Source organism: Phasianus colchicus, unplaced genomic scaffold (assembly GCF_987193195.1).
Source record: "Phasianus colchicus unplaced genomic scaffold, bPhaCol1.hap1.1 HAP1_SCAFFOLD_45, whole genome shotgun sequence".
Lineage (NCBI taxonomy): Eukaryota > Metazoa > Chordata > Aves > Galliformes > Phasianidae > Phasianus > Phasianus colchicus.
In genome coordinates, this window is record NW_028325225.1 from 1208659 (window position 1) to 1277033 (window position 68375).

The following is a 68375-nucleotide window of genomic DNA, read 5'->3' on the forward strand; positions in this document are numbered from 1 at the left end:
AATCCTTTGTTTCCCAAAGGTGATGCTGAGAAACACGCCTCATGATGACTTATGCATACCTCGCATTTCATATCAATTCTCCCTTTGGGTCAAAAGTAGACCAAATCCTTGAAACCGTGCCTGGGAATCCCACTGATATTGAAACAGTTCAGCAGTGGTGCCCATGGTCAGAACGCCCTGCGGCGGCAGATCCTGGCATTGACTGTGAATGGAAGAACTGACAACAAATCGCTCGATATCAAAATTGACCCGGTGGATATTTACAAGCGCCGGGAGACCCAGACGGGATCTCAGAGTTGCATGGCCAGGTACAGAAGTTGTTTTACTGGTGGTTTTTTTGTTTGTTTTCTTTTGCAACGTTAAGGATTGTTAATCATTCCTCGCCATCCTTGGCTTCACTGCGCCCTCCTGTCCAATTGACACCAGCTTTTTCATCACCTCAGTTGCCTTCAAAAAAAAAAAAAAGCATGACAAAATCAATTTGATGATGACGTTATTTATTTATTTATTTATTTACCGATATTCTTAAGCACTTAGCAGAGTTTTGCTGGGCATAGAGAAGTTTTCCTTGTTTTTCTTCGTCTTGTTCCAACTGACGTAATTCTCTCCTCCCTCAACCCCGACCTAACTGCGTTTTTCCTCTGCCCTCACGAGAGAGAAGGAACGGAGCGCCAGAAGCTGCGGCGCGGCTCCGCGTCAGTCCAGTCGGAGCTGTTGTTTCCGCGGTCTCTGGTGCCCCCTCGTGGCCAATCGGTGGAATTGCGGCCGCGTATGTTCGGTGCCGCAGGCAGCAGTACGCATGCGCGCAGGCACGCGGAAGTGGCGTACGTACGTTCTCATCGCTCTGCGCAGCGAATCTGCCGAGCTTTGTTAGGGTTAGTCCTCCAGGCAACAGCACGCATGCGCCAGAGAACTCATAAATAGCTTTCAAATCTACCAAGCCCTGAGATGCAGTCGAGCAGTCAATTCCTGCTGGCTCAGCAACGGTTTTCTCTCTTGCTGTCGGAAGTGCTCCTTGTCTATTTCCTCCGACGGTCTGACGCTCGAGCCTGCCTCGGGAACAGGCACATGCGTAGTGCGGTGCGGAGGGTGGCGCTTGCGCAGTGCAGCGTCTAGGCTTGGGCACGCGTAGTGCTCTGCCGAGAGGGGCGCATGCGTAGCGCCGAGCCGCTACCGGCACATGCGCACTGCAGTGCCCGGGCTCGCGCGTGCGCGTTGCTCTGCCGAGGCTCGCTGGTCGCGGGTTGCTGCCGCGTCGGTGCTGCTGCACGCCAGTACCGCGACCGCGAATCTCCGAGCTGCTCGCGTTCCACTGCCGCTGGGAGGGCTTTTAAACGGCTGGGGGACGGTGCAGGGCTGGGGGTGGAAAGGGACTTTGCTGGTTCACCGGGGCGGAGAGGAAGTTGGATGCCACGAGGCGCTGAGGGGCAGCTGTGAGCCCAACCGGTCCGCTTCCGCGTGGGCTTGGGCATAAAAGGGCGGAAATAGACGAGGGGCATCCTGGATTAGAAGGGGGAGAATATCGCTGGGCCGGCGGCCCGGGAATCGACTGCTTGCCCGTCCCCGTCGTGGTCTGTCGAAACAATTGCTGTCTTCAAGTGGACGGGCGCACGGTCGCTATTAGCTGGAGGACTGATCACCATAGAGAGCGGCGCATTAGCTGCGCAGAGCGGTTAAAACGCCACTTCCGCATTTGTACGCGCATGCGTTGTGCTGCTTGCGGGACGCGGCGACAGACAGCGGCAGTTCCGCGCATGGGCCACGAGGTGGCAGCAGAGACCGCGGAAAGAACTTTTCTGACGGGATCGGCCCGCGTTTTTCTCCCCTGGCGACCCGTTCTCTCTGTCTCGTGATGGCGGGAGAAGAGCGCGAAGTTGGAAGCGGGGGCGTTGTGGGGGGAAAGACGAAGAAAAAAAGAGAGAGACTACTCCAAACCCAGGCAAGCTCTGCTAAGTGCTTATAAGTAGCTGTGAAAAAATAAGTTCTTTTTTTTTTTTTTTTTTTTTTTTTCTTTTTGCCAGCATCTGTTGCATTGTTTCTAAATGTTCACAGACCAAAATGCAACTGCCCGGCAAATTTAATGATAACGAAATTAAAGCCCATTGGCAGAAAGCGCGGGGCCATATTAATGTTCACTCAGCCTCTGTCTTGTTCCTACTTTTAATGTATTTTTTCCCAAGGGCCTTTCTTCAACTCCAGGTTTCATTTTTGGCTTTTTATTCTTTTTTATGCCCTAAAATGGGTAGTGTTAGGCCCCAGCAGGTCTACGCAGGCAGTCACAGCACAGAGTTGCTGTTTTGAGATTAGTGTGGACCATTACAGCGTTTCCACAAAGACTAACGAAAACTGCAGTTCTCCACCTAAGTTTGCAGATGGAAAAAATTAATTCACCTGCATAGAACGAATCGATGCGTCACAGCTGCCATCGGCAAGATGGCCCGAGAGCTGTGCGGGTCTATCAGGCTCAGCTGCAGCTTTTCATCTTTTCAGCTGCCCTTCTCTGGTCCTCCTGCAGCTGGACAGATAGCCCACAAGGGCACGGGGTATACGCAGGCCCTCCCCAGCCAGCTGCGGCAGGCGCTCCTTTTTTGAGGATTACTTGTTCACATACCCAGTTTCCAGCTCATTCCCTTTGGAAAGCTTTTCTTGCGCTCCATGTTACTAGCGCACAATAGAAGTTAAGCCAGTTAAGCCTCTCTCAAGCCCAAGGAGTCCAATGTGCAAGTGTTTTTTGTTTGGGTCTGTCTGTTTTTTTTCCGGGTGTAGGGGGCAGGGGGTGGGCATTTGAGATAGCTGAGCTGTGTGAAAAAAGTCAGTGTCAGAAAGGCCTCTCTCTGATGCCAATGAATATGTCGTTTCCTAAAGCCTGGTCAGTCTTCTCTGCTGGTTGCAGAGAGTTGAGCTATTACGTATGGCCAAGACGAAAGTGTAATCAGTGAAATAGGTGGAGTTGCTCCTTCTGGTAATTTAATGCCTCACCGTGGTATAGGGCGGATGAATGCTGGCTTTGTACCAAAGCACTTGGTAACCCTGAGATTCAAACCTTAATGCTTTCCAGCAAATTTATATTTTCAGGTAGTGCCGCAGAGATGCGGTGACTATTGTTCACGTATTTTCACGTGTCACTGATTACATGGGTTTTCAAAACAGGCACAGCAGAAAACTATTCTCATTGACCGGAATGATTTCTAGTAGGATTCTGTTGTTTTTGCCTCTGGGCCTTGTGTTAAAATAGTAATTTCTGGGGGCTGGCAGGTGCTATCAATATCAGAGATGGGCAAATAAGGCATAAATCTGTGTCCTATAGTAAGCTGGATATGAGCGAGCCGGGTACTTTATTATGGGAAATTGTAAAGCTGTTTTTCTAGGAATGGTGCAGCTGTGTCTCAGTTGTGTGCGCAGTTGGTGTCTAGACTAAAGGAGACTTGTTAAGCGCTCTGCTGACACGTAGGGATGGATGGAAAATTACAAGAGGGAGCTTGAGCATGTATGTATAGAATGTAAGGACCTGCAGTTAAGGATTTGGATTGGCACCTGAGTCCGTGCCTTCAGATGATGCAAGCGCTATGCCTTATCACCCAGTGGAAACGGTCAAAGAGCTGCTTTGGGACAGAATGTTTATATTGCTCAGGAAGTGTGGCCTTCCAAGGTACTTCAGGTATCCCGAAGAACAGAAGCAAGCAGTAATGATTCCTTTCTCTCTCGATTCCAATACTTGTAGGTAGTGCGCTTGAGAAAGACTTTGGAGGCTTTCCTCAGCCTCTTGCTTTCCTCATACCTTTACAAAAGCGGACTGCCAGAAAACAAGAAGACTTCACACGTGCGTTTTGAGTTTGGTTATTTTATGGTGTTTTTTAATTTTTTTTAGATTTTTTTCAGTCCAAATGTAGTAAATTCTCAGTCATACAAGTGATAAATTTTCAAGGTCTTTGTGCCGATGGACCATGCTTCAGTTGAACATCAAGTGGAGCAGGAGGTATTCTTCATCTATGTGGATGAAAATATGGAATCTTGATGGGATGCTGCCGTATTATGGAGAGGAATCTCCGCATCCCCCAGGCTCAGCCAATACACGGACACAGATTTCTGGATGGTGACCATCACTTTCTGCCACCGCTCCTGCTGCCTAGTTGCTCGTCATCGTCGGTATCCAGCAGGAGATCACGAAGCTGTGGAGGCACAGTCGTATCCAGGTCATCATCTGAAACTTCTTCCACCAGATTGGAAGGGACCAGTCCTCTTGTGCCATCCGTCAGCTCTCCCAGAAACCAGCCATCTTCATCTATGTCTCCGAAGATGTAAAGGTATTGTCCAGCAGTCAGTGGAAGCTCGTTTTCTGGGTCCTCATTAGGGCCCTCAAAAGGATTGTAGCTGTGACGAGCTATGAATCTTCGAATTAGTGCTGGTGATCGTCTGCGAGAATGCAGGCTGCAGCTTGCCATCAGCCACCCTCCCGACTTCTCCAGCCATTCCTGTTCTGGATTTCCGTGCGGCTCCAGCTTTTTCCCAGTCTCCTTTTCCAAATGCTGCCCCTGCAGCTGGTTGGCTTCCTCTGCCTTTTCTGCGGCCCCTCTGGATGTGGAAGAGGCCTCCTTGAGCTGCCGGACTGTTTCCCGCAGCTGCTTGGTAAGGAGGCTGAGCGTATGCGTCTTGTCCTTGAGCCGCTCCACCTCCTCCCTCATCTGCTGAGAGCTTCTGCTCCTCAGCAGGCAGTTCTCCTCTCCAAGGAGGCTGCATTGTCTCTGCAAGTCCTTCAGTGCCCTCAGCAGATGGGCACTCTGCTCCCGCAGCTCCCTGTGCTCAGGTGGGCAGGCCTGTTGTTGCTCTGCAGCCTGAACACCCGCTTCTGCTACAGCCCGACGGCAGGCTGGCCTTTGCCGTGTGCGCGGCCCAGCGGCTGCAGCCCTGGCCCCGTTGCAGGAGGCGGGCGGCTGCCCCTGTCCGTGCTCCAGGATGTAATGCAGGAAGCGTCTCCTCTGCTCCTGCAGTTCGCGCTGGAGGCGCAGGACGTGGGCGGCCTGCTCTGCACAGGGCTTCCTGCAGAGCTGCCGCTGGACTTCCTGCTGCAGTCTGTGGGCCTCTCTGCTGCTCTCGCCACTCAGCAGCTCCTTTGCTAGCTGCCGCAGCAGATCCCGTACCTGGCGGTTGGCGTTGTTGCACCGCTGCTGCAGCCGCTCCTGCGTCTGGCGGAGCTGGGCCTCCTTCATCTGCAGCAGTTGGCGGATGTCCGCCTCCCGCTGCCTCTGGCTCTGCTCCCGCAGGCGCTGCAGCTTTGACGCCCGCTGTCGCTCCCAGTTGGAGCGCAGTCGGTCGGCCAGGAGCTGCCGCTCCCGCTCTGCCGCCTCCTGCAGCTCACGTCTCTCGACGGCCTGGCGGCGCTGCATCTCCTGGGAGCGGAGCCGCTTGCCCTCCAGCTGGGCCCGCAGCGCCTCCAGCTCCCGCCTGTGGTCCTCCCGCTGGGCGCGGCAGGCAGGGGGCTGGGCCGGGCCCCGGCGCAGAGAGGGCTGGCAGCACTTTGCCTGTCTCTGCGGCATGGTCGCAGGGACCTGAAGAGACCCTCAGCCTCCAAAAGCTGTGGCCGAAGGCCGCTGAAAGCTACTCTCCTTCCTGGGGCCTGCAAGGACAGCTGCCCCTGGCCCCGTAGCGCCCACTGCCTCTCGTCCCTGTCGCAAGGGTGTGCAGACAGTGAATGCCGTGGGGGGGTGCGCCCACAGTCTTCTATGCTGTGTGCCTGCCTGGCACGTAATGGAGGGTGGGGCAGCGGCCTGCAGTGCTATTGGGCAGTGCAGCCTTCCGGCCTAACTCACAATGAAGGGAGGGTGGGGCTATAGGGCGGGGCGGCCTTCTGGCCCCAGCTCAAAATGGAGGCTGAGGCACGGTGGCTTCAAGCTGCGTTGGGTGGCAGAGACGTCGCGGTGTTGGACAGAACTGCCTTCCGCAGCACTGGGCTGTGTGCATGACCTTTTGTGGTGCTGGAATATGTGGACTTCTCTGGCACTGGAGAAGAAAAGCAGGATGCCATCCAACTCATTGTGATTTCCATTTCGATTCCCGTAAAGGAACTATCTCACCATACCTACCAGCCAGTTAAAGGAAGCTAGTTGCAGGTGTACTCTGCTTAAGGAGCTGCTGGGGCAGATGGCCAGGCTGTCACGAGAAAGCAGCAGCCTGAGGTTCTCCTGGGAATCTCTGAGGGAGACGGATAGGAGGTGGTGTTGTGGGAATCAAATGTTTCTGCATTAGAATTGGATAATATTTATATTTCGTGAACTCCGTTGTCATAGTTCTTTTGGGGAGTCCTTCTACTTAACTTGGGGAAGATCTCAGATAGTTTGCATCACTTATCGTCTAGCCAAATCTTCCCAGGAATGCCCGCTCTGTATATAGGTGTATATATGTATATTTTGTCACACACATTGCAAGAATATCCTGCACGAGATCAAACCGGAGAAGGCTGGACCCTGTGTGGGGCTGGTGCTGCAGTCCAAAAACTGGGGTGGAAAGACACTGCTTTGAAGGGGTTGGGTATGCTCAGCCCTTTCATCCCCCAACATGTATTGCCCCAGCCCCAGCTCTCTCAGCCTGTCCTCACAGGTGAGGTGTTTGATCCGGAAGTGGTGCGCGCACGGTCCTGCTCCTCTGCGCAGGCACCCCGCCGATCTGCGTTATGCTCGGTCCTCCGGGAAGTAGTGCGCATGCGCCGTCCAGCTTTCCAATAGCATCCATTTCTTCGAAGCCCTGAGATGCAGGTGAGCAGGCAATACTTGGACCGCCGGCTCCGCGACACTATTCTCTCTTTTCCAATCCAGAATGCTCCTTGTCTATTTCCTCGGGCGGTTTTATGCCCCGGTCTGCTTCCAGAACGTACTGTCTAGGCGGACCGTGCACCCGCCGCTTGCGCAATGAGGCGTCGAAAAAAGCGAACGCGTAGGCGCGTGCCCGAAAACGAGCGTACGCCGTAATCCGCGCGCGAGAAGCGCATGCGCAGTGCCGTGCCAAGGCGGCCGCACGCGCAGTTCGGTGACATGCTTGCCGCATGCGCACTGCAAACGATGGCGCATGCGTTTTGCGGCCGTGAGGAGAGCATGCGCATCGCGGTGCCGAGACTGGCGCATGCGCAGAGCGGTGCGAACGGTCGCGCATGCCCAATGCGCTCTTGCAGCTGGCGCGTGCGCAGAGCACTTGGCACATGCGCATTGCGGGGCACAGACAGGCGCATGCGCCGTGGCGGGCAGAATCCGGCGCATGCCCCGTTCGGAGCAGAATCCAGTGCGCGCGTAGTGGTGTGTGGTTTTTTTTTTTTTTTTTTTTTAAACCACTGGCGCATGCGTTGTGCTTTCTCATGAACCGCGCGTCCGTACTCCGTGCTGTTGTCTCGAGAACCGCGCCTGCGTAGTGCGGTGCCTAGAGAGACTGCCGCGTGCGCAGTGCCTAGATTCGCACGTGCGCGTTGCTCTCGCGAGACTTGCTTTTCCAGGAACGCTGCGGTGCAGAGCTGGGGCTGGAACGGGACGTCTGCTCCTCCACCGCGGCGGCAAGCACGTTGGGTGCCACGAGGCGCTGAGAGGCAGCCCTGAGCCGACCCGGTCCGTTCCCGGGTGGGCTCGGGCATAAAAGGGCGGAAATAGACGAGGGGCATCCTGGATTAGAAGGGGAGAATATCGCTGAGCCGGCGCTCCGAGAATCGGCTGCTTGCCCGTCCCCGTAGTGGTTTGTCGAAACAATTGCTATCTTTCAGTTGACGGGCGCGTGTTCGCTATTACCTGGAGGACTGATCACCACAGAGAGTGGCGGATTAGCTGCGCAGAGCGGTTAAAACGCCACTTCCGCGTTTCTACGCGCATGCGTTATACCGCTTGCCGGCCTAAGCAGCGGGCAGCGGCAGTTCCGCGCATTGGCCACGAGGTGGCAGCAGAGACCGCGGAAAGAACTTTTCTGACGGATTGCCGGGGACCCGCGGCGCAGTCCCTGGCGATTCGTTCTCTCTGTGTCTCGTAATGACGGGGGCAGAACACGAAGTTAGAAGTGGAGGGTGTGTGGGGGGAAAGACGAAGAAAAAAGAGGGAAACTTCTCCAAACCCAGGAGAGCTGTGCTAAGTGCTTATAAATAGCTGTAAAAAAAGAGGTTTTTTTTTTTCCTTTTGCCAGCATCCGTTGCATCTTTTCTAAATGTTCGCATTACCAAAGTGTAACTGCCCAGCAAATTTAATGATAACGAAATTAAAGCCCGTTGGCAGAAAGCACAGGGCCGTATTAATGTTCACGCAGCTTCTGTCTTCTTTATACTTTAATGTATTTTTTTCCAAGGGCCTTTCTTCAACTCCAAGTTTCATTTTTGGCTTTTTATGACCCCACACATCAACCCCGTGTCCCCACATGTCCCCTCATGTCTCCTCACCTCCCCCCACACTACCTGTCCCCCTTCGCTCCGTGCCCATGTCACCGTGGGGTTGAGGGCAGGGTCAGGGATGCCTGTGGGGTGCGTGGAGTCCTGGGAGAAGTTGATGGCTGTGCGCAGTGGGGTGATGGTGTCCTCCGCACACGGCTGTGACAGTGGGGTGGGGGTAGCGCCCCACAGGTGGGGGTCATTGCCCCCAGAATGGGGCTTGTGCCCCACACACGTGGGCCGCTTGTATGGGGAGTGCATTCTGGAGATGATCTGTCTTTTCTCCAAATCTGCAGTGACTTCAGCAATCCCCTGTCGTGCCGCAACAGAAATGGGGTCCTGCAGTACGTCAGTGATCTCTGACTCGAGGAGTGCAGGGGCTGCACGAAGTACGCACTCTACAGCCTCCCGACTTCTTTGGGGTTTGGGATCGATGTTTGAGCCAAAGGGCTTCACGCTGCCATGCGGGCAGGTGCCAGGTTCACCCACTGAGGAACCAAATCCTAAAATAAGTTCACAATGGTCTTTAATTGCTGTGCAAGTAGATGACACAGATTTCTCACTGGGGAGCCAAAGCTGACCCTGGCAGTTTGGCAGACAGCACTCGCTCCATTCACACCGGTAGTCTCAGCCCTTTTGTTGCACATGCAGCTTCTCAGCATCTTGCTGTATCAGTATAGAAATCTGTGCTCCCCTATTTATTAGAAATGCCACCAATTGCCATTGAGGACAGACTGGAATCAAAACATGTGGACCATCCTAGCTTGTCCATCGATAACCCCCCCCCTCCCCCCTTGCCCAATTGGCTGCCAGTCATTACTTCATTACTTTTTTTTTTTTTTTTTTCATGCTTTTATGGGAACTTTGAGATCACAGCCTGAAGCAGTGACGGAGCACCTGGTGAGGGGTGTAGCCCTGCAAGCACAGGTGGAAGCAATGCACCTAGAGAACCAGATGAGGCTGAGCCTGGCTCCAGCCCCTCCCTCTCCTCATTTAAGGGCTGGCAGCCCCAAAGGCAGGGTTTCTTCCTGGAGACTGCCTCCTGTGGATTGTTGGGTGAGCTCTGGTTCTTGGAAAGAGGTAAGTGATCCTTTCTTTTTTGCAGGGTTTTGGCTTCTGCCTTTCTGTGGGGATCCTAAGTTGGTTTAGAGTAGCTATGTCCGCTATGCCTCTCCTTATGATGCCTTCCAATTGTTCTCTGAGGGGAGTGAAGGGGTTATCTGCTTTTCTCTGAATTGGTAATGAAGAGACTGACGTTCATTCCTCTCTTTTACTCTTATCTCATGTCTGGAATGCTTCAATCAGCCCCAAGGTAATGCTGGTTGGCTGACTGAGCATTGCAACTCTGGAAACGCCTGGAGCTAATGTGCTTTTCTGTAAAGAGATTCTGCATTCTCCATGTTTCCTTTGCAACTCTTTTCAAGCCCAGTACCTTCTTGTGAAGTCTCCGTTCCTCTTTCATGACTCTCATTGCACAATCATCGACCTGGGACTCCAAACTACCACACTGTCCCAACCTATTTTATGACACGTTCCCTCTGTGTCCTACTTGTGTCTTTGTGTTCTCCCTGTGTCCTCTGCCCCTGTCCCCTCTGTGTCTCCTCTGCCACGGATTAATTCCGCCCATGCTGAGTATTGTTTAAGGGCGCGTATTTAAATTATGCTCCGTGTCTCTTTGGATCCCGTTCTGTTTTGCAGCTCGATGGGGTTTAAGGGTTTCTGGGGCTCCTCTAGTTAGTGGTTTAAGCACTGTGAAATCTGTGGAGCAGATAATGGAACGCCATGAATCCCTTGTTCATGCATCGCTTGTATGCAGGTGGGTTTGGTGATGGCTGTGGGACGCTCACTTAGAGATGGAATGGGGGTCACAAGGGGCTCGCCTTGCTCCCTAGGGTTTATTCTTCCAGCCCAATAAGCTGGTGATAGAGTGAGGTGCGTGTATCAGGCTGGGACCTGAGCTTAAGAAAACCCCCAGCCCCAGTGGCCGTTTTCTTCATCCTCGCTTAGTGTAATGCAGTCTCCACTACTTGAGCATACTGAACACGAGTATTCTGTTCCTGTTTTGTCTGGTTCTCTCCTAGACCTCCCTTACAGATTTGTCAGTAGTAACAGATGTCAGGGCACAGTTCTCAGAGCACGTTGTGGCCGACCACCCCAGGGTCCTAGGGTTCTTTCTGTTTTTATGGCAGATCTGGCTTCGTCTTTCTAGGAAACAAAGGATTGTCTTCTACTGGACCACTTTGTCTGGATCACCCCAGATATCTCCATCCCAATTGTCAGGGGATGCTGTTAGTTTCCTAGTCTGTATGATACCCAACCTCCCCACCCCTCTTCCTTCCATCCCCTGGCCCCCATTCAATAGCTAGCTCTGCAGCTGTGGGACCCACCAGTGTGATGAAGCAGTACCTCTGGTGTGCTGAATACTGGGACTGGCACAGAGAGGCTCTATGGCTGATGTGAATCTTCCCGACTGGACTACTTGGTGAGTTTCCCCGGAGCTGTTGAGCACACAGGCTTCCCCACCTACCCTGGTTGCTCACCATGCCATCGATGTCCTTTGTGGACATGGCTTCAGGTATCATACCAGAGACTCCTTAGAGTCGGAAGCGACCATTTATGATGATCTAGTCCGACTCACCCACAATGAACAGGGACATTCACAGCTAGATCAGGTTGCCCTGCGTGTCACCTTGGAAGGGACAGGGCATCCACCGCATCTCTGGGCAACCTGGTCCACTGCGCAGAGTCACAGAATGTCCCGGGTCGGAAGGGACCTCGAGGATCGTGGATCTCCAACCCCCCCCCCTGCCACATGCAGGACCACCAACCTCCCCATTTCATACTAGACCGGGCTGCCCAGGGCCCCATCCAACCTGGCCTTGAACACCTCCAGGGATGGACGGGGCATCCACAGCCTCTCTGGGCAGCTGTTCCAGCACCTCACCGCTCTCTCTGTGGAGAACTTCCCCCTGCCATCCAACCTAAATCTTCCCTCCCCCAGCTTAAAACGTTTCCCCTTGTCCCTTGCTATGAAGGATATTTTCCTTATATCTAACCTAAATTTTCCCTCCTTCTTTCCTTTAGCTCCCCTTTGGGTATCGAAAGGCTGTTACCAGGTCACCTCGGAGCCTTCACTTCTCCGGGCTGAACAGCCCCAGCTCTCTCAGCCTGTCCTCACAGGTGAGGTGTTTGATCCTTTGGTTCTTTTTTTTTTTTTTTTTTTTTTTTTTTCTTGTGGCCGTCCTCTGTATGTGCTCCAACGGGTCCATGTCCCTTCTGCACTGAGGGCTCTTCATATGGACGCAGTACTCCAGGTGAGGCCTCTTCAGCACAGAGCAGAGGGGCAGGATCACCTCTTTTCACCTGCTGACCGCACATCTTTTGGTGCAGCCCAGGATGTGGCTGGTTTTCCGGGCTGGGAGGGCACTTTGCTGGCTCGTGTACAGCTTGCCATCCACCAGCTCTTTTGGGACGGGCCTAGGCTCAGCCCTTTCATCCCCCAGCATGTATTGGTAGTGGGGGGTTCTCTTGTCCCAGGTGCAAGACACTGCGCCTGGATTTGTTGAAGCTGATGAGGTTTGTCTGTGCCCGCTGCTCAAGCCTCTCTGGGTCCCTCTGGTTGGCGTCCCATGTCACTGCTGGCGTGTCGCTGCTCCCCACAGCTTGGTGTTGTCAGCAAGGTTTCTGAGTTGTGGCTGATAAGACGACTGCCTGGAGTGAGTCAAGCATCCTTCAGCTTGAACCAGGTCCAAGTGTGCACAGCAAGAAAGACATGGCCTTCATCAAAAGACCACCAGATGACCCTGAGAGATACCTCGCATGTGTAAAAGAACTGAGACCTGAGGCTAGAAAAAATGTCAATCCTACTGGGGACTCGCTGTAATAACCCAGCCTTTTCTTGGACTTCCCCCAGACGGCGAGCTCGGGCTTTACAGGCTAGAGGTGGAGCTAACACAGAGACCTCTGGATTTTCAAAAAGGAACAAGAAGGCTGAGAATCGGGTGCTTTGTTTGACGTTTTCACTGGCTGTCCTACTTAAGGATTCTGCCTGTCTATAGGCACGTTTGGTTGGTTTGGCTGGAACTTAGGAGCCTGGTGCTTATGACTTCGGTTCTTTGTGATACAGAGCTGCGCCCTTTGCTGCCCAGACCAAATGCACGTGTTGTTGGAAGAGATTACTCTATGCATTTTACTTTTTTTTCTTTAATGCTTTTAAAGAGTGAGAGTGGTATACGCCTTCAAGCAGGTAACATATAAAACTTGTTTGTTTGTTTGTTTTCCTTTTTTCCTTCGAGCACTGGTTCGGGGAAATATGGATGCTTTCTTCTCTGCCGCTATGTTTCCCGCAGTGGAATTTGGGGAATGGCTTCTGTTGTTGGTTTTTCAATACTGAAGAAACATAGCATTCTTTTTATTCTGCCTATGTAGAACTCCCTTTGTTTCCTCTGTAGTTTTGAGTTGTGCTCTGGAACAGAATGTTCAGCTGAATCTAGAACAGCTGCCAAAGAGGAGTCTGTGGGCAAGTGGCTCTGGATTTCCCAGGCAGAGGTCGTAAAGCTCCTTGCCTGCTCACAAAGCGTTCTCATTGTTTTTATACAGTGTTCTATTTTACTGCTGTATTGAGACTTTTATGAAAAATCCTTTGTTTCCCAAAGGTGATGCTGAGAAACACGCCTCATGATGACTTATGCATACCTCGCATTTCATATCAATTCTCCCTTTGGGTCAAAAGTAGACCAAATCCTTGAAACCGTGCCTGGGAATCCCACTGATATTGAAACAGTTCAGCAGTGGTGCCCATGGTCAGAACGCCCTGCGGCGGCAGATCCTGGCATTGACTGTGAATGGAAGAACTGACAACAAATCGCTCGATATCAAAATTGACCCGGTGGATATTTACAAGCGCCGGGAGACCCAGACGGGATCTCAGAGTTGCATGGCCAGGTACAGAAGTTGTTTTACTGGTGGTTTTTTTGTTTGTTTTCTTTTGCAACGTTAAGGATTGTTAATCATTCCTCGCCATCCTTGGCTTCACTGCGCCCTCCTGTCCAATTGACACCAGCTTTTTCATCACCTCAGTTGCCTTCAAAAAAAAAAAAAAGCATGACAAAATCAATTTGATGATGACGTTATTTATTTATTTATTTATTTACCGATATTCTTAAGCACTTAGCAGAGTTTTGCTGGGCATAGAGAAGTTTTCCTTGTTTTTCTTCGTCTTGTTCCAACTGACGTAATTCTCTCCTCCCTCAACCCCGACCTAACTGCGTTTTTCCTCTGCCCTCACGAGAGAGAAGGAACGGAGCGCCAGAAGCTGCGGCGCGGCTCCGCGTCAGTCCAGTCGGAGCTGTTGTTTCCGCGGTCTCTGGTGCCCCCTCGTGGCCAATCGGTGGAATTGCGGCCGCGTATGTTCGGTGCCGCAGGCAGCAGTACGCATGCGCGCAGGCACGCGGAAGTGGCGTACGTACGTTCTCATCGCTCTGCGCAGCGAATCTGCCGAGCTTTGTTAGGGTTAGTCCTCCAGGCAACAGCACGCATGCGCCAGAGAACTCATAAATAGCTTTCAAATCTACCAAGCCCTGAGATGCAGTCGAGCAGTCAATTCCTGCTGGCTCAGCAACGGTTTTCTCTCTTGCTGTCGGAAGTGCTCCTTGTCTATTTCCTCCGACGGTCTGACGCTCGAGCCTGCCTCGGGAACAGGCACATGCGTAGTGCGGTGCGGAGGGTGGCGCTTGCGCAGTGCAGCGTCTAGGCTTGGGCACGCGTAGTGCTCTGCCGAGAGGGGCGCATGCGTAGCGCCGAGCCGCTACCGGCACATGCGCACTGCAGTGCCCGGGCTCGCGCGTGCGCGTTGCTCTCCCGAGGCTCGCTGGTCGCGGGTTGCTGCCGCGTCGGTGCTGCTGCACGCCAGTACCGCGACCGCGAATCTCCGAGCTGCTCGCGTTCCACTGCCGCTGGGAGGGCTTTTAAACGGCTGGGGGACGGTGCAGGGCTGGGGGTGGAAAGGGACTTTGCTGGTTCACCGGGGCGGAGAGGAAGTTGGATGCCACGAGGCGCTGAGGGGCAGCTGTGAGCCCAACCGGTCCGCTTCCGCGTGGGCTTGGGCATAAAAGGGCGGAAATAGACGAGGGGCATCCTGGATTAGAAGGGGGAGAATATCGCTGGGCCGGCGGCCCGGGAATCGACTGCTTGCCCGTCCCCGTCGTGGTCTGTCGAAACAATTGCTGTCTTCAAGTGGACGGGCGCACGGTCGCTATTAGCTGGAGGACTGATCACCATAGAGAGCGGCGCATTAGCTGCGCAGAGCGGTTAAAACGCCACTTCCGCATTTGTACGCGCATGCGTTGTGCTGCTTGCGGGACGCGGCGACAGACAGCGGCAGTTCCGCGCATGGGCCACGAGGTGGCAGCAGAGACCGCGGAAAGAACTTTTCTGACGGGATCGGCCCGCGTTTTTCTCCCCTGGCGACCCGTTCTCTCTGTCTCGTGATGGCGGGAGAAGAGCGCGAAGTTGGAAGCGGGGGCGTTGTGGGGGGAAAGACGAAGAAAAAAAGAGAGAGACTACCCCAAACCCAGGCAAGCTCTGCTAAGTGCTTATAAGTAGCTGTGAAAAAATAAGTTCTTTTTTTTTTTTTTTTCTTTTTGCCAGCATCTGTTGCATTGTTTCTAAATGTTCACAGACCAAAATGGAACTGCTCGGCAAATTTAATGATAACGAAATTAAAGCCCATTGGCAGAAAGCGCGGGGCCATATTAATGTTCACTCAGCCTCTGTCTTGTTCCTACTTTTAATGTATTTTTTCCCAAGGGCCTTTCTTCAACTCCAGGTTTCATTTTTGGCTTTTTATTCTTTTTTATGCCCTAAAATGGGTAGTGTTAGGCCCCAGCAGGTCTACGCAGGCAGTCACAGCACAGAGTTGCTGTTTTGAGATTAGTGTGGACCATTACAGCGTTTCCACAAAGACTAACGAAAACTGCAGTTCTCCACCTAAGTTTGCAGATGGAAAAAATTAATTCACCTGCATAGAACGAATCGATGCGTCACAGCTGCCATCGGCAAGATGGCCCGAGAGCTGTGCGGGTCTATCAGGCTCAGCTGCAGCTTTTCATCTTTTCAGCTGCCCTTCTCTGGTCCTCCTGCAGCTGGACAGATAGCCCACAAGGGCACGGGGTATACGCAGGCCCTCCCCAGCCAGCTGCGGCAGGCGCTCCTTTTTTGAGGATTACTTGTTCACATACCCAGTTTCCAGCTCATTCCCTTTGGAAAGCTTTTCTTGCGCTCCATGTTACTAGCGCACAATAGAAGTTAAGCCAGTTAAGCCTCTCTCAAGCCCAAGGAGTCCAATGTGCAAGTGTTTTTTGTTTGGGTCTGTCTGTTTTTTTTCCGGGTGTAGGGGGCAGGGGGTGGGCATTTGAGATAGCTGAGCTGTGTGAAAAAAGTCAGTGTCAGAAAGGCCTCTCTCTGATGCCAATGAATATGTCGTTTCCTAAAGCCTGGTCAGTCTTCTCTGCTGGTTGCAGAGAGTTGAGCTATTACGTATGGCCAAGACGAAAGTGTAATCAGTGAAATAGGTGGAGTTGCTCCTTCTGGTAATTTAATGCCTCACCGTGGTATAGGGCGGATGAATGCTGGCTTTGTACCAAAGCACTTGGTAACCCTGAGATTCAAACCTTAATGCTTTCCAGCAAATTTATATTTTCAGGTAGTGCCGCAGAGATGCGGTGACTATTGTTCACGTATTTTCACGTGTCACTGATTACATGGGTTTTCAAAACAGGCACAGCAGAAAACTATTCTCATTGACCGGAATGATTTCTAGTAGGATTCTGTTGTTTTTGCCTCTGGGCCTTGTGTTAAAATAGTAATTTCTGGGGGCTGGCAGGTGCTATCAATATCAGAGATGGGCAAATAAGGCATAAATCTGTGTCCTATAGTAAGCTGGATATGAGCGAGCCGGGTACTTTATTATGGGAAATTGTAAAGCTGTTTTTCTAGGAATGGTGCAGCTGTGTCTCAGTTGTGTGCGCAGTTGGTGTCTAGACTAAAGGAGACTTGTTAAGCGCTCTGCTGACACGTAGGGATGGATGGAAAATTACAAGAGGGAGCTTGAGCATGTATGTATAGAATGTAAGGACCTGCAGTTAAGGATTTGGATTGGCACCTGAGTCCGTGCCTTCAGATGATGCAAGCGCTATGCCTTATCACCCAGTGGAAACGGTCAAAGAGCTGCTTTGGGACAGAATGTTTATATTGCTCAGGAAGTGTGGCCTTCCAAGGTACTTCAGGTATCCCGAAGAACAGAAGCAAGCAGTAATGATTCCTTTCTCTCTCGATTCCAATACTTGTAGGTAGTGCGCTTGAGAAAGACTTTGGAGGCTTTCCTCAGCCTCTTGCTTTCCTCATACCTTTACAAAAGCGGACTGCCAGAAAACAAGAAGACTTCACACGTGCGTTTTGAGTTTGGTTATTTTATGGTGTTTTTTAATTTTTTTTAGATTTTTTTCAGTCCAAATGTAGTAAATTCTCAGTCATACAAGTGATAAATTTTCAAGGTCTTTGTGCCGATGGACCATGCTTCAGTTGAACATCAAGTGGAGCAGGAGGTATTCTTCATCTATGTGGATGAAAATATGGAATCTTGATGGGATGCTGCCGTATTATGGAGAGGAATCTCCGCATCCCCCAGGCTCAGCCAATACACGGACACAGATTTCTGGATGGTGACCATCACTTTCTGCCACCGCTCCTGCTGCCTAGTTGCTCGTCATCGTCGGTATCCAGCAGGAGATCACGAAGCTGTGGAGGCACAGTCGTATCCAGGTCATCATCTGAAACTTCTTCCACCAGATTGGAAGGGACCAGTCCTCTTGTGCCATCCGTCAGCTCTCCCAGAAACCAGCCATCTTCCTCTATGTCTCCGAAGATGTAAAGGTATTGTCCAGCAGTCAGTGGAAGCTCGTTTTCTGGGTCCTCATTAGGGCCCTCAAAAGGATTGTAGCTGTGACGAGCTATGAATCTTCGAATTAGTGCTGGTGATCGTCTGCGAGAATGCAGGCTGCAGCTTGCCATCAGCCACCCTCCCGACTTCTCCAGCCATTCCTGTTCTGGATTTCCGTGCGGCTCCAGCTTTTTCCCAGTCTCCTTTTCCAAATGCTGCCCCTGCAGCTGGTTGGCTTCCTCTGCCTTTTCTGCGGCCCCTCTGGATGTGGAAGAGGCCTCCTTGAGCTGCCGGACTGTTTCCCGCAGCTGCTTGGTAAGGAGGCTGAGCGTATGCGTCTTGTCCTTGAGCCGCTCCACCTCCTCCCTCATCTGCTGAGAGCTTCTGCTCCTCAGCAGGCAGTTCTCCTCTCCAAGGAGGCTGCATTGTCTCTGCAAGTCCTTCAGTGCCCTCAGCAGATGGGCACTCTGCTCCCGCAGCTCCCTGTGCTCAGGTGGGCAGGCCTGTTGTTGCTCTGCAGCCTGAACACCCGCTTCTGCTACAGCCCGACGGCAGGCTGGCCTTTGCCGTGTGCGCGGCCCAGCGGCTGCAGCCCTGGCCCCGTTGCAGGAGGCGGGCGGCTGCCCCTGTCCGTGCTCCAGGATGTAATGCAGGAAGCGTCTCCTCTGCTCCTGCAGTTCGCGCTGGAGGCGCAGGACGTGGGCGGCCTGCTCTGCACAGGGCTTCCTGCAGAGCTGCCGCTGGACTTCCTGCTGCAGTCTGTGGGCCTCTCTGCTGCTCTCGCCACTCAGCAGCTCCTTTGCTAGCTGCCGCAGCAGATCCCGTACCTGGCGGTTGGCGTTGTTGCACCGCTGCTGCAGCCGCTCCTGCGTCTGGCGGAGCTGGGCCTCCTTCATCTGCAGCAGTTGGCGGATGTCCGCCTCCCGCTGCCTCTGGCTCTGCTCCCGCAGGCGCTGCAGCTTTGACGCCCGCTGTCGCTCCCAGTTGGAGCGCAGTCGGTCGGCCAGGAGCTGCCGCTCCCGCTCTGCCGCCTCTTGCAGCTCACGTCTCTCGACGGCCTGGCGGCGCTGCATCTCCTGGGAGCGGAGCCGCTCGCCCTCCAGCTGGGCCCGCAGCGCCTCCAGCTCCTGCCTGTGCTCCTCCCGCTGTGCGGGGCAGGCAGGGGGCTGGGCCGGGCCCCGGCGCAGAGAGGGCTGGCAGCACTTTGCCTGTCTCTGCGGCATGGTCGCAGGGACCTGAAGAGACCCTCAGCCTCCAAAAGCTGTGGCCGAAGGCCGCTGAAAGCTACTCTCCTTCCTGGGGCCTGCAAGGACAGCTGCCCCTGACCCCGTAGCGCCCACTGCCTCTCGTCCCTGTCGCAAGGGTGCGCAGACAGTGAATGCCGTGGGGGGGTGCGCCCACAGTCTTCTATGCTGTGTGCCTGCCTGGCACGTAATGGAGGGTGGGGCAGCGGCCTGCAGTGCTATTGGGCAGTGCAGCCTTCCGGCCTAACTCACAATGAAGGGAGGGTGGGGCTATAGGGCGGGGCGGCCTTCTGGCCCCAGCTCAAAATGGAGGCTGAGGCACGGTGGCTTCAAGCTGCGTTGGGTGGCAGAGACGTCGCGGTGTTGGACAGAACTGCCTTCCGCAGCACTGGGCTGTGTGCATGACCTTTTGTGGTGCTGGAATATGTGGACTTCTCTGGCACTGGAGAAGAAAAGCAGGATGCCATCCAACTCATTGTGATTTCCATTTCGATTCCCGTAAAGGAACTATCTCACCATACCTACCAGCCAGTTAAAGGAAGCTAGTTGCAGGTGTACTCTGCTTAAGGAGCTGCTGGGGCAGATGGCCAGGCTGTCACGAGAAAGCAGCAGCCTGAGGTGCTCCTGGGAATCTCTGAGGGAGACGGATAGGAGGTGGTGTTGTGGGAATCAAATGTTGTTTCTGCATTAGAATTGGATAATATTTATATTTCGTGAACTCCGTTGTCATAGTTCTTTTGGGGAGTCCTTCTACTTAACTTGGGGAAGATCTCAGATAGTTTGCATCACTTATCGTCTAGCCAAATCTTCCCAGGAATGCCCGCTCTGTATATAGGTGTATATATGTATATTTTGTCACACACATTGCAAGAATATCCTGCACGAGATCAAACCGGAGAAGGCTGGACCCTGTGTGGGGCTGGTGCTGCAGTCCAAAAACTGGGGTGGAAAGACACTGCTTTGAAGGGGTTGGGTATGCTCAGCCCTTTCATCCCCCAACATGTATTGCCCCAGCCCCAGCTCTCTCAGCCTGTCCTCACAGGTGAGGTGTTTGATCCGGAAGTGGTGCGCGCACGGTCCTGCTCCTCTGCGCAGGCACCCCGCCGATCTGCGTTATGCTCGGTCCTCCGGGAAGTAGTGCGCATGCGCCGTCCAGCTTTCCAATAGCATCCATTTCTTCGAAGCCCTGAGATGCAGGTGAGCAGGCAATACTTGGACCGCCGGCTCCGCGACACTATTCTCTCTTTTCCAATCCAGAATGCTCCTTGTCTATTTCCTCGGGCGGTTTTATGCCCCGGTCTGCTTCCAGAACGTACTGTCTAGGCGGACCGTGCACCCGCCGCTTGCGCAATGAGGCGTCGAAAAAAGCGAACGCGTAGGCGCGTGCCCGAAAACGAGCGTACGCCGTAATCCGCGCGCGAGAAGCGCATGCGCAGTGCCGTGCCAAGGCGGCCGCACGCGCAGTTCGGTGACATGCTTGCCGCATGCGCACTGCAAACGATGGCGCATGCGTTTTGCGGCCGTGAGGAGAGCATGCGCATCGCGGTGCCGAGACTGGCGCATGCGCAGAGCGGTGCGAACGGTCGCGCATGCCCAATGCGCTCTTGCAGCTGGCGCGTGCGCAGAGCACTTGGCACATGCGCATTGCGGGGCACAGACAGGCGCATGCGCCGTGGCGGGCAGAATCCGGCGCATGCCCCGTTCGGAGCAGAATCCAGTGCGCGCGTAGTGGTGTGTGGTTTTTTTTTTTTTTTTTTTAAACCACTGGCGCATGCGTTGTGCTTTCTCATGAACCGCGCGTCCGTACTCCGTGCTGTTGTCTCGAGAACCGCGCCTGCGTAGTGCGGTGCCTAGAGAGACTGCCGCGTGCGCAGTGCCTAGATTCGCACGTGCGCGTTGCTCTCGCGAGACTTGCTTTTCCAGGAACGCTGCGGTGCAGAGCTGGGGCTGGAACGGGACGTCTGCTCCTCCACCGCGGCGGCAAGCACGTTGGGTGCCACGAGGCGCTGAGAGGCAGCCCTGAGCCGACCCGGTCCGTTCCCGGGTGGGCTCGGGCATAAAAGGGCGGAAATAGACGAGGGGCATCCTGGATTAGAAGGGGAGAATATCGCTGAGCCGGCGCTCCGAGAATCGGCTGCTTGCCCGTCCCCGTAGTGGTTTGTCGAAACAATTGCTATCTTTCAGTTGACGGGCGCGTGTTCGCTATTACCTGGAGGACTGATCACCACAGAGAGTGGCGGATTAGCTGCGCAGAGCGGTTAAAACGCCACTTCCGCGTTTCTACGCGCATGCGTTATACCGCTTGCCGGCCTAAGCAGCGGGCAGCGGCAGTTCCGCGCATTGGCCACGAGGTGGCAGCAGAGACCGCGGAAAGAACTTTTCTGACGGATTGCCGGGGACCCGCGGCGCAGTCCCTGGCGATTCGTTCTCTCTGTGTCTCGTAATGACGGGGGCAGAACACGAAGTTAGAAGTGGAGGGTGTGTGGGGGGAAAGACGAAGAAAAAAGAGGGAAACTTCTCCAAACCCAGGAGAGCTGTGCTAAGTGCTTATAAATAGCTGTAAAAAAAGAGGTTTTTTTTTTTTCCTTTTGCCAGCATCCGTTGCATCTTTTCTAAATGTTCGCATTACCAAAGTGTAACTGCCCAGCAAATTTAATGATAACGAAATTAAAGCCCGTTGGCAGAAAGCACAGGGCCATATTAAAAAATAAAATAATAAAATTATTTTAATAATTAATAAAATCTGCTGTTATCAGAGATACCGTCCTGACAAAAAGTATTTGGATGTTTCCAACAATTTGGGACTCGTCTGGGATTATTATCACCTCTTTGGAGGTCTCTCTACTGCCCTGGACAGGATAGGTGCACCCGCTGATTTCAGCGGTCCTGTCCGTGTAGTGAGGTGACTCCTTGGGACGGCCGATAAGAAACCGAGGCTGTTCCATGAAGGTGGGCTCTGTGAAAGCCACGGGGCAGGTAGGCACGGGTATTGACCCCTGGAGACCCGGTAACTTCGTGCGCGGACCAAGGTAAGGGAGTTTGATTCTTACCTTGGGGGTCGGTGGAGACTCGAGTGAGTGTGTATGACTGAGACGCGCTTTCAGTACGAAGCGAGTGCTGAGTCCCGATTTGCGGTTCTGTTGTCCCGCGAGGGGCACGGCCAGGGACGGACGAAGCGGCTGTGTTGGTAAAAGGAAGAGTCTCGGCAGGGAGCTGTTGGTGTGCGGTACCCTGGACACTTGACGAAGTGCCAGCAGTACACCCCTATTAATCCGAGAATCGGAGCGAGGTGCTCCAGAGGGATTGGCCCTAGATCCGAGAATCGGAGTGTGGTAACCTGTGAGCTGGGGAGTTCACAGCAGCATTCCGGAGGGATGGGGAATAGGAGCTCCGTAGAACAGGGGAGAAGGGTCCCCAAATTCGTGCCTAGAGATAGCCCCTTGGGAAAGAAGCTTCGGAATTGGAAAATAATCCCCAGACCAGGGATAAGAACAGGGAAAAGATGTTTAAATACTGTATACAGACATAGTCTAGAGAGCCACTACGGGGAAAATCATGATTTTGACCAAAATAGGGGTCTGACAGAGATTGGGCCTGTCAGACTTTGTATTTATATGTAATCAGTAAGACTCCTTTTTCTGAAACAGAATTGGCTTATGTTGCTGAATGGGTGTATGAAGTAAAAAAAAATGTTCCTCACAAGAAGGAGTTGAAGTTCAAAAGAAAAAGGAAAGAGAAGCAGAAAAATCATAAATGGGATCCCTTATATAACTCCCCCCCCCCCCCTTCAATTTCTAAAGCAGTGGAAGTGGCAGTGACATCTCCAGAGAAGGAGAGTGGCCGTGCAGCTGATCCTGAGCAGGGTTCTGGAGAGAGGATGCACTCTCGATTACTGAGGGAGTTGGAGTAATGTGAATGGGACCTGGAGAGTTTTCCTTTCCCCAGCACTGACCTTACTAATACTTCACTTTATCCTCTTAGGGCAGTCTCCTTAAGTCATGGGAAATAGGGTATGCTAATGCCTGCTGTTTTTACTAGAAGAAAAGTTAGGAGTTTCAAGAAGAATTCCTTAGTTGAGGATCCTAGAAGTGTAGTAGAACAATTAGATCAATTTCTAGGGCCTAATTTCTACTCGTGGATGGAAATGATGTCTATTATTTGGTATGTTGTTTACTGGAGAGGAAAGAGGTATGATTAGGTGGGCACCTATGCAAGTGTGGAAAATGAATACAGAGGGCAGGTTGGGCCCTGGAAGGAGGCGGAGAGAGGAAGGATCCTGAGGATAAATTGTACTTATTATTGTCATTGTCTTTGTGATTGTTAAATGTTTATGTTGTGAAAGTGTTATGTTACGTTACATTATGTTATGTTATATCATGTACGAGGCTGTTGTGGAACAAAGGGTGTCTAAAGTGATACTGGGAAGACCCCCTGGGTTGTATTTTGGCTCACTGGAGAAACACTGCTGGTGAGCCAGGGGGAATACTGAATAAGAAATCAGGAACATAAATGGAGTAATGGGACCGGTTTTATAATTGAGTGCCCTAATCATAAGACCAAGTGCTGGGTGTTTGTTGAAGGTGAAGAACTGTATTGTTTGATTTGTGGATTTGGAAGGCAGTGGGAGAAACTGTCTTGATGATATATGGAAGTACAGTTGTTAATGGTGCAATTGGTAATGGTATATGGAAATGTAATTGAGGGTGTACAAATAGTGGAATTGTGGAAAAGCAAACAAACAACAAAAAAAAAAACAACAGCAAAAAGGTTAAGGAAAACAGTGAGCTTGAGATATTAGAGTTTGGGTCGGCACGAGAACACATCCTCCACACTACCCCCCCCCACCGCGGCTTGTAAGAACAACTCGGTGCGAGAGAGAGGGCTGGGGGCCGGAGCCTCCCGCTGTAGCTGTGCAGGGTGTATTAATTGTGAATGGGGATGGGACGGGACAGTGAGAGTGAGAATAGCTGTCATCTGCAGAGATCTCGGGAAACCCGACATCCCAGTGTAAGCACTGGAAGCCTGGGGAGGGGAGGATGTGAAACAGAAATTACTAACATTATATTTCAGTAATGATGAAAGTCTGGAAAGTGAAAAGGGTTTGGGAAAAACACGGACTGAGGAAGGCAAAGTTGAGCAAGGTGTTACAGGGATGTCCTTACCTAGAAGAAGAGGTAAGGGGGAGCCTGGAAGGGCTCAGGGAGAGTTCCACCCCCACTGGACCGAAGGCAACTCGGGAAGCAGGGTAAAGACGCTTATTTTCTGATATGGGTGCCTCTTACTCTGTGTTACATCAAGAATTATTACCCATAGATGATTTTTGTAATAGTTGTAGGAGCTCTGGCAAGAGAAGTTTACTTTTGGGGGACCAATTAAATACAGGTTAGGAGAACAAGTAGGATTATACAAATTCTTGTACATGCCAGGTTCTCCAAAACCATTACTTGGGCATGATGTATTAGAACAGTTGAATGTAGAGATTAAGTTCAGTAGAGAAAATTGGAGCTAAGTGTCAAGCAAGACCAATTGATGGAAAATTTTAAGTCTGGCTTTAACACAAACTGGGAAAAGCAATGTTGTACCCCCAGAAGTCAGGTAAATCCTAAATCAGGCGTACACAGGATTGCAGGCATCAGGAATGCCTGGCAGAGCCAAAAATGCAGCCCAATAAAGGTTAAGTTAAAGACTGGAGCCAGCTTAACCAGGGTAAAGCAGTGCTCTTTAAGGATACAAGATTGCAGGAGGATAAAAGAAATAATAAATAACTTTTTGAATTTTGGATTATTAATTGGATAGAAATCCAAATAGAACACCCCAATCTTGCAAATGAAAAATTGGATGGCAAGAGCTATAGTTTGGTTCAAGGGCAATTAATAGAAATGTTGAATATATACAACCCGTGGTGTATATCTTTATTAACCAAGTTAAGGAATAAGTAGGCGGGGTTTACCGTTCTGGATTTGAAGTACACCTTTTCCTGCCTGGTTTTGCCAAAGAAAGTCTAAGATTATTTGCCTTTGAATAGGAAAACTCCAATATGGGAAGAAGGAAAAAAAAAAAAAAATTAAAAATACACATATATATAAATAAATAAATAAGAAAAATTCAGCTAACCTGGACAGTGTTACCCAGGGTTGTGAGAACAGCCCTGTAATTTTTGAGAACTGGTCAACTTGTGAGCCTGAGATTTGGGTTCCTCCATCTCACAGTGGAACTTCACTGCAGTACGTGGATACTACAGTAACAAAGGAGGACTGTGTACAGTGGACTGTGAGTTTGCTGAATTTCTTGATTTAAATGGCTATCAAGTTTCTCAACAGAAAGCACAACTGATCAAAGAGAAGGAAGCAGTTTGCGGAACACCCAGAGCATCAACACAGAGCTACCTCCAAGCCAGCAGTGTGCACTGCAGGGAGGCTGTCTATGCCAGTTGGTCAGACCTACAGGAGGAACCGCTGGACAACGCTGAGGATTCCTGAATTCACTGACGGAAGCAGCTTTGTGAGACAAGGAAACTGTAAGGCAGGATATGCAGTAATGGCTACTGACAAGGTAATTGAAGCAAAACCATTACCTGTGGGGACTTCTGCTCAGAAGGCTGAAATAACTGCCTTGACAAGAACCTTAAATATATGGACAGATGCTAAATATGCTTTTGGGGTGGTACCCACTCATGGTACCATCTGGAAAGAGCGAGGTTTTCTTACACACATGGAAAACAAATTCAGCATGATGTAAATCTACCAAGGAGCTGCGTGGCTGTTGTACATTATAAAGGACATCAGAAGAGCGACACTGTACAGGAAACTGGGAATATGATGATGGATCAGGTGGCAGAACAGGCAGCTGAAGGAAAAGAAATTGGTGAACTGGCTTTAATTCCAGACGGCAAACTTAAAATATCTGAACCTTAATCAGAACCTCTAAGGTATTGTAGAGAGGATAGGAATCTAATTAATAATTTAGAAGGGAAGAGAGCAAGCTGACAGGTGGGTGCACACCCAGATGGACACACTGTTGTGCCCTTTATTATTTTATAGAAATTGGCTCTAAGGGAACATAATAAAACACAAGGGGGTACAGACATCAGAAAGTAACTGTACAATCCTAGTACCAGGACTGGGTACAAGAGGGGCTTGTTGGGAAAGGGAATCTTTTAGGACAACAATTGCAAATTGATTATTTTCAGAACTGCCAGGAAAAAGGAGGGTTTCGGTATATGCTAGTTCTAACAAATACCCTTTTCAGGGTGGCCAGAAGCATTCCCTTGCAGGACCAATAAAACCAAAGAAATGAAAGGTATTGCTGCAGGAGATTATACCAAGGTTTGGGTGTCCTGCAACAATACCCTTCAACCAGGGAACTCACTTTATTGCAGAGATTGTCCAACAGGTCAGTAAGCATTGGGAATAAATTGGCAATTGCACATATCACACAGACCACAGGCGCGTGGTCAGGTGGAAAAGATGAACTATTTAATTAAATCACAGGTTGTAAAACTGGGCCAGGAAGCTGGATTATCCTGGCCAAAGTTGTTGCCTTTGGCTCTCCTTAGGAGCAGAATGAAACCTAGAGCCAAAGAGGGGTTAAGTCTTTCAAAATACTGTACAAAAGGCCTTATGTTGTACAAACAGGATCTCTACCCAGGTAGGGAGTGAAATACTGAGCATGTGGTAAGTCTACAAGAACAGCTTCAGGAAATAGAGAAACTGGTTCTAGGAACTAGAGCCCAAGGCCTTGACGGCTTGATACATAATATTTTAACAAGAGATTATATGTATATAGAAGATGTCTTTCACATTTGCCCCTGAAATCAAGGTGGGTAAGTCTGTTCCGGTGCTGCTAACATCCCACACAGCAGTGGTTAAGAAGGTCCCTCAAATACAATGGAATAATTGTTAGAAATGTTCATTTGATTAAGTGCAGCATTTGATGTAAATGTTTATGTATCTCTTGTGAAAAACATCATTGCAAAGTATACTTATATCAGTAATTGTTTGGTATGTGGGCAAGCTAAGGATTTAAACTTTTCACTTCTTGTTGTCCCTGATGATTTTAAGGCGAGAAATCAAATTGTTGCAGGGTTTGAGTCACTGTCCTTGTGGGTGATGATCAACAAGAATGTAGATTGGATTAACTACATTTGTTATAATCAGTGGAGATTTACAAATTATACAAAAGAGTGCAATAAAGGGAACTGCAGAACAGTTACATGCCATAAGTAGGATGGCCTGGGAAAATAGAATCTCCTAAGATATGATACAAGCTGGAAAAAAAAAAAAAAAAAAAAGGGTGTATGTGTAATGCTGGGTACCGGTTGTTGCACCTTCATCCCAATAACACAGCTCCAGGTGATACAATAACTAAGGCATTGCAAGGGCTTACCACCCTGGCCAATGAACTGGCAGAAAAATCGGGAATAGATAATTCTATCACTGGATGGTTGGAGTCCTGGTTTGGTGAATGGAAAGGGGTGATTGTATCCACGTTTACTTCTTTCATAGTAGTAGCAGGAGCCCGATGGCCACTGGTTGCTGTGTTATTCCCTGTGTGAGGGGACTGGTACAGTGATTGATCGAGACAGCACTATTGAAGCAAACACCAATGGAGTCACCACATTTGGATAAAATGATGGTATTAGAGGAGATGGGAAATAAAGAAAGTGGAGAAGAGGGAGATGTCTATAAAAGTGAAACTTTAAAAATTGCAGAAAGCAACAGTGTATGAAAAAAGAAAAAGGGGGGGAATTGTGGGAATCAAATGTTGTTTCTGCATTAGAATTGGATAATATTTTTTATTTCATGAACTCTGTTGTCATAGTTCTTTTTGGGAGTCCTTCTACTTAACTCAGGGAAGATCTCGGATAGTTTGCATCACTTATCCTCTAGCCAAATCTTCCCAGGAATGCCCACTCTGTATATAGGTGTATATATGTATATTTTGTCACACACATTGCAAGAATATCCTGCACGAGATCAAACCGGAGAACAAGTCATGGTATGCCTGAGGAAGCGCCTGAAGAGACATCTGAAGGCCTGCCATCATCCCCCCCGGTGCTCTTTGTTTAACGAAGACTTCGGAGACAATCACCATATCAATACGACGACAAGAAGAGCACTGAGACTTCTTGGAAACAACAGGATGGCTGCTGACTGACACCAGATAACACACGAATCAACAAACGTAAACTGATAAGATTGTGAACCTGGAGCACCCAGCAAATGGGGAAACTGGGCAGGGGATGGATAAAGGGAAAAACAGGGTATAAAGATTGTCATCTTGTGTCCATAGGTGCGCTCCTGCTTGCGGGACGCCCGCCATTGCAATTGCAAATAAAATCTGCCTCTCTGGATGTGGAAGAGGCCTCCTTGAGCTGCCGGACTGTTTCCCGCAGCTGCACGGTAAGGAGGCTGAATGTCTGCTTGAATGTCACTGGCACCTCCTGGTACCGCCTGCTACCTCCCTGTGTTATCTCCTCTCATTTCTGCGGCTCTGACCCCACACGTCAACCCCATGTCCCCTCAAGTCCCCCCGTGCCCCCTGGCCGACTTCGCTCCGGGTCGATGTCACCATGGGGTTGACAGGGATAGGGATGCCTGTGGGGTGTGTGGAGTCCTGGGAGAAGTTGATGGCCGTGCGCCGTGGGGTGATGGTGTCCTCATCTGTGACAGTGGGGTGGGGGCAGTGCCCCACAAGTGGGGGTCATTGCCCCCAAAATGGGGCTTGTGCCCCACGCGTGTGGGCAACTTGCATGGGGACTGCATTCTGGTGATGCTTTGTCCTTTCTCCAAATGTGCTGTGACTTCAGCAATCCCACGTTGTGCCGCAGCAGAAATGGGGTCCTGCAGTACATCAGTGATCTCTGACTTGAGGTGTGCAGGGGCTGCACGAAGTACGCACGCTGCAGCCTCCCAACTTCTTCGGGGTTTGGGATCGATGTTTGAGCCAAAGGGCTTCACGCTGCCATGCGGGCAGGTGCCAGGTTCACCCGCTGAGGAACCAAATCCTAAAATAATTTCACAATGGTCTTTAATTGCTGTGCGAGTAGATGACACAGATTTCTCACTGGGAAGCCATAAGCTGACCCCAGCAGTTTGGCAGACAGCACTCGCTCCATTCACACCATAATTGCAGCCCTTTGCTGTCCAGGCTGCACACACAGCTTCTCAGCACCTTGCTGCATTAGTATAGATATCTGTACTCCCCTACTTATTAGAAATTTCACCAGTAGCCTTTGAGGACAGACTGGAATCAAAATATGTGGGCCTTCATAGCTCGTCTTTTTTTTTTTCTTTTTTTTCCTTCATGCTTTTATGGGAACTTTGAGATCACAGCCTGAAGCAGTGACGGAGCACCTGGTGAGGGGTGTAGCCCTGCAAGCACAGGTGGAAGCAATGCACCTAGAGAACCAGATGAGGCTGAGCCTGGCTCCAGCCCCTCCCTCTCCTCATTTAAGGGCTGGCAGCCCCAAAGGCAGGGTTTCTTCCTGGAGACTGCCTCCTGTGGATTGTTGGGTGAGCTCTGGTTCTTGGAAAGAGGTAAGTGATCCTTTCTTTTTTGCAGGGTTTTGGCTTCTGCCTTTCTGTGGGGATCCTAAGTTGGTTTAGAGTAGCTATGTCCGCTATGCCTCTCCTTATGATGCCTTCCAATTGTTCTCTGAGGGGAGTGAAGGGGTTATCTGCTTTTCTCTGAATTGGTAATGAAGAGACTGACGTTCATTCCTCTCTTTTACTCTTATCTCATGTCTGGAATGCTTCAATCAGCCCCAAGGTAATGCTGGTTGGCTGACTGAGCATTGCAACTCTGGAAACGCCTGGAGCTAATGTGCTTTTCTGTAAAGAGATTCTGCATTCTCCAGGTTTCCTTTGCAACTCTTTTCAAGCCCAGTACCTTCTTGTGAAGTCTCCGTTCCTCTTTCATGACTCTCATTGCACAATCATCGACCTGGGACTCCAAACTACCACACTGTCCCAACCTATTTTATGACACGTTCCCTCTGTGTCCTACTTGTGTCTTTGTGTTCTCCCTGTGTCCTCTGCCCCTGTCCCCTCTGTGTCTCCTCTGCCACGGATTAATTCCGCCCATGCTGAGTATTGTTTAAGGGCGCGTATTTAAATTATGCTCCGTGTCTCTTTGGATCCCGTTCTGTTTTGCAGCTCGATGGGGTTTAAGGGTTTCTGGGGCTCCTCTAGTTAGTGGTTTAAGCACTGTGAAATCTGTGGAGCAGATAATGGAACGCCATGAATCCCTTGTTCATGCATCGCTTGTATGCAGGTGGGTTTGGTGATGGCTGTGGGACGCTCACTTAGAGATGGAATGGGGGTCACAAGGGGCTCGCCTTGCTCCCTGGGGTTTATTCTTCCAGCCCAATAAGCTGGTGATAGAGTGAGGTGCGTGTATCAGGCTGGGACCTGAGCTTAAGAAAACCCCCAGCCCCAGTGGCCGTTTTCTTCATCCTCGCTTAGTGTAATGCAGTCTCCACTACTTGAGCATACTGAACACGAATATTCTGTTCCTGTTTTGTCTGGTTCTCTCCTAGACCTCCCTTACAGATTTGTCAGTAGTAACAGATGTCAGGGCACAGTTCTCAGAGCACGTTGTGGCCGACCACCCCAGGGTCCTAGGGTTCTTTCTGTTTTTATGGCAGATCTGGCTTCGTCTTTCTAGGAAACAAAGGATTGTCTTCTACTGGACCACTTTGTCTGGATCACCCCAGATATCTCCATCCCAATTGTCAGGGGATGCTGTTAGTTTCCTAGTCTGTATGATACCCAACCTCCCCACCCCTCTTCCTTCCATCCCCTGGCCCCCATTCAATAGCTAGCTCTGCAGCTGTGGGACCCACCAGTGTGATGAAGCAGTACCTCTGGTGTGCTGAATACTGGGACTGGCACAGAGAGGCTCTATGGCTGATGTGAATCTTCCCGACTGGACTACTTGGTGAGTTTCCCCGGAGCTGTTGAGCACACAGGCTTCCCCACCTACCCTGGTTGCTCACCATGCCATCGATGTCCTTTGTGGACATGGCTTCAGGTATCATACCAGAGACTCCTTAGAGTCGGAAGCGACCATTTATGATGATCTAGTCCGACTCACCCACAATGAACAGGGACATTCACAGCTAGATCAGGTTGCCCTGCGTGTCACCTTGGAAGGGACAGGGCATCCACCGCATCTCTGGGCAACCTGGTCCACTGCGCAGAGTCACAGAATGTCCCGGGTCGGAAGGGACCTCGAGGATCGTGGATCTCCAACCCCCCCCCCCCGCCACATGCAGGACCACCAACCTCCCCATTTCATACTAGACCGGGCTGCCCAGGGCCCCATCCAACCTGGCCTTGAACACCTCCAGGGACGGACGGGGCATCCACAGCCTCTCTGGGCAGCTGTTCCAGCACCTCACCGCTCTCTCTGTGGAGAACTTCCCCCTGCCATCCAACCTAAATCTTCCCTCCCCCAGCTTAAAACGTTTCCCCTTGTCCCTTGCTATGAAGGATATTTTCCTTATATCTAACCTAAATTTTCCCTCCTTCTTTCCTTTAGCTCCCCTTTGGGTATCGAAAGGCTGTTACCAGGTCACCTCGGAGCCTTCACTTCTCCGGGCTGAACAGCCCCAGCTCTCTCAGCCTGTCCTCACAGGTGAGGTGTTTGATCCTTTGGTTCTTTTTTTTTTTTTTTCCTTGTGGCCGTCCTCTGCATGTGCTCCAACGGGTCCATGTCTCTTCTGCACTGAGGGCTCTTCATATGGACGCAGTACTCCAGGTGAGGCCTCTTCAGCACAGAGCAGAGGGGCAGGATCACCTCTTTTCACCTGCTGACCGCACATCTTTTGGTGCAGCCCAGGATGTGGCTGGTTTTCCGGGCTGGGAGGGCACTTTGCTGGCTCGTGTACAGCTTGCCATCCACCAGCTCTTTTGGGACGGGCCTAGGCTCAGCCCTTTCATCCCCCAGCATGTATTGGTAGTGGGGGGTTCTCTTGTCCCAGGTACAAGACACTGCGCCTGGATTTGTTGAAGCTGATGAGGTTTGTCTGTGCCCGCTTCTCAAGCCTGTCTAGGTCCCCCTGGCTGGCATCCTGTCCCTCTGGCGTGTCGCTGCTCCCCACAGCTTGGTGTTGTCAGCAGGGTTTCTGAGGGTGCGCTCGATCCCGCTGGTGATGTCACTGACGAAGATATCGAAAAATCTCAGCCCCGGCACGGACCCCTTTGAGATGCCATTCATCACCGATCGCCATCCGGACACGGAGCCATCGGCTCCTGCACTCCCTCCTGCACCCGGGTCTTTGTCCATTGAACAGTCCACCCATTGAATCCGTGTCCTTCCAATTTGGAAAAAAGGATGTTGCGGGGTATTGTGTCAAAGGCCTTACTGAAGTCCTGGTAGATGATATCAGTGGCTCTTCGCTTGTCTATTGATGTCTAGGGACACCATCACAGACAGCCAATGGATTAGTCAAGCAGGATTTACCCTTGGTCCTCTGGATGCTCCAACAGGTCCATGTCTTTTCTGCACTAAGGACTCTACATCTGGACACGATCCCTAGATATGGGATTATGTAGAATATGGTCTCAGATAAGGGAAACCACTTTACTTCAAGTCCTACAGGAGCTAATGAGAACTTTAGAAATCAAGTGGGAGTTCCATACTTGCTGGCACCCTCCTTCTTCAGGGAAAGTAGAATGAATCAATCAGATGCTGACAAAGCACTTGTCAAAATGCATTTTAGAGACCAAATGACCATGGACAAAGCGTTTACCTTTAGCCCTTCTCAGAATACGAACCGCTCCCAGAAAAGACTTAGGAGTATCACCGTATAACATGCTGTTTGGGTTGCCGTACTTGAGAGGGAGGGGTGAGATGCTCACTCTCGAGACCAAGGATAAGTTTCTTAAGAACTCTTGGAAATCTGGCCCTCGTATCTCCATGGAGAAGTACAAAACATACCGAAAAACAACAGGTTGGTAATGGACCTCATTGGAAATGTATCATAGCAACAGCATCGGGGAGATTGCAAGCCTGAGATGCTCAACCAGTGAGCGAGTGCCAGGAGAGCATTACCTGCGTTCGGTTTAGAGTATAGAACGGAATGAATTTCGCTGACTGGTGCACAGTTTCTCCCTTGCTAATGGGGCATATGAGCCCAGTATTGCAATAACAAATAAACTTTGCTGCTATCATTAAGTTTCTTGCCTAACCCGAAATTTTTGAGTATTTCTCACATGGTCTTGTTCAATATGTTTGTCAACTCCCTTGCTGTGGGGGATAGTGTCCACCCGTAGTAAGTACACTGATGAGACAAAGCGGGTGAAGTGGTTGGCACGCCAAAAGGCTGTGCTGCTAGACCTGGACAGGCTGAAGAGCTGGGTAGTATCAAACCAGATGAGCTGTAACGAAAGCAAGTGTTGAGTCTTGCACCTGGGAAGGAATATCCACAAGTATCAGTACAGGCTGGGATATGACATGCTGGAGAGGAGCTCTGCAGAGAAGAATCTGGGTGTCCTGGTGGATGACAGGTTGGCCATGAGTCAGCAGTGTGCCTTGGCAGCCAAGAAGGCCAATGGAATCCTGGGGTGCATTAAAAAGAGCAAGGGAGCTGATCCTCCCCTTTTGCTCCTCTCTGGTCAGGCCTCACCTGGAGTACTGCATCCAGTTGTGGGTTCCCTGATACAAAAATGACAGGGTTCTCCTTGAGAGAGTCGAGCAGAAGGCCACGAAGGTGATAAAGGGCCTGGAGCATCTCCCCAGTGTGGAAAGGCTGAGTGACCTGGGTCTGTTCAGCCTTGAGGAAAGAAGACTAAAAGGGGATCTGGATTAATGCTTATTATATTAAGTGTGGGAGTCAAAAGGACGTGGCCAACCACTTTTTAGAGGTCTCTGGGGACAGAAGAAGGGGATATGGCCATAAACTGGAACACAAGAAGTTCCGCACCAAAACGAAAGGAACTTCTTCACAGTAAGGATGATGGAGCACTGGAGCAGGGAGGCTGTAGATTTTCCTTCTCTGGAGATATTTCGCCTGGATGCCCACCTGTGCAGCCTGTGGTAGGGAACCCATTTTGCAGGGGGGGTTGGACTCAGTGATCTCTGGAGCTCCCTTGCAACCCCAGTTTTGTGATTCTGTGATTTTATTCATTGCTTCTTGCAGCAATGCAGCGTTTCAGAAGAGAGAAAAGCACGGCGGGCGTAAACTGGGTTTCTGTGGTTGGTAAAGCTGTGCTGAGAACTGGGCTGACTACTGCACCTGGAAATGTGTGCAAAGTCTGCAGACACAGAAGAATTACTTTTCCTTGCAGGTTGGGCTTGTCTAAGGTAGGTGATTGCTAGGTGAGCTTGTGCTTTAAAGCATCAAGTTGTATAAATAAGGAAACTTTAAAAGCAAGATTGCCAGTTCTTTTTTACCTAGGTGATTTTTTGCAAGGAGAGATTTGAAATGCTGCTTGCTAATGGAAGATGGAGAGAGGAGAATCAAGTCAAAGGCATGCTGTGCATAGCCACCACGTAGCATCTGCGCCGCTCTCCCCCTGCACAAAGGAGGAGCAGCTCAGCAAGCTTGGCCTGGGCCATGGAAGGGAGCATACAAACATCTGGACCAACCCCAACGGAGCGGGTTCTGCAGGTTGGTTGTCTTCTGCTGTTTGTCTCCCATCCTGTTGCTCAGGGGTAGATGTGTTCTTGATCAGTGCTAATAGGAAACTTTCATGACATTTTTGTTTCAGCTGTCCCAATGCTTTGATCCCTTGCTGCTGGGATGGGGCGTTTGCAGAATGACAATGTCCAGTCAGATGTTGGGGATGAGTCTACGCACCGGGGTATGTCTGGCAGGACTGAGGCTTGGGGACCAGGCCAGGTCAAATCCAGTGCACTTTGCTCTCATTCTTAGTGCTTGCTTTTCCTCAGGAGGGTGGGTGGTGAGCCTTATGAACCAGTGCCTGCAGATGGGGTTTGTGGAGAAAGAGGTCCTGCAGGCCTTGTGTGACACCCATGGAGCTATAGTGAGGCTGCATCAGTGTAAAACACCAGAAATCCCCAGAGGTGTGAAGGTGAGCTGTGGGCACCAGTAACACAGGAGGGAATGTGCATGCTTGGGTTTGGATGCTTCTGTGTGTTTTAAGTGACTGTGATACCACTGCTCAGTCAGTTTGAGTGCGTGGAACAAGTGTGACATCCTCTTTGACTGAGTCCTGTGAAAGGAGTCCTATGAATTTGAGATCTGAGTTCAAGCCTGTGGGCATCGTCCAGGAGTTGGGGAAGAGTACGAGGCAAGGAAAGTTGGGTAAGAGGATGAGGCTTCGGACCAGGAACCTCTTCCATCGGTATTAACTCTTGTTGTTCTCTTTTTGGATTAGGAATCCATGTGGGTCTTTTTATGAAGAACAGCCTCGTTGTGCAGCTTATGAATTAATTCATTCACGCCTGTTAGCTGGTTTTCTTTCCTACATGAAGCTGCAATTGAAATGGACACTTTGTGATCTGATCCCCTCTGGCATGCTCAGATCAGCCAAGTTGGCAAGGTCTGGCACAGGCTCAGAGGCGAGGCCACAGCAGCTCTTCCGTTGTGACACAGAGCAGGGACATAGAAGTGGAAGAAGGCCCCACAGCTGTACAGGGGAAATTCCACACAATCATCAACTTTCCATCTGAAAGGTAAAGAGGACTTTGTTTTCCAGCAACCATCATTATTGTTTGGGTGGGTTGTGTTGTTGTTTTTTTTTTCCCCCATTATTTCTTGCGCCAAAACATGTGGAAGCTAAATTAAAGTAACGGTGCCTGAAGTGAATTGTTGCAGTGAATCTCTGCTCCCTTTGGACTCTGAGATTCAACTAACATATTCGGTTTAGCCACACGAGGCTGCCATTCCTTCCTTGCTGGGCACGCAGTCACGAGATGTATAAAGCCATGCTGACGTCTGCCCTGGCCTGAGCTGGCTCTACCTTGAAACGTTGGGGTTTTCCAGCTGTCGGGGCCACATGCCTGAAACCAGTTCTGGTTCTCCTCTAAGCAGAGCTGTTGGTCAGACCTGCTGGCACTAGAAACTAAACTTGGCGGTGAGATGGGGCCGACGAGGTGTTGATGTCAGAGTCAGAGGTGCTTTTGAATTTCCTTTATGGCTGCAAGGTTCCTCAGAAAGCAGTTACGCCTGCTGGCTCCAGAAGAGCCATCCCGTAGATGCTGTCCTGTACAGCCGCGGAGCCTTTGCTCACGTGCTCTGCATCTTGCTTGACACAGTTTAGGGGAATTTAGCCAGCAAGACTTCAGGGCTGAGCTATAGGAGTGGAACCATCCTCAACTGCTTGAAAGAGAGCGAGTTTCTAAGCTGTGCTTCAGCAGAAACCAGGCGGTGCCAGGAACAAGCAACTGTTGGCAAGAGCTCAGTGCAGCTCTTCCCTCACCCCGCACCACGCACGACTCACACCAGTCACTGTTTTCTCTCTCCAGACAACGTCCACCCAGCAAGACGAAGGAATCACCAGCTGGCAGTTGGCGTTCCTGCTTCAGCCTGCGGAAACCATCCTCTGTGGCCAAACGCCGACTGCAGCGCAGTCCCAGGGAGCCCTCAGAGACAGAAGTCGTGGTGCTGGCAGGTAAGGGTGTGAATCCAGCTTTCAAAGCCTTGCTTTTCAGCAACATAGAATTCATGCAATACAAGTGGACTTGTACCTCCTTCTAGCATTCAAGCCCGTGCCTAACAACAACTTCGGTTAACTCCTGTCTTTCCCAAATGAGTCTCTTGTTAAGTCAAGATCTGGACCTGCACAAGGATTGCTGTCAAGACAGTGGCACTGTTGCTGGAAGCCTATTTGCTTCTTTCCGCCATCACTACCTAACCAAATGTCAACGACCGCTTTCATAATTCAGCCTGTCAGTGTCTTGGTTTTGTTTCCCTAGGGGGGACGAGGAGACCACGGGATTCTTTGCTCAGCTGACAGCGCAGACTTAATTAACAGCTATTGCTAACTCCATTCTTTGTTGTTGTTGTTTAGAGCTGGCCAGGGAGCATCTAGCATGCTGCTTAAAGCTACTTGACAGACAACACCAAGACATTGGACAGTGAAAGTTTGACACTAACCCTTGTGTATCCTTCCTAGGTGAATCGAGCCCTTGTCTACCCAGAAGAGCCAGGGCAAGCAGCGATGATGCGCTGTGTGCTTCCATCAATGGAGAGCTCTTAGGAAGCACAAACTGCTGCTGTTCAGATGACAGCCTTCCACATAACAACAGCGATGGAGAGAAGGAGCTCATCTGAGTTCATGCCCTCATTTTTCCCGGCTGTGCTGAAGATGCTGACCTGAGCCTGCCAGACACCAGCCTGGTCACCAGCCTGGACTGTGACCCAGTGCCTTTGCAGAGCAGCCCAGCCCAAGCACAGTCCGAGTGCCCCAGCAGCAGCACCTCCATGCAGGAGCAGGTCAGCATCGCTGAGGAGAAGCCGAGCCTCTTGGAGGGGGACTTAGAATCAGGCCTCCAGCCCCAGGCACCGGGCAGCAGCACTGAGAGCTCTGAGCCACTCTCTCCATGACAAGAGAGGATGAGTCCCATCTTTACCCTGGACCTCTCATGCCCTCCTGTCTTTTACATAATAATAAAAGCACGCTTGTGCTCAATCAACGCCTTGACTGCCTTCCGAGTCTTCATTCACAGAGACTGGGATGAATGCAACGAAGAGCAAGGCACCCCAGCTTGCAACGCGATGGCTGTGGGGTGCGCGCAGCAGAGCTCTGGGTTTGTTCCCGTTCTGTCTGGCTTTGGGACGTCTGCAGCGAGAGCTCAGCTACCATCTGGTATGGTAGCAAATGATCTTTAGCATCCTGGATGCTGCTCATGATAATCCCGAGCTTCCTGGCTGTGGCTTTGTGATGCTTTTCAGGGCTTTTTGATGCATTTCGAAGCCTCGGCTGCTCCCTAATGCCTCTCTCCTCCTGCCGTGTCCATTCCTGGCTCCCGACCTAGGAGCTGGCCGTGCAGACCTGTCGTCATCACGCTGCGGCAGGAGGAGCTCACCTTGAGCAGCATCTCCCTTGCCCCGCCCCCTGCCTCTGATTGGGCAGCGGCGGCGGCGCCCCGCCCCCGGGGTCTCCTTGGTCCGCGGTAGCTCCGCCGGCTGCCGTTGGCCGGGCCGCCGTGCGCGGGAGCGAGCGTTGGGAGCCGGCTGTCGGAGGCGCGGCTCTCCTCGCAGAGCGCCGCTCCTGCCGCCTGGGCCGCCCCGCAGGACAGCGCGGCGGCAGCCGGAGCTGTCCGGGCAGCACCGAGAGGGAAGCCGCGGCGCGACGGGAGCGAGTGCTGAGGACAGCTGTGCCGGAGGTGTGCGGGAGAACGGTCCCGGGACGGGGAGGGGGGCCGTGCGGGGCTCCAGGAAGCTGCAGGGAGGCGACGGGGGGGATCTAGCGAGATCTGAGGCTGTAGGCGGCTGCGAGGGAGTGTGGGGGTTCTGGGGAGCTGGATGATCGTTGTGGTCCTTTTCAGCCCCCCTGCCGTTCTGTGGTTCTGGTAAACGCTGTGGAAAGTGAAAGTGGTGTTTCTGCATTGGATATTTAAAAGGGCAATTAATCTAAAGAATGAAGCTGTAGCATGTCCTTAGAAATAGCTGATGTGAAAAGTAAGATTACCATATACGTATTAGTGACATATTTTAGAGACATAGTTACCGAATTACGTGACCAATTCTTTCTCCCAAAGCTGCAACAGACTTTAAATGTTCTAAACAATGTGGGTATAGTATTCTGACCTGGGAAACGTACTGTAAGGTTGTTCATTAGGCCAGCAGAAGTGGAGTCCATTGAACAAACTCTCAAGGAGTCGGGGCCTTTACACAAAGCAGAACTGTCCCACTCTGTGGGAACGTTAGGATGCCGTAGGCAGGCTCCAAGATACTGCCCTCTGTCCTCCTTCCAAGCTTATCTCTAAGCAAGGACAGACGGATGACCTGAACAATGACCCAGTGCAAACGGCACAAATGCTAGGGGGTAATGAAGCAGTTAAGAGGTTATGTTTATGTTGTAAAGCAGACATCAAAAACTTACGACCAGATGTTTGTTAAGAAAGCAGTTGTTAGAAGGCAATTGATCAACTAAGATATTTGTGGTTGGGTGGTAAGGATTTGTGCTTTCTTGGTATTCGTACAATTAGTGAAGTGTCGCGAAAGAGTGTGAACCTGCAGTACTCAGCCAGTGAGGAGCCGGGGAGAAAGAGATAAGGGTCGGGCAGTAGGGGATAAAAGACGTAACACTGTTTTCTCTGCGCTCTCCTGCTTGCAGGAGGCCCGCCATTGCAGTTGGGAATAAAGATAGATATAACGATCAGAGATACTGTCCTGGAAAATTATTTGGCTATTTCCAACAATGCTTATAAATATCTTAGAGAAAGCCTATTGCATACTTGTCCAAGGTACTAGACCCTGTATCTCGAGGTTGGCCTGAATGTGTCCAGGTGGTAGCAGCAAGTGCCCTATTGGTAGAAGAGAGAATGTGTGTACACTTTGGGGGTGTAAGGAGTAAATTGTTGGGACTTTGATAGTATGTGTTTGTCCCCCCCAAAGAGATTGCTCCTCATTTTGAGGCATGATCATTAACAAAAAAAAAAAAAAAAAAAAAAGCAAATTAAAAAAAAAAAAAAAAAGGAATGAGGGCAGGAATCCACTCCTTGACCTCTTAGAAAAGCACGGTGCCAAATTCTCCCCCACGGAGATGAATTGGGCACAGAATAATTGGCCCAACTTAGAGGGAGTTGTGGATCATATAGATTCCCTCCACAAGCAAACTCGTATGGTGGAGGAAAAGGGAAAATCAATCACTTGTGCAGTTTCAGGAGCTGCTCTTACTGCTGCCGTAGAGATCCACAATGAACAGCACACGGCAGAAACCCAAATTATTCAGTCCTTGCAGGAATTGGTTACAAAGACAAATCAGAAAACCTGGTGATCCTTCTCTGCCTTCCGATAGAAACTGGGCATGCATATGAAGAGACTGAAAGTGGGTATTCTGATGTTCGTATCGAGGAGGTCTCCCTATTCTGCTACAGAACTAGCCAAATAAAGGAATGTTTTTGGTTACACACCTAGGAAATCAGTATGTGTGGAAAGTGCCACTAACAGCGGGAGATGAGATCCTGTTGATTGAAAAGGAATCAGAGGGTTACTGGGGACCACCACTGGCAACCACTGTGCCCCGTGGTCCCTTACTCAAAGACCTGATTATTGGGATGATTACTCCCCAGGACAACTAGTGTTGATTGATTTGCCCCACCCTGGTCCTGTCCCTTTAACCCTCAGGGAGACTCTTAACAAATACATCTGAAAGGCTCAAGATGATCAGGAGGAAATGTACAAAATTAGCTATCTGGATTTCACCTACCTTCTAACTTTGGTTCACTTGGGACCAGGAAGTTTTATGTTTGTTTTGTTTTCTTTTCCAGTTATGCTTCCTCTAACCTTGGTTCCTTTGGAACCGGGAAGTTCTCTCTTGTTTTCCAAATGCTAATGAATGCTGATCCTATTTCTGTGCCTCACATGTTCCCTTCTCGCTCTGTTCCTTTCTCTGGGATCCCCATGGTATCATTAGTCACTGTTTTGGACAGGAATCTTCTTCAGATTAATTTTTGTAATTGCTTATGATGACCTTATCACAGTCACTGGCTGCTCATGGAGCCATGCCCATATTGGCTGTACTGGGCATATGGGACTGAATTCTAATTCTAACAGAGGCTTAACCCTTTCAACCATGGTTAAACACAGTGATTAAATGCATTCAGGAAATGAATAGGGCCAGGATAGCACTGGCCGATTGCCCCCAACTCCGGAGAGATGCAGGATAAAGAATAAAACTAGGGTGTCAGATTAACAAGTGATCTTGTGCATTGCTACACCCCTGCAGTTTTCCCTATCAGCACTGGGAACAAATCAGCAGTTATTATGTAGTGTATTATCTCAGTGGGAAAGAACTAATATAAAAAGTCCACCAGTTAATTGTAGATGCACTTGCCATAATTCAAATAATGTCTCCCTAGCTCTAAGTTGTGGAAGGTAAAAGAAATGCTTTACCCACTGAATTTTGAAAGGTGATTTGGGACAATGCATACAAATTTCAAAGAGAATTTTAATCTTGGTGACATCTAGTTAATTTTACTTGTGATCCTCTCACTAACTATGCCACAGCTTTTGTCCTAACAATATGCAATGCTTTGGTACATATCATATACCTAATAATTGTGCTGGGACTGAATCACAATGGGGTTGGGTTTTTTTTCCTGCAAAGAAGAAAGAATCCCAAATGCTTGTGGAGAAAGAAGATTCAGGGATTTCCTTTTCTTTCTCGCTAGCAGATCTTGACGCTCTCCTGTTCCTGCCTGTGGGCTGCTTGTCATGCCAGAGTCCTGCAGTCTCCAGAAGCTACCCCACATGGTACCAAAAGAGATCATGGACCTGGATTCAGGCATTCCTCATTCTCCCACTGCATGAGCTCTCATGGAGCAGCATGCTCCTCAAAAGTGGTCATGGTCATTTTGTGCAGTTACACAGTGTTTGTGTACTTATGTAGGAATGGAATGTTGTTTCTGCATTAGAACTAATAACGTGAGTATTTTATGTCGTTGTTTCTGCTCCCATCTTGTGTTGTTTGTCAGTACTAATAGCTCTTCTGTCTCTCCCAAATAGCATGGGTTTGTTCTTTTCTTTTTGGGTTCAGTATCATTTCTTGCCATTATGGAGTGTTTCTCTTCCTTTCCTTTGTTTTCCATGCTGTTAATTGACGCCTCATTGGAGCTACAATGACCCAAACACAGACTACTATGCACTGACAAAGTGAGATGCAAAAAGAAGAGGTAGGCTCCAAAACAGGCTTCGGGTGAGTGCTGTGTATGACTTGTGGTTTCTAGAATGACACCTAAGTCTTACTAACCCGTGTTGTTTAGTATCTCGTGTGGAGGTTTCTTTTCTCCTTCCAGGACTGGAGACTCCAGATGCTATTGCCCTTCCTGATCTCTTTGGGTTGCAGTGTTAGACATGCCCACATGCTTGGAAAGGGGTGATTCCTTCATCCTTATTAGAAAATCTTGTCTTGTGTTCAACAGGTGGCATTGGAGAACTGTGGCCCTCTGAGCCGTGCGAGGACGGTACTGAGGCTCTTGGTGGTTACAGCAGGAAACCAGAGCCATAGATGGGTGCCAAGATGCACTCCTTATTTTGTCCGACAAGCTATGTTGACCCCTGAGGCCACTCCCATGCTTGTAGAGGTCCTATATTCATGGCATTGGTTGTCCCTCGTGCTCACTTTGTGTTCACCAGATGTTCTTATTTTACACCATCTTCCCCACCATATACTTACAAGCAAGTGTTCCTCTTGGTCTCCATATCTCGCTCTGGCCAGGCAGATGCGGTGTGCCAACAAAACAAAGCATGCAGACCCTGAGAAGAAAAAAAAACAGGAGAGAAGCTGTCCTGGGTGAGACAGGAGAAGTGTCCCTTGAAGGGATGCTCCACTGGCACTGCCTCTCACATCCACCGCCTGCACGTTCCTTCTCTCTCTTGTCTTCTAGGGCTCACAAAGTCCAAACATACCCTGATGGAGTTCAACTCTAGCTTGACCAACACTCACCACGTCCACAGTAGCTGGCTTAGGCTCCCAATTACCAATGGGATGTCTGCGGCTTCTGTCACTCCTACCAAACACGGGTTTGTTCTTTTCTTTTTGGGTTCAATATCATTTCTTGCCATTATGCAATGTTTCTTGTTTCTCTTTTCTAGTGTTTCATGTTGTCAATCTGTGCCTCATTGGAGCTACAGCGACCCAAATGCTGACTGCTCTGCTTTGACCAAGTGAGATGCAAAAAGAAGAGGTAGGCTCCAAAACAGGCTTCCAGTGAGGGCCATGTATGACTTGGGGTTTCTAGAGTTAACTTCTTCTTTTTCAGTTCCCTTTCCAGTTCTCTTCTGTTTCTTTTTTTTTTATTTCCCCCCCTTTTTCTAATTTATTTTCATTTTCTAATTCACTTTCTAATTGTAATGCTTTCCTTTTCTCCGATTCCTTTTCCAGTTCCTTTTATTTTTTTCATTGCTGTTTCTGAATAATTTTCTAATCTGTTTTTTCCCTTTCTTTTCCTTTTTACCTTTTTCTTTTTTCTCCTTTTCATTTTCTAATTCTTTTATATCCTTTTCTACTTCCTTTTATTTTTCTTTCTAATTTATTTTAAAAGTCTTTTTCCAATTCTTTTTTGTTTTGAATTCTTTTTCTACTCCTCTAATTCTTTCTTTTGCTAATTCTGTTTCCAATTCTGTTTCCGTTTCCAATTGTTTCTTTCTCTTTTTCTTCATTATGTTCCTTTTCTTTGTCATATTCCTTTCCATATTTTTTTCTTCATCATATTACAATTCCCATTCCAATTCTCATTCAATTTCTTTTTCCTTTACCAATTATTTTTCCATTCCTTTTTCTAAATCTCTCTTTTTCTCTTTCTAAATCTGTTTTTTCTTTCCTGTTTCTAATCTATTTTGTTTTTCTATTTTTTTTCTAATTCTTTTCCTATTTCTTTTTCTAATTCTTTTCCTATTTCTTTTTCCTGTTGCAAGTCTTTTTCCTTTTTCTATTTCCTTTTTTTCTTTTTTGAATCCCAGTTCTTTTTCTAATTGTAGTTCTTGTGTTCTCTTTTTCTGGATAATTTTCCATTTTTTTTTTTCCTATTTCTTTGTCTAATTCTAATTATTTGTCTATTTTTTTTTTTTAATTTTCCTTTTTTTCATTGTTTTCCAATTCCTTTTCGTTTCCTTTTTCCACTTCTCATTCTAACTTTAATTCTTCATTTTCTTTTTATAATACTTTCTGTTTTTTCTAATACTTGTTTCATTTTCTTTTTTCCTTTTCTAATTATTTCTCTACTTCTTTTTCTAATTCTTATTCTACTCTTGTTTTTTTCTTTTTCTAATTCTTTTTCCAAGTCTTTTTTTCTTTTTTTCTATTTCGTTTTTTTTTCTAACTCCAACTCTTTTTCTAATTGTAGTTCTTTTTCTTTTCCCCATTCCAAATCTTTTCCCCAATCCACATCCTTTTCATTTTTTCCATTTCAGTTTTTTTCTTTTACATTTTCTAATTCTTTTCTGATTCTTCTTTTTAATTCATTTTCGATTTTTTTCTGTCCTTTTTCTGAATCAGTTTCTTTTCTTTTTTTGATTCTAAATCTTTTTCTACTTCTCATTGTAATTCTTGATATTTTTCTATTTTTTTCTTTATATTTTTCCTTTTTCTAATTCATTTTATTTTTCTCAATCTTTTTCTAATTATTTTTGTTTCCAGGTTTTTCTTTTTGCATTTTTAGTTTTTGCAGTTTTTTCCTTTTCCAATTATCATTCTAATTCTTTTTCTTTATCCATTGGTTTTTCTTTTTCTAATTCCTTTTCTTTTCATATTCTTTCTCTTGCTCTAGTGCTTTTGTTTCCTTTCTCTTCTTTTTCATTTTCCAATTCTTTTTTCAGTTTTGATTCCATTTCCAGTTCTGTTTCCAATTCTTCATCTATTTTGTTTTCCATTTATTTTCTCAGTTCTTTTTTGTCCAATTCCTTTTCTTTTCATTTTCTTTTCCATAGTCTTGTTTTTCTAATTCTATTTTTTCTAATTCTTTTCTTTTTTCTTATTCTTTTATTTTTCATGTTCTATTTTTATCTTTTTCTAGACTTTTTCTCACTCATTTTCTAATGTTTTTTTATTTTTTCACTCTTTTTTCATTTTCTAATTCTAGTTCTTTTTCCAATTCTTTTTCTAATATTTTTTTCTAATTTTTTCTCATTTCCCAATTCTTTTTCCAGTTTTTTGTTTTTCCAATTCTAATCCTAATTCTTCTTCATTTTTCTTTTTCTAATTATTTTTCTCTTTCGTTTTCTAATTCTAATTATTTTCTTTTTCTCTTTTTAATTCTAATAATTTTTATAATTAGAATTCATTCTCTCCCCTTTTCTTGTTTTTTTTTCTATTTCTTACTCTAATTCTTTTTCATTCTTTTACTTTTTATCTTTTTCTAATTCTTAATTGTTATCCTTTTCTAATGCTTTTTTCCCTAATTAGTTTTCTTTTCCTTTTTCTTTTTGTAATTCTAATTCCAGTTCTTTTTTTCCTAATTCCAGTTCTTTTTCCACAGCCTTTCCCAATTCTTCTTCTAGTTTATTTCCAATTCGTTTTCTATTTATTTTCCTAATTCCAATTATTTTGTCTTTTTCCTATTCCTGTTCTAATTTAATTCTTCTTTTTTCTTTTTCTAATAATTTTTCTTTTTATAATTCTAATTATTTCATTTTCTATTTCCTCTTATTATTCTTTTTCTATTTCTTTTTCTACATCTTTCTTTTACTCTTTCCTTTTCCCTTTTTTCTTTTTTTTTTCCCCTATTTTCTTTTTTTTGTTGTTTCATTTTCGTCTTTTGTGAACCTGAAGTACTCAGGCAATGAGAAACCAGGGGAGGAGAAGGTAAGAGTCAGGTAATAGGGCATGAACAATGTCCTACTGATTCAGATTTCATTATTTGTGAAGAAAATACTACCAGTCTACAAGGGACTTATCCAGTTGGGTTGCATTGCCAGAATTCCAAACCCAAATAAACCAAAGGATGCCCAATTTTGTGGGTTTTCACTTGGTGTACTTGTATTGTCTGTGCGGATTCATGGTATTTTTGTACAGGTTTGTGGGTCTTCACTGGGCTTTGCAGAAGTCCGCCCTGGTTCACTGAAGACTTTTCAGGATCACTGGTCTTCACTGAGGTTCCATGAAGTTCACGTGGTTTTGTAAAATTTTGCATGGCTTCACTTCTGTTCACACTAGTTCACATATCTTCACTTTGGTTCAGTCAAGTCTGCACAATTTTGCTGGTCTTTGCTGCCTTAAAATTTTACTTCTTTTCTTAGTCCCTGACAGTTTGCGGGTGGAATCTCAATTTCTGAGTCATCTAGTGCTGCTGCCACTTCCCCCACCTTTCCAGGGTATGTGCCTGCAATTAAAATATCTACACACGGATACAATTTCACATTCTAAGGCAGTGAAACTTTCTGTCAAAGTTCAGTGAGGTGGCTTGAACAACAGTGGGAGTCTGCTGAAGGTATATCGTATCCCCTCCTGTGTAAAAGCAGAGTTTCTTTATCCTCTTCCTGCAAGGAAACTGTAAAGAACATGTTTTTTACATTGAAAACTGCCATCCAAATAGGCTCCAAAGCCTATTTCACCTCATACTCCAGCCCCAAACCATCAGTATTTCAGACCAAACTCCAGGTTCAAGGCCTTGCTAATTCACCCCAAATTGAGCTCCCAAAACCTCATTATTTCATCCCAAGTATCAGCCCCAAATCCTTACTATTTTCCCCCAAACTCTACTCCCAAGCCCTACCTATTTCACCCCAAACATCAGCCCCCAACACCCCCTGATGTCACCCCCCAAGGATGCTCCAGAATAACTCCCCCAGCGTTATTCCTTAATATCATCCCCCTATCATCCCAACGTCACCCACCAGCATCAACCCAACAGTGTCACCCCCCAACATCACCACAGTATCAACCCTCGGTGTCACTCCAACATTGTCATACCCCAACGCTCTCACCCCAGCATCAGTCATTCATGTTAAATCCCAGTGGTACTCCAACATCACCCCCAGTGGTGTCACCCCAGTGCTACTTGCTGATGTCAACCCTATTGATATCCCAACATCACTTCACCGCAACCACAGTGTCACTTCCTCCAGTGTCGCTCTCTGAAATGTTAGATAATTCCATTAAGTGGGAAGCAGAATCTCCCTAAGCAAGTGTGCTATTACTATCTGACCCTTGAGAGATGGCAAGCCACCGAAGAGGAGAGAGAAGGAACATGCCAGCGGTAGATTCGATTGGCAGCACCAACACAGCATCCCCCACTTCAAAGTGCACTTCCGTGCTTTCTCCCGCTTTCATTCTCCCCAGGGTCTGTAGGGTTTGTTCCACTTGCATGCTGTACCCATGCGGTCAGCGTGTGATACAGAGCCCAAGTGGAACATCAACTTGCAAAACAAGTCTTTGCAAGAACAAGACCAAATACCAAGGACAGCTCTCTCCACAAAACATTTGCAGCCACAGCCACAAATATCAACTCTGTTAAAACTGCCAAAATACCTTATTCAATTCCAGGATCATTCTTCAGTCAAGGGCCTTTAGATCCCCAACAGTATCACCACCCAGCATTCACTCCCTGATGTCACTCCCTCCAGAAAAGCCCCAACATCACCCTTGTCACTAGAATGACACACCAGAATCATTCTCCAGTATCCCCAATGTCAGCCCCCAGTAATACTACAACATCACCCCAGTGTCACCCCCCTGTTGAACCCCCCCAGCAATAACCCAACCTCATCCCCCCAACATTACTCCCTAATATCACCCCACTGTCACAGCAGTGCCACCCCAGTGTCATTCCTTGTATCACCCCAACAATGTTCCCCCAGCATCACCCCCTGATGTCACCCCCAGTCATACTCATTACCTCTCAGTGTCACTCCCCAAAATAAACCCAGTGTCACCCCAACAATTTCACCCCAGTAATGTCTCCCCCAATGTCACACTTAACATCACCCCAGTGTCACCCCCACGTTCCCCCCAAAACATCACTCCTTGATGTTAAACCCTAGTAATACCCCAACATCAACCCACAACTTCATTCCCCGACATCAACCCAACATCACTTCCTCCAGTGATAACCCAACATCGCCCCCAGTGTCACCCCCTAATATCACCCCCTAATATCACCCCTGTATCACCCCAATTTCACTCCAGTGTCACCCCCCAGCTTCACTTCCTGATGTCAATCCCAGCCACACCCCACCAGGACTCCCCAGTGTCATTTCCAAACATCACCGCAGCGTCACTCCCTGTTGAAACCCCCTTAAGATAGGGATAGCCCAATATCCTTCCTAGTAACATCACCCCAACAATATCATTCCTTGATGTTACCCCAAGCGATAGCCCAACATCACCACCCAATGTCTCTTCCTTGTCACCCCAACGTCATTTCCTGATTCCTCCCTCAGTGATACCCCAACATCACTTCCCTTCCAGCATCACCTCAATAATATCACCCCCCCAACAACATCACTCCTTCATCTCATCCCCCAGAGAAACTCCAACATCACCCTACAGCATCACTGCACAACCTCGACCCAGTTTCACCCCAGTATCACACCAGTGTGCCCCCATCAGTGTCACCCCAACAATGTAACCCCAATATCACTCCCTGATGTTACCCCCTAGTGAAACTCCAGCAGCATCCTAGTCTTATCTCAGTGTAACCTCCCAGCTTCACTCCAACAATGCTACTCAAAAAAAAACCCCAACATCACCCCCACCAGTAATTACCGCCTGTAATACTGCAATGTGGTGGAAAATGCAACAACAATAGCATTAATAGGTTGCAATAAGTGAGGACTTGCTCAAACACAGCAGCTGTGAACACAAAAACAAGGAACAAAATCTGCTTAACTTTAGAAGATCTCAAGCAAGCAGGGACCTCTAGCAAAAGCCTCTCATTCCCACTGCCAACACTTAAATAAGGCCTGGGAGGAGGGCGGAGCCAGGATCCACCCCTTCCATCACTCAGGTGCGTTTCATGAACCTGAGCTCCTCTGGTTTGTCCCTTCTCAATCATTGTTTCAAGCCACAACTTAGGGTCTCCACTACATTCCCCCCAACAATATCACTCCAACATCACTCCCTGATGTCCCCCCCTGTGATAGTCCAACATCACCCCCCAGCATCACCCCCCCACATCATCCCAGCCCAATGTCAGCCCTATGTCACCCCAGTGTCACCCGCAGAGTCACCAATTTTAGAAAGTCAGGCAATTTTACCAATTGCCTTTGAGGACAGACTTGAATCAAAATATGTGTGCCATTGTTGCTCATCCACTGATAACACTCCCCTTGCCGGACAGGCAGATCCAATCGCCTGCTTGTTATTTGTCTTTTTTTTTTTGCTTCAGGCCTTATAGGAACTGTTAGGTTACAGTCAGAAGCAGTGATTGAGCACGTGGTGAGGGGTGTAGCCAGCCCTGTGAGCACAGGTGGAAGCAATTCACCTATGGGAGCGGATAGGGCTGACCTTGGCTCCACCCCCTCCCTGACCACATTTAAGGGCTGGGAACAGTAAGGGCAGCATCCCTACCTGGGGGTTGCCTCCTTGGGAGTGAGTGCAGACCTTTGGAAAATGGTGATTATTGGTTCTTGCTGCTTGTTGTTGTTACGTTGGCTCTTGCTGCTTGTTGTTGTTACGTTGGCTCTTGCTGCTTGTTGTTGTTACGTTGGCTCTTGCTGCTTGTTGTTGTTACGTTGGCTCTTGCTGCTTGTTGTTGTTACGTTGGCTCTTGCTGCTTGTTGTTGTTACGTTGGCTCTTGCTGCTTGTTGTTGTTACGTTGGCTCTTGCTGCTTGTTGTTGTTACGTTGGCTCTTGCTGCTTGTTGTTGTTACGTTGGCTCTTGCTGCTTGTTGTTGTTACGTTGGCTCTTGCTGCTTGTTGTTGTTACGTTGGCTCTTGCTGCTTGTTGTTGTTACGTTGGCTCTTGCTGCTTGTTGTTGTTACGTTGGCTCTTGCTGCTTGTTGTTGTTACGTTGGCTCTTGCTGCTTGTTGTTGTTACGTTGGCTCTTGCTGCTTGTTGTTGTTACGTTGGCTCTTGCTGCTTGTTGTTGTTACGTTGGCTCTTGCTTCAATCTTTCCCTTTTTTGGGGTTCCTGACCACTTTCAAGGGCTGGAGACCATAAGGGCAGTACTTCTCTATGGAGACTTCTTCCTTTGGGGTGTGGGGTGAGTGTGTTTGGAATGGGGTAATTGGTTCCTTCTTTATTGCTAGATTGTAATCTCCCTTTCTGGGGGGCTCCTGATCACATTTAAAGTCTGGCATCAGAATGAGCAGCTACTGTACCTGGAGAATGTTTCCTTTAGAGCATAGAGTGAACCCTTAGAACAGAATGATTGATTCTTTATTTCAGGGTTGCAATCTCTCCTTTTTTGGTAGATCTTGACCCCACTTAAGGGCTGTAGCAGCCTTAAAGGTGGTATCTGTCTTCAGAGACTGCCTCCTTGGGAGTATGGGGCGAGGTCTGGTCCTTGAGAAAGGGTGAGTGATTCCTTCTTATTTTAGGGCTGTGATTTTTCCTGTTTTTGGGGCATCCTGACCACATTTAAGTGCTGGCACCTGTAAGGGCAGCATTTATCTCTGTAGACTGTCTCCTGTGGAGCATGGGCAAGTGTTGGTCCTTGGGAAGGGGGTAAGTGGTTTATTTATTTCAGGGCTGTAATCTCTCTCTCTCTCTCTTTTTTTTTTTTTTTTTTTTTTTTTTTTTTTAGTATCCTGACCACATTTAAGGGGTGGAAGCCACAAGGGCAGCATCTCTACCTGGAGACTGCTTCCTTGGCAGTGTGGGCTGAGTGTTCATCCTTGGAATGGGATAACTTTTATTCTTTTTTAGGGTTAGGGTTAGGGTTAGGGTTAGGGTTAGGGTTAGGGTTAGGGTTAGGGTTAGGGTTAGGGTTAGGGTTAGGGTTAGGGTTAGGGTTAGGGTTAGGGTAGGGTTAGGGTTAGGGTTAGGGTTAGGGTTAGGGTTAGGGTTAGGGTTAGGGTTAGGGTTAGGGTTAGGGTTAGGGTTAGGGTTAGGGTTAGGGTTAGGGTTAGGGTTAGGGTTAGGGTTAGGGTTAGGGTTAGGGTTAGGGTAAGGGTTAGGGTTAGGGTTAGGGTAGGGTTAGGGTTAGGGTTAGGGTTAGGGTTAGGGTTAGGGTTAGGGTTAGGGTTAGGGTTAGGGTTAGGGTTAGGGTTAGGGTTAGGGTAGGGTTAGGGTTAGGGTTAGGGTTAGGGTTAGGGTTAGGGTTAGGGTTAGGGTTAGGGTTAGGGTTAGGGTTAGGGTTAGGGTTAGGGTTAGGGTTAGGGTTAGGGTTAGGGTTAGGGTAGGGTTAGGGTTAGGGTTAGGGTTAGGGTTAGGGTTAGGGTTAGGGTTAGGGTTAGGGTTAGGGTTAGGGTTAGGGTTAGGGTAGGGTAGGGTTAGGGTAGGGTTAGGGTTAGGGTTAGGGTTAGGGTTAGGGTTAGGGTTAGGGTTAGGGTTAGGGTTAGGGTTAGGGTTAGGGTTAGGGTTAGGGTTAGGGTTAGGGTAGGGTTAGGGTTAGGGTTAGGGTTAGGGTTAGGGTTAGGGTTAGGGTTAGGGTTAGGGTTAGGGTAGGGTTAGGGTTAGGGTTAGGGTTAGGGTAGGGTTAGGGTTAGGGTTAGGGTTAGGGTTAGGGTTAGGGTTAGGGTTAGGGTTAGGGTTAGGGTTAGGGTTAGGGTTAGGGTTAGGGTTAGGGTTAGGGTTAGGGTTAGGGTTAGGGTTAGGGTTAGGGTTAGGGTTAGGGTAGGGTTAGGGTTAGGGTTAGGGTTAGGGTTAGGGTTAGGGTTAGGGTTAGGGTTAGGGTTAGGGTTAGGGTTAGGGTTAGGGTTAGGGTTAGGGTTAGGGTTAGGGTTAGGGTAGGGTTAGGGTTAGGGTTAGGGTTAGGGTAGGGTTAGGGTTAGGGTTAGGGTTAGGGTTAGGGTTAGGGTTAGGGTTAGGGTTAGGGTTAGGGTTAGGGTTAGGGTTAGGGTTAGGGTTAGGGTTAGGGTTAGGGTTAGGGTTAGGGTAGGGTTAGGGTTAGGGTTAGGGTTAGGGTTAGGGTTAGGGTTAGGGTTAGGGTTAGGGTTAGGGTTAGGGTTAGGGTTAGGGTTAGGGTTAGGGTTAGGGTTAGGGTTAGGGTTAGGGTTAGGGTAGGGGTAGGGGTAGGGTTAGGGTTAGGGTTAGGGTTAGGGTTAGGGTTAGGGTTAGGGTTAGGGTTAGGGTTAGGGTTAGGGTTAGGGTTAGGGTTAGGGTTAGGGTTAGGGTTAGGGTTAGGGTTAGGGTTAGGGTAGGGTTAGGGTTAGGGTTAGGGTTAGGGTTAGGGTTAGGGTTAGGGTTAGGGTTAGGGTAGGGTTAGGGTTAGGGTTAGGGTTAGGGTTAGGGTTAGGGTTAGGGTAGGGTTAGGGTTAGGGTTAGGGTTAGGGTTAGGGTTAGGGTTAGGGTAGGGTTAGGGTTAGGGTTAGGGTTAGGGTTAGGGTTAGGGTTAGGGTTAGGGTTAGGGTTAGGGTTAGGGTTAGGGTTAGGGTTAGGGTTAGGGTTAGGGTTAGGGTTAGGGTTAGGGTTAGGGTTAGGGTTAGGGTTAGGGTTAGGGTTAGGGTTAGGGTTAGGGTTAGGGTTAGGGTTAGGGTTAGGGTTAGGGTTAGGGTTAGGGTAAGGGTTAGGGTTAGGGTTAGGGTTAGGGTTAGGGTTAGGGTTAGGGTTAGGGTTAGGGTAGGGTTAGGGTTAGGGTTAGGGTTAGGGTTAGGGTTAGGGTTAGGGTTAGGGTTAGGGTTAGGGTTAGGGTTAGGGTTAGGGTTAGGGTTAGGGTTAGGGTTAGGGTTAGGGTTAGGGTTAGGGTTAGGGTAGGGTTAGGGTTAGGGTTAGGGTTAGGGTTAGGGTTAGGGTTAGGGTTAGGGTTAGGGTTAGGGTTAGGGTTAGGGTTAGGGTTAGGGTTAGGGTTAGGGTTAGGGTTAGGGTTAGGTTAGGGTTAGGGTTAGGGTTAGGGTTAGGGTTAGGGTTAGGGTTAGGGTTAGGGTTAGGGTTAGGGTTAGGGTTAGGGTTAGGGTTAGGGTTAGGGTTAGGGTTAGGGTTAGGGTTAGGGTAGGGTTAGGGTTAGGGTTAGGGTTAGGGTTAGGGTTAGGGTTAGGGTTAGGGTTAGGGTTAGGGTTAGGGTTAGGGTTAGGGTTAGGGTTAGGGTTAGGGTTAGGGTTAGGGTTAGGGTTAGGGTTAGGGTTAGGGTTAGGGTAGGGTTAGGGTTAGGGTTAGGGTTAGGGTTAGGGTTAGGGTTAGGGTTAGGGTTAGGGTTAGGGTTAGGGTTAGGGTTAGGGTTAGGGTTAGGGTTAGGGTTAGGGTAAGGGTTAGGGTTAGGGTTAGGGTTAGGGTTAGGGTTAGGGTTAGGGTTAGGGTTAGGGTTAGGGTTAGGGTTAGGGTTAGGGTTAGGGTTAGGGTTAGGGTTAGGGTTAGGGTTAGGGTTAGGGTTAGGGTTAGGGTTAGGGTAGGGTTAGGGTTAGGGTTAGGGTTAGGGTTAGGGTTAGGGTTAGGGTTAGGGTTAGGGTTAGGGTTAGGGTTAGGGTTAGGGTTAGGGTTAGGGTTAGGGTTAGGGTTAGGGTTAGGGTTAGGGTTAGGGTTAGGGTTAGGGTTAGGGTTAGGGTTAGGGTTAGGGTTAGGGTTAGGGTTAGGGTTAGGGTTAGGGTTAGGGTTAGGGTTAGGGTTAGGGTTAGGGTTAGGGTTAGGGTTAGGGTTAGGGTTAGGGTTAGGGTTAGGGTTAGGGTTAGGGTTAGGGTTAGGGTTAGGGTTAGGGTTAGGGTTAGGGTTAGGGTTAGGGTTAGGGTTAGGGTTAGGGTTAGGGTTAGGGTTAGGGTTAGGGTTAGGGTTAGGGTTAGGGTTAGGGTTAGGGTTAGGGTTAGGGTTAGGGTTAGGGTTAGGGTTAGGGTTAGGGTTAGGGTTAGGGTTAGGGTTAGGGTTAGGGTTAGGGTAGGGTTAGGGTTAGGGTAGGGTTAGGGTTAGGGTTAGGGTTAGGGTTAGGGTTAGGGTTAGGGTTAGGGTTAGGGTTAGGGTTAGGGTTAGGGTTAGGGTTAGGGTTAGGGTTAGGGTTAGGGTTAGGGTTAGGGTTAGGGTTAGGGTTAGGGTTAGGGTTAGGGTTAGGGTTAGGGTTAGGGTTAGGGTTAGGGTTAGGGTTAGGGTTAGGGTTAGGGTTAGGGTTAGGGTTAGGGTTAGGGTTAGGGTTAGGGTTAGGGTTAGGGTTAGGGTTAGGGTTAGGGTTAGGGTTAGGGTTAGGGTTAGGGTTAGGGTTAGGGTTAGGGTTAGGGTTAGGGTTAGGGTTAGGGTTAGGGTTAGGGTTAGGGTTAGGGTAAGGGTTAGGGTTAGGGTAAGGGTTAGGGTTAGGGTTAGGGTTAGGGTTAGGGTTAGGGTTAGGGTTAGGGTTAGGGTAGGGTTAGGGTTAGGGTTAGGGTTAGGGTTAGGGTTAGGGTTAGGGTTAGGGTTAGGGTTAGGGTTAGGGTTAGGGTTAGGGTTAGGGTTAGGGTTAGGGTTAGGGTTAGGGTTAGGGTTAGGGTTAGGGTTAGGGTTAGGGTTAGGGTTAGGGTAGGGTTAGGGTTAGGGTTAGGGTTAGGGTTAGGGTTAGGGTTAGGGTTAGGGTTAGGGTTAGGGTTAGGGTTAGGGTTAGGGTTAGGGTTAGGGTTAGGGTTAGGGTTAGGGTTAGGGTTAGGGTTAGGGTTAGGGTTAGGGTTAGGGTTAGGGTTAGGGTTAGGGTTAGGGTTAGGGTAGGGTTAGGGTTAGGGTTAGGGTTAGGGTTAGGGTTAGGGTTAGGGTTAGGGTTAGGGTTAGGGTTAGGGTTAGGGTTAGGGTTAGGGTTAGGGTTAGGGTTAGGGTTAGGGTTAGGGTTAGGGTTAGGGTTAGGGTTAGGGTTAGGGTTAGGGTTAGGGTTAGGGTTAGGGTTAGGGTTAGGGTTAGGGTTAGGGTTAGGGTTAGGGTTAGGGTTAGGGTTAGGGTTAGGGTTAGGGTTAGGGTTAGGGTTAGGGTTAGGGTTAGGGTTAGGGTTAGGGTTAGGGTTAGGGTTAGGGTTAGGGTTAGGGTTAGGGTTAGGGTTAGGGTTAGGGTTAGGGTTAGGGTTAGGGTTAGGGTTAGGGTTAGGGTTAGGGTTAGGGTAGGGTTAGGGTTAGGGTTAGGGTTAGGGTTAGGGTTAGGGTTAGGGTTAGGGTTAGGGTTAGGGTTAGGGTTAGGGTTAGGGTTAGGGTTAGGGTTAGGGTTAGGGTTAGGGTTAGGGTTAGGGTTAGGGTTAGGGTTAGGGTTAGGGTTAGGGTTAGGGTTAGGGTTAGGGTTAGGGTTAGGGTTAGGGTTAGGGTTAGGGTTAGGGTTAGGGTTAGGGTTAGGGTTAGGGTTAGGGTTAGGGTTAGGGTTAGGGTTAGGGTTAGGGTTAGGGTTAGGGTTAGGGTTAGGGTTAGGGTTAGGGTTAGGGTTAGGGTTAGGGTTAGGGTTAGGGTTAGGGTTAGGGTTAGGGTTAGGGTTAGGGTTAGGGTTAGGGTTAGGGTTAGGGTTAGGGTTAGGGTTAGGGTTAGGGTTAGGGTTAGGGTTAGGGTTAGGGTTAGGGTTAGGGTTAGGGTTAGGGTTAGGGTTAGGGTTAGGGTTAGGGTTAGGGTTAGGGTTAGGGTTAGGGTTAGGGTTAGGGTTAGGGTTAGGGTTAGGGTTAGGGTTAGGGTTAGGGTTAGGGTTAGGGTTAGGGTTAGGGTTAGGGTTAGGGTTAGGGTTAGGGTTAGGGTTAGGGTTAGGGTTAGGGTTAGGGTTAGGGTTAGGGTTAGGGTTAGGGTTAGGGTTAGGGTTAGGGTTAGGGTTAGGGTTAGGGTTAGGGTTAGGGTTAGGGTTAGGGTTAGGGTTAGGGTTAGGGTTAGGGTTAGGGTTAGGGTTAGGGTTAGGGTTAGGGTTAGGGTTAGGGTTAGGGTTAGGGTTAGGGTTAGGGTTAGGGTTAGGGTTAGGGTTAGGGTTAGGGTAGGGTTAGGGTTAGGGTTAGGGTTAGGGTTAGGGTTAGGGTTAGGGTTAGGGTTAGGGTTAGGGTTAGGGTTAGGGTTAGGGTTAGGGTTAGGGTTAGGGTTAGGGTTAGGGTTAGGGTTAGGGTTAGGGTTAGGGTTAGGGTTAGGGTTAGGGTTAGGGTTAGGGTTAGGGTTAGGGTTAGGGTTAGGGTTAGGGTTAGGGTTAGGGTTAGGGTTAGGGTTAGGGTTAGGGTTAGGGTTAGGGTTAGGGTTAGGGTTAGGGTTAGGGTTAGGGTTAGGGTTAGGGTTAGGGTTAGGGTTAGGGTTAGGGTTAGGGTTAGGGTTAGGGTTAGGGTTAGGGTTAGGGTTAGGGTTAGGGTTAGGGTTAGGGTTAGGGTTAGGGTTAGGGTTAGGGTTAGGGTTAGGGTTAGGGTTAGGGTTAGGGTTAGGGTTAGGGTTAGGGTTAGGGTTAGGGTTAGGGTTAGGGTTAGGGTTAGGGTTAGGGTTAGGGTTAGGGTTAGGGTTAGGGTTAGGGTTAGGGTTAGGGTTAGGGTTAGGGTTAGGGTTAGGGTTAGGGTTAGGGTTAGGGTTAGGGTTAGGGTTAGGGTTAGGGTTAGGGTTAGGGTTAGGGTTAGGGTTAGGGTTAGGGTTAGGGTTAGGGTTAGGGTTAGGGTTAGGGTTAGGGTTAGGGTTAGGGTTAGGGTTAGGGTTAGGGTTAGGGTTAGGGTTAGGGTTAGGGTTAGGGTTAGGGTTAGGGTTAGGGTTAGGGTTAGGGTTAGGGTTAGGGTTAGGGTTAGGGTTAGGGTTAGGGTTAGGGTTAGGGTTAGGGTTAGGGTTAGGGTTAGGGTTAGGGTTAGGGTTAGGGTTAGGGTTAGGGTTAGGGTTAGGGTTAGGGTTAGGGTTAGGGTTAGGGTTAGGGTTAGGGTTAGGGTTAGGGTTAGGGTTAGGGTTAGGGTTAGGGTTAGGGTTAGGGTTAGGGTTAGGGTTAGGGTTAGGGTTAGGGTTAGGGTTAGGGTTAGGGTTAGGGTTAGGGTTAGGGTTAGGGTTAGGGTTAGGGTTAGGGTTAGGGTTAGGGTTAGGGTTAGGGTTAGGGTTAGGGTTAGGGTTAGGGTTAGGGTTAGGGTTAGGGTTAGGGTTAGGGTTAGGGTTAGGGTTAGGGTTAGGGTTAGGGTTAGGGTTAGGGTTAGGGTTAGGGTTAGGGTTAGGGTTAGGGTTAGGGTTAGGGTTAGGGTTAGGGTTAGGGTTAGGGTTAGGGTTAGGGTTAGGGTTAGGGTTAGGGTTAGGGTTAGGGTTAGGGTTAGGGTTAGGGTTAGGGTTAGGGTTAGGGTTAGGGTTAGGGTTAGGGTTAGGGTTAGGGTTAGGGTTAGGGTTAGGGTTAGGGTTAGGGTTAGGGTTAGGGTTAGGGTTAGGGTTAGGGTTAGGGTTAGGGTTAGGGTTAGGGTTAGGGTTAGGGTTAGGGTTAGGGTTAGGGTTAGGGTTAGGGTTAGGGTTAGGGTTAGGGTTAGGGTTAGGGTTAGGGTTAGGGTTAGGGTTAGGGTTAGGGTTAGGGTTAGGGTTAGGGTTAGGGTTAGGGTTAGGGTTAGGGTTAGGGTTAGGGTTAGGGTTAGGGTTAGGGTTAGGGTTAGGGTTAGGGTTAGGGTTAGGGTTAGGGTTAGGGTTAGGGTTAGGGTTAGGGTTAGGGTTAGGGTTAGGGTTAGGGTTAGGGTTAGGGTTAGGGTTAGGGTTAGGGTTAGGGTTAGGGTTAGGGTTAGGGTTAGGGTTAGGGTTAGGGTTAGGGTTAGGGTTAGGGTTAGGGTTAGGGTTAGGGTTAGGGTTAGGGTTAGGGTTAGGGTTAGGGTTAGGGTTAGGGTTAGGGTTAGGGTTAGGGTTAGGGTTAGGGTTAGGGTTAGGGTTAGGGTTAGGGTTAGGGTTAGGGTTAGGGTTAGGGTTAGGGTTAGGGTTAGGGTTAGGGTTAGGGTTAGGGTTAGGGTTAGGGTTAGGGTTAGGGTTAGGGTTAGGGTTAGGGTTAGGGTTAGGGTTAGGGTTAGGGTTAGGGTTAGGGTTAGGGTTAGGGTTAGGGTTAGGGTTAGGGTTAGGGTTAGGGTTAGGGTTAGGGTTAGGGTTAGGGTTAGGGTTAGGGTTAGGGTTAGGGTTAGGGTTAGGGTTAGGGTTAGGGTTAGGGTTAGGGTTAGGGTTAGGGTTAGGGTTAGGGTTAGGGTTAGGGTTAGGGTTAGGGTTAGGGTTAGGGTTAGGGTTAGGGTTAGGGTTAGGGTTAGGGTTAGGGTTAGGGTTAGGGTTAGGGTTAGGGTTAGGGTTAGGGTTAGGGTTAGGGTTAGGGTTAGGGTTAGGGTTAGGGTTAGGGTTAGGGTTAGGGTTAGGGTTAGGGTTAGGGTTAGGGTTAGGGTTAGGGTTAGGGTTAGGGTTAGGGTTAGGGTTAGGGTTAGGGTTAGGGTTAGGGTTAGGGTTAGGGTTAGGGTTAGGGTTAGGGTTAGGGTTAGGGTTAGGGTTAGGGTTAGGGTTAGGGTTAGGGTTAGGGTTAGGGTTAGGGTTAGGGTTAGGGTTAGGGTTAGGGTTAGGGTTAGGGTTAGGGTTAGGGTTAGGGTTAGGGTTAGGGTTAGGGTTAGGGTTAGGGTTAGGGTTAGGGTTAGGGTTAGGGTTAGGGTTAGGGTTAGGGTTAGGGTTAGGGTTAGGGTTAGGGTTAGGGTTAGGGTTAGGGTTAGGGTTAGGGTTAGGGTTAGGGTTAGGGTTAGGGTTAGGGTTAGGGTTAGGGTTAGGGTTAGGGTTAGGGTTAGGGTTAGGGTTAGGGTTAGGGTTAGGGTTAGGGTTAGGGTTAGGGTTAGGGTTAGGGTTAGGGTTAGGGTTAGGGTTAGGGTTAGGGTTAGGGTTAGGGTTAGGGTTAGGGTTAGGGTTAGGGTTAGGGTTAGGGTTAGGGTTAGGGTTAGGGTTAGGGTTAGGGTTAGGGTTAGGGTTAGGGTTAGGGTTAGGGTTAGGGTTAGGGTTAGGGTTAGGGTTAGGGTTAGGGTTAGGGTTAGGGTTAGGGTTAGGGTTAGGGTTAGGGTTAGGGTTAGGGTTAGGGTTAGGGTTAGGGTTAGGGTTAGGGTTAGGGTTAGGGTTAGGGTTAGGGTTAGGGTTAGGGTTAGGGTTAGGGTTAGGGTTAGGGTTAGGGTTAGGGTTAGGGTTAGGGTTAGGGTTAGGGTTAGGGTTAGGGTTAGGGTTAGGGTTAGGGTTAGGGTTAGGGTTAGGGTTAGGGTTAGGGTTAGGGTTAGGGTTAGGGTTAGGGTTAGGGTTAGGGTTAGGGTTAGGGTTAGGGTTAGGGTTAGGGTTAGGGTTAGGGTTAGGGTTAGGGTTAGGGTTAGGGTTAGGGTTAGGGTTAGGGTTAGGGTTAGGGTTAGGGTTAGGGTTAGGGTTAGGGTTAGGGTTAGGGTTAGGGTTAGGGTTAGGGTTAGGGTTAGGGTTAGGGTTAGGGTTAGGGTTAGGGTTAGGGTTAGGGTTAGGGTTAGGGTTAGGGTTAGGGTTAGGGTTAGGGTTAGGGTTAGGGTTAGGGTTAGGGTTAGGGTTAGGGTTAGGGTTAGGGTTAGGGTTAGGGTTAGGGTTAGGGTTAGGGTTAGGGTTAGGGTTAGGGTTAGGGTTAGGGTTAGGGTTAGGGTTAGGGTTAGGGTTAGGGTTAGGGTTAGGGTTAGGGTTAGGTTAGGGTTAGGGTTAGGGTTAGGGTTAGGGTTAGGGTTAGGGTTAGGGTTAGGGTTAGGGTTAGGGTTAGGGTTAGGGTTAGGGTTAGGGTTAGGGTTAGGGTTAGGGTTAGGGTTAGGGTTAGGGTTAGGGTTAGGGTTAGGGTTAGGGTTAGGGTTAGGGTTAGGGTTAGGGTTAGGGTTAGGGTTAGGGTTAGGGTTAGGGTTAGGGTTAGGGTTAGGGTTAGGGTTAGGGTTAGGGTTAGGGTTAGGGTTAGGGTTAGGGTTAGGGTTAGGGTTAGGGTTAGGGTTAGGGTTAGGGTTAGGGTTAGGGTTAGGGTTAGGGTTAGGGTTAGGGTTAGGGTTAGGGTTAGGGTTAGGGTTAGGGTTAGGGTTAGGGTTAGGGTTAGGGTTAGGGTTAGGGTTAGGGTTAGGGTTAGGGTTAGGGTTAGGGTTAGGGTTAGGGTTAGGGTTAGGGTTAGGGTTAGGGTTAGGGTTAGGGTTAGGGTTAGGGTTAGGGTTAGGGTTAGGGTTAGGGTTAGGGTTAGGGTTAGGGTTAGGGTTAGGGTTAGGGTTAGGGTTAGGGTTAGGGTTAGGGTTAGGGTTAGGGTTAGGGTTAGGGTTAGGGTTAGGGTTAGGGTTAGGGTTAGGGTTAGGGTTAGGGTTAGGGTTAGGGTTAGGGTTAGGGTTAGGGTTAGGGTTAGGGTTAGGGTTAGGGTTAGGGTTAGGGTTAGGGTTAGGGTTAGGGTTAGGGTTAGGGTTAGGGTTAGGGTTAGGGTTAGGGTTAGGGTTAGGGTTAGGGTTAGGGTTAGGGTTAGGGTTAGGGTTAGGGTTAGGGTTAGGGTTAGGGTTAGGGTTAGGGTTAGGGTTAGGGTTAGGGTTAGGGTTAGGGTTAGGGTTAGGGTTAGGGTTAGGGTTAGGGTTAGGGTTAGGGTTAGGGTTAGGGTTAGGGTTAGGGTTAGGGTTAGGGTTAGGGTTAGGGTTAGGGTTAGGGTTAGGGTTAGGGTTAGGGTTAGGGTTAGGGTTAGGGTTAGGGTTAGGGTTAGGGTTAGGGTTAGGGTTAGGGTTAGGGTTAGGGTTAGGGTTAGGGTTAGGGTTAGGGTTAGGGTTAGGGTTAGGGTTAGGGTTAGGGTTAGGGTTAGGGTTAGGGTTAGGGTTAGGGTTAGGGTTAGGGTTAGGGTTAGGGTTAGGGTTAGGGTTAGGGTTAGGGTTAGGGTTAGGGTTAGGGTTAGGGTTAGGGTTAGGGTTAGGGTTAGGGTTAGGGTTAGGGTTAGGGTTAGGGTTAGGGTTAGGGTTAGGGTTAGGGTTAGGGTTAGGGTTAGGGTTAGGGTTAGGGTTAGGGTTAGGGTTAGGGTTAGGGTTAGGGTTAGGGTTAGGGTTAGGGTTAGGGTTAGGGTTAGGGTTAGGGTTAGGGTTAGGGTTAGGGTTAGGGTTAGGGTTAGGGTTAGGGTTAGGGTTAGGGTTAGGGTTAGGGTTAGGGTTAGGGTTAGGGTTAGGGTTAGGGTTAGGGTTAGGGTTAGGGTTAGGGTTAGGGTTAGGGTTAGGGTTAGGGTTAGGGTTAGGGTTAGGGTTAGGGTTAGGGTTAGGGTTAGGGTTAGGGTTAGGGTTAGGGTTAGGGTTAGGGTTAGGGTTAGGGTTAGGGTTAGGGTTAGGGTTAGGGTTAGGGTTAGGGTGTTAGGGTTAGGGTTAGGGTTAGGGTTAGGGTTAGGGTTAGGGTTAGGGTTAGGGTTAGGGTTAGGGTTAGGGTTAGGGTTAGGGTTAGGGTTAGGGTTAGGGTTAGGGTTAGGGTTAGGGTTAGGGTTAGGGTTAGGGTTAGGGTTAGGGTTAGGGTTAGGGTTAGGGTTAGGGTTAGGGTTAGGGTTAGGGTTAGGGTTAGGGTTAGGGTTAGGGTTAGGGTTAGGGTTAGGGTTAGGGTTAGGGTTAGGGTTAGGGTTAGGGTTAGGGTTAGGGTTAGGGTTAGGGTTAGGGTTAGGGTTAGGGTTAGGGTTAGGGTTAGGGTTAGGGTTAGGGTTAGGGTTAGGGTTAGGGTTAGGGTTAGGGTTAGGGTTAGGGTTAGGGTTAGGGTTAGGGTTAGGGTTAGGGTTAGGGTTAGGGTTAGGGTTAGGGTTAGGGTTAGGGTTAGGGTTAGGGTTAGGGTTAGGGTTAGGGTTAGGGTTAGGGTTAGGGTTAGGGTTAGGGTTAGGGTTAGGGTTAGGGTTAGGGTTAGGGTTAGGGTTAGGGTTAGGGTTAGGGTTAGGGTTAGGGTTAGGGTTAGGGTTAGGGTTAGGGTTAGGGTTAGGGTTAGGGTTAGGGTTAGGGTTAGGGTTAGGGTTAGGGTTAGGGTTAGGGTTAGGGTTAGGGTTAGGGTTAGGGTTAGGGTTAGGGTTAGGGTTAGGGTTAGGGTTAGGGTTAGGGTTAGGGTTAGGGTTAGGGTTAGGGTTAGGGTTAGGGTTAGGGTTAGGGTTAGGGTTAGGGTTAGGGTTAGGGTTAGGGTTAGGGTTAGGGTTAGGGTTAGGGTTAGGGTTAGGGTTAGGGTTAGGGTTAGGGTTAGGGTTAGGGTTAGGGTTAGGGTTAGGGTTAGGGTTAGGGTTAGGGTTAGGGTTAGGGTTAGGGTTAGGGTTAGGGTTAGGGTTAGGGTTAGGGTTAGGGTTAGGGTTAGGGTTAGGGTTAGGGTTAGGGTTAGGGTTAGGGTTAGGGTTAGGGTTAGGGTTAGGGTTAGGGTTAGGGTTAGGGTTAGGGTTAGGGTTAGGGTTAGGGTTAGGGTTAGGGTTAGGGTTAGGGTTAGGGTTAGGGTTAGGGTTAGGGTTAGGGTTAGGGTTAGGGTTAGGGTTAGGGTTAGGGTTAGGGTTAGGGTTAGGGTTAGGGTTAGGGTTAGGGTTAGGGTTAGGGTTAGGGTTAGGGTTAGGGTTAGGGTTAGGGTTAGGGTTAGGGTTAGGGTTAGGGTTAGGGTTAGGGTTAGGGTTAGGGTTAGGGTTAGGGTTAGGGTTAGGGTTAGGGTTAGGGTTAGGGTTAGGGTTAGGGTTAGGGTTAGGGTTAGGGTTAGGGTTAGGGTTAGGGTTAGGGTTAGGGTTAGGGTTAGGGTTAGGGTTAGGGTTAGGGTTAGGGTTAGGGTTAGGGTTAGGGTTAGGGTTAGGGTTAGGGTTAGGGTTAGGGTTAGGGTTAGGGTTAGGGTTAGGGTTAGGGTTAGGGTTAGGGTTAGGGTTAGGGTTAGGGTTAGGGTTAGGGTTAGGGTTAGGGTTAGGGTTAGGGTTAGGGTTAGGGTTAGGGTTAGGGTTAGGGTTAGGGTTAGGGTTAGGGTTAGGGTTAGGGTTAGGGTTAGGGTTAGGGTTAGGGTTAGGGTTAGGGTTAGGGTTAGGGTTAGGGTTAGGGTTAGGGTTAGGGTTAGGGTTAGGGTTAGGGTTAGGGTTAGGGTTAGGGTTAGGGTTAGGGTTAGGGTTAGGGTTAGGGTTAGGGTTAGGGTTAGGGTTAGGGTTAGGGTTAGGGTTAGGGTTAGGGTTAGGGTTAGGGTTAGGGTTAGGGTTAGGGTTAGGGTTAGGGTTAGGGTTAGGGTTAGGGTTAGGGTTAGGGTTAGGGTTAGGGTTAGGGTTAGGGTTAGGGTTAGGGTTAGGGTTAGGGTTAGGGTTAGGGTTAGGGTTAGGGTTAGGGTTAGGGTTAGGGTTAGGGTTAGGGTTAGGGTTAGGGTTAGGGTTAGGGTTAGGGTTAGGGTTAGGGTTAGGGTTAGGGTTAGGGTTAGGGTTAGGGTTAGGGTTAGGGTTAGGGTTAGGGTTAGGGTTAGGGTTAGGGTTAGGGTTAGGGTTAGGGTTAGGGTTAGGGTTAGGGTTAGGGTTAGGGTTAGGGTTAGGGTTAGGGTTAGGGTTAGGGTTAGGGTTAGGGTTAGGGTTAGGGTTAGGGTTAGGGTTAGGGTTAGGGTTAGGGTTAGGGTTAGGGTTAGGGTTAGGGTTAGGGTTAGGGTTAGGGTTAGGGTTAGGGTTAGGGTTAGGGTTAGGGTTAGGGTTAGGGTTAGGGTTAGGGTTAGGGTTAGGGTTAGGGTTAGGGTTAGGGTTAGGGTTAGGGTTAGGGTTAGGGTTAGGGTTAGGGTTAGGGTTAGGGTTAGGGTTAGGGTTAGGGTTAGGGTTAGGGTTAGGGTTAGGGTTAGGGTTAGGGTTAGGGTTAGGGTTAGGGTTAGGGTTAGGGTTAGGGTTAGGGTTAGGGTTAGGGTTAGGGTTAGGGTTAGGGTTAGGGTTAGGGTTAGGGTTAGGGTTAGGGTTAGGGTTAGGGTTAGGGTTAGGGTTAGGGTTAGGGTTAGGGTTAGGGTTAGGGTTAGGGTTAGGGTTAGGGTTAGGGTTAGGGTTAGGGTTAGGGTTAGGGTTAGGGTTAGGGTTAGGGTTAGGGTTAGGGTTAGGGTTAGGGTTAGGGTTAGGGTTAGGGTTAGGGTTAGGGTTAGGGTTAGGGTTAGGGTTAGGGTTAGGGTTAGGGTTAGGGTTAGGGTTAGGGTTAGGGTTAGGGTTAGGGTTAGGGTTAGGGTTAGGGTTAGGGTTAGGGTTAGGGTTAGGGTTAGGGTTAGGGTTAGGGTTAGGGTTAGGGTTAGGGTTAGGGTTAGGGTTAGGGTTAGGGTTAGGGTTAGGGTTAGGGTTAGGGTTAGGGTTAGGGTTAGGGTTAGGGTTAGGGTTAGGGTTAGGGTTAGGGTTAGGGTTAGGGTTAGGGTTAGGGTTAGGGTTAGGGTTAGGGTTAGGGTTAGGGTTAGGGTTAGGGTTAGGGTTAGGGTTAGGGTTAGGGTTAGGGTTAGGGTTAGGGTTAGGGTTAGGGTTAGGGTTAGGGTTAGGGTTAGGGTTAGGGTTAGGGTTAGGGTTAGGGTTAGGGTTAGGGTTAGGGTTAGGGTTAGGGTTAGGGTTAGGGTTAGGGTTAGGGTTAGGGTTAGGGTTAGGGTTAGGGTTAGGGTTAGGGTTAGGGTTAGGGTTAGGGTTAGGGTTAGGGTTAGGGTTAGGGTTAGGGTTAGGGTTAGGGTTAGGGTTAGGGTTAGGGTTAGGGTTAGGGTTAGGGTTAGGGTTAGGGTTAGGGTTAGGGTTAGGGTTAGGGTTAGGGTTAGGGTTAGGGTTAGGGTTAGGGTTAGGGTTAGGGTTAGGGTTAGGGTTAGGGTTAGGGTTAGGGTTAGGGTTAGGGTTAGGGTTAGGGTTAGGGTTAGGGTTAGGGTTAGGGTTAGGGTTAGGGTTAGGGTTAGGGTTAGGGTTAGGGTTAGGGTTAGGGTTAGGGTTAGGGTTAGGGTTAGGGTTAGGGTTAGGGTTAGGGTTAGGGTTAGGGTTAGGGTTAGGGTTAGGGTTAGGGTTAGGGTTAGGGTTAGGGTTAGGGTTAGGGTTAGGGTTAGGGTTAGGGTTAGGGTTAGGGTTAGGGTTAGGGTTAGGGTTAGGGTTAGGGTTAGGGTTAGGGTTAGGGTTAGGGTTAGGGTTAGGGTTAGGGTTAGGGTTAGGGTTAGGGTTAGGGTTAGGGTTAGGGTTAGGGTTAGGGTTAGGGTTAGGGTTAGGGTTAGGGTTAGGGTTAGGGTTAGGGTTAGGGTTAGGGTTAGGGTTAGGGTTAGGGTTAGGGTTAGGGTTAGGGTTAGGGTTAGGGTTAGGGTTAGGGTTAGGGTTAGGGTTAGGGTTAGGGTTAGGGTTAGGGTTAGGGTTAGGGTTAGGGTTAGGGTTAGGGTTAGGGTTAGGGTTAGGGTTAGGGTTAGGGTTAGGGTTAGGGTTAGGGTTAGGGTTAGGGTTAGGGTTAGGGTTAGGGTTAGGGTTAGGGTTAGGGTTAGGGTTAGGGTTAGGGTTAGGGTTAGGGTTAGGGTTAGGGTTAGGGTTAGGGTTAGGGTTAGGGTTAGGGTTAGGGTTAGGGTTAGGGTTAGGGTTAGGGTTAGGGTTAGGGTTAGGGTTAGGGTTAGGGTTAGGGTTAGGGTTAGGGTTAGGGTTAGGGTTAGGGTTAGGGTTAGGGTTAGGGTTAGGGTTAGGGTTAGGGTTAGGGTTAGGGTTAGGGTTAGGGTTAGGGTTAGGGTTAGGGTTAGGGTTAGGGTTAGGGTTAGGGTTAGGGTTAGGGTTAGGGTTAGGGTTAGGGTTAGGGTTAGGGTTAGGGTTAGGGTTAGGGTTAGGGTTAGGGTTAGGGTTAGGGTTAGGGTTAGGGTTAGGGTTAGGGTTAGGGTTAGGGTTAGGGTTAGGGTTAGGGTTAGGGTTAGGGTTAGGGTTAGGGTTAGGGTTAGGGTTAGGGTTAGGGTTAGGGTTAGGGTTAGGGTTAGGGTTAGGGTTAGGGTTAGGGTTAGGGTTAGGGTTAGGGTTAGGGTTAGGGTTAGCAATACGTAACTGAACGAAGTAGGTTAGGGTTAGGGTTAGGGTTAGGGTTAGGGTGGGGGGGGGGGGGAGGGAGGGAGGGAGGGAGGGAGGGAGGGAGGGAGGGAGGGAGGGAGGGAGGGAGGGAGGGAGGGAGGGAGGGAGGGAGGGAGGGAGGGAGGGAGGGTTAGGGTTAGGGTTAGGGTTAGGGTTAGGGTTAGGGTTAGGGTTAGGGTTAGGGTTAGGGTTAGGGTTAGGGTTAGGGTTAGGGTTAGGGTTAGGGTTAGGGTTAGGGTTAGGGTTAGGGTTAGGGTTAGGGTTAGGGTTAGGGTTAGGGTTAGGGTTAGGGTTAGGGTTAGGGTTAGGGTTAGGGTTAGGGTTAGGGTTAGGGTTAGGGTTAGGGTTAGGGTTAGGGTTAGGGTTAGGGTTAGGGTTAGGGTTAGGGTTAGGGTTAGGGTTAGGGTTAGGGTTAGGGTTAGGGTTAGGGTTAGGGTTAGGGTTAGGGTTAGGGTTAGGGTTAGGGTTAGGGTTAGGGTTAGGGTTAGGGTTAGGGTTAGGGTTAGGGTTAGGGTTAGGGTTAGGGTTAGGGTTAGGGTTAGGGTTAGGGTTAGGGTTAGGGTTAGGGTTAGGGTTAGGGTTAGGGTTAGGGTTAGGGTTAGGGTTAGGGTTAGGGTTAGGGTTAGGGTTAGGGTTAGGGTTAGGGTTAGGGTTAGGGTTAGGGTTAGGGTTAGGGTTAGGGTTAGGGTTAGGGTTAGGGTTAGGGTTAGGGTTAGGGTTAGGGTTAGGGTTAGGGTTAGGGTTAGGGTTAGGGTTAGGGTTAGGGTTAGGGTTAGGGTTAGGGTTAGGGTTAGGGTTAGGGTTAGGGTTAGGGTTAGGGTTAGGGTTAGGGTTAGGGTTAGGGTTAGGGTTAGGGTTAGGGTTAGGGTTAGGGTTAGGGTTAGGGTTAGGGTTAGGGTTAGGGTTAGGGTTAGGGTTAGGGTTAGGGTTAGGGTTAGGGTTAGGGTTAGGGTTAGGGTTAGGGTTAGGGTTAGGGTTAGGGTTAGGGTTAGGGTTAGGGTTAGGGTTAGGGTTAGGGTTAGGGTTAGGGTTAGGGTTAGGGTTAGGGTTAGGGTTAGGGTTAGGGTTAGGGTTAGGGTTAGGGTTAGGGTTAGGGTTAGGGTTAGGGTTAGGGTTAGGGTTAGGGTTAGGGTTAGGGTTAGGGTTAGGGTTAGGGTTAGGGTTAGGGTTAGGGTTAGGGTTAGGGTTAGGGTTAGGGTTAGGGTTAGGGTTAGGGTTAGGGTTAGGGTTAGGGTTAGGGTTAGGGTTAGGGTTAGGGTTAGGGTTAGGGTTAGGGTTAGGGTTAGGGTTAGGGTTAGGGTTAGGGTTAGGGTTAGGGTTAGGGTTAGGGTTAGGGTTAGGGTTAGGGTTAGGGTTAGGGTTAGGGTTAGGGTTAGGGTTAGGGTTAGGGTTAGGGTTAGGGTTAGGGTTAGGGTTAGGGTTAGGGTTAGGGTTAGGGTTAGGGTTAGGGTTAGGGTTAGGGTTAGGGTTAGGGTTAGGGTTAGGGTTAGGGTTAGGGTTAGGGTTAGGGTTAGGGTTAGGGTTAGGGTTAGGGTTAGGGTTAGGGTTAGGGTTAGGGTTAGGGTTAGGGTTAGGGTTAGGGTTAGGGTTAGGGTTAGGGTTAGGGTTAGGGTTAGGGTTAGGGTTAGGGTTAGGGTTAGGGTTAGGGTTAGGGTTAGGGTTAGGGTTAGGGTTAGGGTTAGGGTTAGGGTTAGGGTTAGGGTTAGGGTTAGGGTTAGGGTTAGGGTTAGGGTTAGGGTTAGGGTTAGGGTTAGGGTTAGGGTTAGGGTTAGGGTTAGGGTTAGGGTTAGGGTTAGGGTTAGGGTTAGGGTTAGGGTTAGGGTTAGGGTTAGGGTTAGGGTTAGGGTTAGGGTTAGGGTTAGGGTTAGGGTTAGGGTTAGGGTTAGGGTTAGGGTTAGGGTTAGGGTTAGGGTTAGGGTTAGGGTTAGGGTTAGGGTTAGGGTTAGGGTTAGGGTTAGGGTTAGGGTTAGGGTTAGGGTTAGGGTTAGGGTTAGGGTTAGGGTTAGGGTTAGGGTTAGGGTTAGGGTTAGGGTTAGGGTTAGGGTTAGGGTTAGGGTTAGGGTTAGGGTTAGGGTTAGGGTTAGGGTTAGGGTTAGGGTTAGGGTTAGGGTTAGGGTTAGGGTTAGGGTTAGGGTTAGGGTTAGGGTTAGGGTTAGGGTTAGGGTTAGGGTTAGGGTTAGGGTTAGGGTTAGGGTTAGGGTTAGGGTTAGGGTTAGGGTTAGGGTTAGGGTTAGGGTTAGGGTTAGGGTTAGGGTTAGGGTTAGGGTTAGGGTTAGGGTTAGGGTTAGGGTTAGGGTTAGGGTTAGGGTTAGGGTTAGGGTTAGGGTTAGGGTTAGGGTTAGGGTTAGGGTTAGGGTTAGGGTTAGGGTTAGGGTTAGGGTTAGGGTTAGGGTTAGGGTTAGGGTTAGGGTTAGGGTTAGGGTTAGGGTTAGGGTTAGGGTTAGGGTTAGGGTTAGGGTTAGGGTTAGGGTTAGGGTTAGGGTTAGGGTTAGGGTTAGGGTTAGGGTTAGGGTTAGGGTTAGGGTTAGGGTTAGGGTTAGGGTTAGGGTTAGGGTTAGGGTTAGGGTTAGGGTTAGGGTTAGGGTTAGGGTTAGGGTTAGGGTTAGGGTTAGGGTTAGGGTTAGGGTTAGGGTTAGGGTTAGGGTTAGGGTTAGGGTTAGGGTTAGGGTTAGGGTTAGGGTTAGGGTTAGGGTTAGGGTTAGGGTTAGGGTTAGGGTTAGGGTTAGGGTTAGGGTTAGGGTTAGGGTTAGGGTTAGGGTTAGGGTTAGGGTTAGGGTTAGGGTTAGGGTTAGGGTTAGGGTTAGGGTTAGGGTTAGGGTTAGGGTTAGGGTTAGGGTTAGGGTTAGGGTTAGGGTTAGGGTTAGGGTTAGGGTTAGGGTTAGGGTTAGGGTTAGGGTTAGGGTTAGGGTTAGGGTTAGGGTTAGGGTTAGGGTTAGGGTTAGGGTTAGGGTTAGGGTTAGGGTTAGGGTTAGGGTTAGGGTTAGGGTTAGGGTTAGGGTTAGGGTTAGGGTTAGGGTTAGGGTTAGGGTTAGGGTTAGGGTTAGGGTTAGGGTTAGGGTTAGGGTTAGGGTTAGGGTTAGGGTTAGGGTTAGGGTTAGGGTTAGGGTTAGGGTTAGGGTTAGGGTTAGGGTTAGGGTTAGGGTTAGGGTTAGGGTTAGGGTTAGGGTTAGGGTTAGGGTTAGGGTTAGGGTTAGGGTTAGGGTTAGGGTTAGGGTTAGGGTTAGGGTTAGGGTTAGGGTTAGGGTTAGGGTTAGGGTTAGGGTTAGGGTTAGGGTTAGGGTTAGGGTTAGGGTTAGGGTTAGGGTTAGGGTTAGGGTTAGGGTTA

The 68375-nt window shown here is 49.2% G+C and overlaps 2 long non-coding RNA genes across 4 annotated transcripts; both read left to right on the forward strand.

Annotated features, from left to right (window-relative positions):
• Positions 1-31121: 31121 nt before the first annotated feature.
• On the forward strand, positions 31122-37159 carry LOC149912020 (uncharacterized). 3 transcript variants are annotated; one of them, XR_016462497.1, is made up of 6 exons: positions 31122-31207; positions 33714-33877; positions 33972-34184; positions 34285-35212; positions 36005-36150; positions 36655-37159. It is a non-coding gene; the product is annotated as an uncharacterized LOC149912020 (long non-coding RNA). The 3 variants fall into 3 exon arrangements; XR_016462496.1 differs by having other exon boundaries at positions 33714-34184; positions 34285-34377; positions 34915-35212; positions 36655-37135; XR_016462495.1 differs by having other exon boundaries at positions 33714-34184; positions 36655-37156.
• Positions 37160-37616: 457 nt separating this feature from the next.
• On the forward strand, positions 37617-45789 carry LOC149912021 (uncharacterized). Its single transcript, XR_016462507.1, has 3 exons — positions 37617-37867; positions 40883-42394; positions 45220-45789. It is a non-coding gene; the product is annotated as an uncharacterized LOC149912021 (long non-coding RNA).
• The last annotated feature ends 22586 nt before the right edge of the window (positions 45790-68375 follow it).